We start from the raw sequence: 72,089 nt of genomic DNA on the forward strand, positions 1-72,089 counted from the left end.
ACCGACGGTGACTGGTGGTGTTGATCGATCTTTTGTTACTCGGATTAAGGTTCCCTAACCCACAACCGGCGGTGAGGAATGCAGTGATAATGGTAGAGGTACGGTTTGCAGGCGGGACTGGTGGTTGACGGTCAACGGAAGGTGGTAAAAATGGTGGAGGTGCGGTGGGGATGGTGGTGGTGCAATGGTGGTGCGGTGGTGTTAATGGTGGTGGTAGGGGTAGAGAGAAAGAAAGGAGGTATGCGCAAGTGTGTGAAATGTTTGTGTACAGATGTGTATAACAATATAGCAATTACCAAGTATATGAAGATGAGTATGTGAATCGTAATAAATTAAGTACTGATGCGGTTAATGATCTTAGAAGCATCGTAGTGAGGATGAACTCATCTGGATTTATGAAGATGAAATCAGAACACGAGACGTAAGACGCATCATTCCCATTCTTACCCCTCAATCTGAGTTAGTCACATAACTAATTTGATTCTGGTTATCCCCAATTCCCCAAATGGGTATGGTGGTGATGGTTGGGATTATAGAGAAAGAGAGAAAGATAGAGTTTAGATTTTTTTTTCAGTTTTGTAGATTTAGTCCTTCAATATTAAGTGTTTACAAAATAACCCCTAGAAAGGTGAAATGACAAGTATGCCCTCATGTGCAAGGCACATGACCATACTTAACCAAAAAGTCTGACAGAGTTAGGCTCAAAGGACAAATCATGCAAGATTTTGAAACATAAAATACAAAACTCGTCAACTTTTTGCGCTAAAGGACAACGCCTGCAATTTGGTGTAAACATAAAGGACAAAACTTGTAATTTACTCTTTTTAAAATTATATTTTCTTCTTAATTTGATGAATGATAGTCTTTTTGTAGAAAATGTGTAGCAACTGCTGTGAATTTGCTACAAATTTCCAACAAATTTATTAGTTTATTTTTTAACATTATCTATTTTTCTAAAATTGATAAATAACAAATAACATAACTTTTTTTTGCAGGAAATATGTAGCAACTGGTGTCAATTTGCTACAAATTTCCGACAAATCTAATATTTTATTTTTTAAAATTATGTTTTCTTTTTGATTTGTTGAATAATAGCCTTTTTTGTAGGAAATTTGTAGCAACTGCTGTCAATTTGCTACAAATTTCCCACAAACTTATCATTTTATTTTTTTAAATTATCTATTTTTCTAAAATTGATAAATAACAAATAATATAACTTTTTTTTGTAGGAAATATGTAATTTATTTTATATATAATATTAAAATATTTATGCATTAAAGACTTGTTCCTTATACTCTTGTGCATATAAGACTTGTACTTTGTGTGTAAATGACCAAATTACCCTTGTAGTTAGCAAACCCATAAAACACAGTGACTTAAAAAGTAATTTACCCTATAAAATTAAAAAAAAAACTATTTTTTCCTACTATATTGATAATAAAATTAATTATATACACACATACATAATATGCACACACGCATATACATTCATACACTAACACATACACATACAAAAGTACACACATATCATACCATTACATTTACATAAACGCATACGTACGAAATCGTCCGTAACGTGTGAAAAATAAAGTGTTAATATTCTAGAATCGTCTAATATAACTAGCGGGATTTTCTCGTGCTTTGCAGCGAGAAATCGTCCGTATCGGTTCGATTCGTTACGCAAGGGATTCGGGGTGGTAACGTTCGGAATCGTTATAGGACCTGCACTCGGTTTAAAATCATGATATGTTTGTACGCCTTTTAGATTAAAAGTGAATACCGGTAGTTCATCATGGTATCGTATCGTACAATATAGTATATTATAGTATAGTATATTACAATATAGTACAATATAGTATAGTATAGTGTAGCATAGTATATGAGTGTAGTATTGTATAGTATATGATAGCATCGTACAGTATAGTATAGTACAATATAGTATAGTATAGTGTAGCATAGTATATGAGTGTAGTGTAGTGTAGTGTAGTGTAGTGTAGTGTAGTGTAGTGTAGGACCGTATCGTATCACACAATGTAATATAGTATACTATACTATATCGTATAGTATAGTGTCGTGTCATGTTGCATCGCGTCGTGTCTTGTAGTGCCGTGTCGTGTAGTGTAGTGCAGGATTGTATCGTATGGTACTGTATAAGATTGTATCGTATGGTACAACATAGTATAGTATCGTATAATATATGGTATAATATGGTATGAGTTTCGTAATTATCTTAAAAGTCAACGCCAAGTCAACCTCATCTCTAAACCCTAATTCTCACACCAATTTGACCACAATGATGGACAATTCTTCTAGCAATTACCAAGTATATGAAGATGAGTATGTGAATCGTAATAAATTAAGTACTGATGCGGTTAATGATCTTAGAAGCATCGTAGTGAGGATGAACTCATCTGGATTTATGAAGATGAAATCAGAACACGAGACGTAAGACGCATCATTCCCATTCTTACCCCTCAATCTGAGTTAGTCACATAACTAATTTGATTCTGGTTATCCCCAATTCCCCAAATGGGTATGGTGGTGATGGTTGGGATTATAGAGAAAGAGAGAAAGATAGAGTTTAGATTTTTTTTTTCAGTTTTGTAGATTTAGTCCTTCAATAATAAGTGTTTACAAAATAACCCCTAGAAAGGTGAAATGACAAGTATGCCCTCATGTGCAAGGCACATGACCATACTTAACCAAAAAGTCTGACAGAGTTAGGCTCAAAGGACAAATCGTGCAAGATTTTGAAACATAAAATACAAAACTCGTCAACTTTTTGCGCTAAAGGACAACGCCTGCAATTTGGTGTAAACATAAAGGACAAAACTTGTAATTTACTCTTTTTAAAATTATATTTTCTTCTTAATTTGATGAATGATAGTCTTTTTGTAGAAAATGTGTAGCAACTGCTGTGAATTTGCTACAAATTTCCAACAAATTTATTAGTTTATTTTTTAACATTATCTATTTTTCTAAAATTGATAAATAACAAATAACATAACTTTTTTTTGCAGGAAATATGTAGCAACTGGTGTCAATTTGCTACAAATTTCCGACAAATCTAATATTTTATTTTTTAAAATTATGTTTTCTTTTTGATTTGTTGAATAATAGCCTTTTTGTAGGAAATTTGTAGCAACTGCTGTCAATTTGCTACAAATTTCCCACAAACTTATCATTTTATTTTTTTAAATTATCTATTTTTCTAAAATTGATAAATAACAAATAATATAACTTTTTTTTGTAGGAAATATGTAGCAACTGGTGTCAATTTGCTACAAATTTCCGACAAATCTAATATTTTATTTTTTAAAATTATGTTTTCTTTTTAATTTGTTGAATAATAGCCTTTTTTGTAGGAAATTTGAAGCAATTGTTGTCAATTTGCTACAAATTTCTGACAAACTTATCATTTTATTTTTTAAAATTATCTATTTTTCTAAATTGATAAATAACACATAACATAACTTTTTTTTTTTGTAGGAAATTTGTAGCAACTGGTGTAAATTTGCTACAAATTTCCTACAAATTTAATATTTTATTTTTTTTAAATTATGTTTTGTTTTTCATTTGTTGAATAATAGCCTTTTTGTAGGAAATTTGTAGCAACTGCTGTCAATTTGCTACAAATTTCCGACAAACTTATCATTTTATTTTTTGAAAATATCTATTTTTCTAAAATTGATAAATAACAAATAACATAACTTTTTTTTTTGTAGGATATTTGTAGCAACTGGTGTCAATTTGCTACAAATTTCCTACAAATTTAATATTTTAGTTTTTAAAATTATGTTTTCTTTTTAATTTATTGAATAATAGCCTTTTTTGTAGGAAATTTGTAGCAACTGCTGTCAATTTGCTACAAATTTCCGACAAACTTATCATTTTATTTTTTTAAATTATCTATTTTTCTAAAATTGATAAATAACAAATAACATAACCTTTTTTTTGTAGGAAATTTGTAGCAACTGGTGTCAATTTGCTACAAATTTCCTACAAATTTAATTTTTTATTTTTAAAAATTATGTTTTCTTTTTAATTTGTTGAATAATAGCGTTTTTTGTAGGAAATTTGTAGCAACTGCTGTCAATTTGCTACAAATTTCCGACAAATTTATCATTTTATTTTTTAAAATTATCTATTTTTCTAAAATTGATAAATAACAAATAAAATAACTTTTTTTGTAGGAAATTTGAAGCAACTGGTGTAAATTTGCTACAAATTTCCTACAAATTTAATATTTTATACTTTTTAATTTATTTATTTTGTTGTACTTATAAATAATATAGAATTTTATAATTTTTGTCGGAATTTTGTCGAAAAGGTTATAAATTTTGTGACGAAATTGCTAAAAATGCTTATTGTGTGGCAATTTTGTAGGAAATTTGTGGAAAAGTTTTAGGTCTTTTTTTGTTTTTCTTTTTTGTCAAAAAATTGTAGGAAAATTGTAAAAAAGTTTGAGTTGTGGGAAATTTGTAGGAAACTTTTGTAGGAAAAAATGTAGTTTTCTAGTAGTGAGTATACCCTCGGCTATTGGGTATACCCATTAGTTTGTTAAAAGATATACATTGGGATTGAAATACATTTTTTTTTACTATTGTAATTATTATATTATTTTATTTATACAACAGCTATTATTAATTAAAAATGTATATTAAATACCTATAAATTTTATTATAAATTAATAATAACTTTATAATACTTATACACTTACATGTATATACTTCACAACATACAAAAGCAAAAAGTATAACGACCTGAGTCCCCATAAACATTTTCTTACATATACTAAAAGAAGATTTATTTTTTCACATTATGAACATACTAAAATAAAGGGTAAATTACTTTTTGAGTCCATGTGTTTTATGGGTTTTAACCACTTGAGTACAAAAGCAAAAACTTTAATGACCTGAGTCCCATAAGCATTTTCTTTAACCATTTGAGTCCAAATTTCTAACACTGTTATAATTTTGGTTAAGTATTGTTAAATGACCCAAATACCCTTATAATTAAAAAATAAAAAAAATTCTCTGTCTCTCTTATATCCTCCTTATCTCTTTCTCTCTCTAAATTTTCACCTTCATCTCTCCCTCTCATTTTTCTTTCTCTCTCTAGACCACCATGAACACCACCACCACCACCATCACCACCACAGCCACAACCACCTCCGTCTCCAGCAATTGACAGGCTCCTGTGGTGGGTGTTATCCCAGGCATTGAACAGGGGAGTAGCAGGAGACCTTTCAACTTCCAGATAATCATCTGCCCCCTGAACCGAGATATCACCCCTGTTCTCCCCATTATCGATAACCATACCCACACCAGCAGACGGATTGCCTTCGATATTACCATCTACCATGTCAAAATCAAGGACCCTAACAGGGGTCAGAACACTAACCGAAGCAGAATTAAGTAAGCACGAGGACTTAGACGGTGTAACCATACCTTGGGCAGTCGGAGTTGACTGATTGAGCGCCATGACAGCAACATCAAAGGACTAAGCTGAACATGAGCCTTTGTCGGAGCTGCCAGTTGTCTGTTCCACTTCCATATCACAGCCCTCAGCTCGAGTGTGGGATTTTATCAGCGAAGGGTTTTGACCAGTATGATCCATTTCGCTGACCGGCGCCGCATCTTGATAAGGGACTTGGCCATTCAGATTGGTGAGGGGAGAGTGATAATTATCAGACATACACTGTGGCCACCGGAGCTCCGAACCGGGCTGAAGCAGTAGCGACTGGCATCCCTTTGGCGGTGGTGGAGGTATGATGCAGTGTGGTGGTGGAGGTGGTGGAGTGCGGTGGTAGTGGTGATTATGGAGGTGAGTGTTGATGGAGAGCGAGGGATAAGAGAGAGAGAGAGTTGAAGGAAAAATTGCAGATTCATTTGGTGTATAAATACATATAAATATAAAAAGATGAAATAATATCTTGTACATAATGTTGGCGGTAATTCCCGACTCATCACAAGTCGGTAATGTGAAAAGGGTGACAAAAGGAGTTCAAGTCACAAGTCGGTGAACTTGAGGGATCAATGTTGACAAGTTGGTCATAATTGGTTAAGTTTCCTAATTATATTATAATTATATTTGGTAATGTCTTGGTCACCAAGTTAGGGTTATATGGTAATGTCTTGGTCACCAAGTTAGGGGTAGCCTATATAAACCAAGGTAGGTTAGACATTATTAAGAGTCAAGAGAAGATAAGAGGCAAGACTAGAGAGAAACCGAGATATGGTTTAAGAGTCTGTAATCAGTTTTGAGTTATTTTCTGATTAATAAGATTGAGAGTTATTCGATCTAAATTCTCTTCTTCATCTTTTCTATTCGGTTTGATTGTCGATTGGGACTTGAATTGGTATCAGAGCCAAGTTCAATCTTCAATATCAAACGGGTAATCGGGCTCTTCATCGCGGCCAAGGAGTCTAACGGGTTGACGATCAAGAAAGTCTAGGCCGGTGGTACTGGTTCGTCGGAGCAGCGGCGTGGTACTGTTACGGTAGCCGACAACGAGTAGGTTGGTCGTACGGCGACAATTGAAAAGTGGAACCAAGTGGGTTCTGATTGGATCGAGATTGCACAAAGGTTTCCGGTTGTTACTAGCTTTCAAGTTGGAAATCTGTTGAAACCCATGACTTGGCCGAAGTAATCCAGAAGGAGATGGAGTATTAATTTCAGTTATTGAAAAACTTGAATTAATAGTGGCGGCGAGGAATTTAAAGCTTACAAAACTCCAAGTTGAATTGCTTTTGCCCTGGTTGGTGACGAGGAAGGAATTCAAAAGAAAAAAGAGAAACACAAAAAGTGAAACCTTTTATGTTCTACTATTAAAATAGAAAAGGGAAAAAAAAATTGCTAAATGTTTGTTTTCTTTTATTGGTTTAAACTAAGTTTGGGTTTAAACATTAAACGCTGTTTGAGTTGGACAAGTGGTTCAATTCGAGGTTTAATTGTTATTCGGTTTTCGAGAGGTATTCGTGACCGGGTTTTTGCAAGCAAGCGGGTTCCGTTTTGAAAAGTTGTTCGAGACTCAACGGATTGCATTTGTTTTAAATCGACAAGAAGGTTTTACAAGTTTTGGTTGACTGAGGATTAAACAAAGGTTTGAGTTGGCAAGGAAGAACCGACCGGGAGGATCAAGACCAACATGAGGATTGGTAAGAAGATCAAAGGACCGATCGAGTTTCTTTAAGAAGTCGCTACCCATGTTTTAGTCGAGAGGTTTGAATCAAGATGAGCCTAAATTCTAAGGGAACGCATTATGATCCAAGAAAGCGGGTGTTTGCTCAAGATCGCAACCGAGTCAATGGTGGTGCGAGTTCTTATGACCAAAAGACGAGTCGTGTTCAAAGGACTAGTCAAGTACAAGGTCGCAAGAATGTTCGAGCTAGGAAAGAGCCGAAAAACACAGCTAGAGATCAAGATGTGTTCTATGAGAATCAAGACAAAGAAGACATATTGGAGCCTACTTATTTCGAGTCGGAAATTAAGGGGGTGATTGTTGGCGGTAATTCCCGACTCATCACAATTCGGTGATGTGAAAAGGGTGATAAAAGGAGTTCAAGTCACAAGTCGGTGAACTTGAGGGATCAATGTTGACAAGTTGGTCATAATTGATTAAGTTTCCTAATTATATTTGGTAATGTCTTGGTCACCAAGTTAGGGTTATATGGTAATGTCATGGTCACCAAGTTAGGGGTAGCCTATATAAACCAAGGTAGGTTAGACATTATTAAGAGTCAAGAGAAGATAAGAGGCAAGACTAGAGAGAAACCGAGATATGGTTTAAGAGTCTGTAATCAGTTTTGAGTTATTTTCTGATTAATAAGATTGAGAGTTATTCGATCTAAATTCTCTTCTTCATCTTTTCTATTCGGTTTGATTGTCAATTGGGACTTGACATAAAGAGTTGTACTCTATGTGTAATTGACTAAAATGCCCTCGTAGTTAACAGACTTGGTGGATGGTGTTAGAAATTTGGACTCAAATGGTAAAGAAAATGCTTATAGGGACTCAGGTCGTTAAACTTTTTGCTTTTGGACTCAAGTGGTTAAAGCCTATAAAGCACAGGGACTCAAAAAGTAATTTACCCGAAAATAAATCACTAATAGACAAGGTTTAATGGAAAATAAAAATATAACTTAAAAAAATCGGGTATATAGTTTGGGTAAAACGGGTATGTAGTTTAGGTAATCGGGTCGGGTATCACCTAATCCCATACCCGACCGATACTCGCGAAATTTTTTAAAATTAATCTCATACCCGGCCCAATACCCGTCGGGTATCGGGTATACCCGTCCCACTTGTGTCGGCTTTCGGGTATACCCGTCGGGCTCGAGTATTTTTGCCATCCCTATGTATATGTAGTAAGAGCAAGTGTGAATTGTAGTTCCTTTAGTTTCTCTTGAAAAATAACATTTTTAAAACGGGTAAAACGGGTATGTGGTTTCGGTAATCGGGTCGGGTATCACCTAATCCCATACCCGACCCATACTCGCGAATTTTTTAAAAATTAATCTCATACCCGGCCCAATACCCGTCGGGTATCGGGTATACCCGTCCCACTTGTATCGGGTTTACCCGTCAAGCTCGAGTATTTTTGCCATCCCTATGTATATGTAGTAAGAGCAAGTGTGAATTGTAGTTCCTTTAGTTTCTCTTGAAAAATAACATTTTTAAAACTTTTAAGGTTGATAAAGTAGCAGCGGGTTGAACGCACCTATGTGACCTACCGCGTCCTTTACTGCATCAGGATGATAACCCGGACTCCTTTTAAGACTGGAGGGTAAGGGGGTCGGCCTTGGCCCGGCGAGGCCCGGCGCCGCACCCCCACACCGCTCCCCTCATGTCCGTCCCGTCTTCACCGTCGTCCAGAAGACGAAGTCACCGGCCCTCCTTTCTTCTCTCTCTTGCATCTTTCTCTCTGCTCTCTCATTCTCTCTCTAAAATCAAATTCATTTAATATTTTTTAATTGTTTTTATAAATTGAGTGGGCCCCATCCTCCACCCCTTGGTCCATCCCCTTTAGACCTATCTTCACTACCGGTGACGTGGCGTCCTACGTGGCGGCCCATCCCCTTGGGGATGACCCTCACCATACCCACTAGTCTAATTAGCCAAAATTGTATGGCCAGGGCACACCCCGAACCATTGACACTATGACCTTGAGTTAATTTTTTTATTGATTACTAGGCTATAACCCCCTCGTATTACACGAGTTGAATAAATAAATTTTATATACCAAATAATAAAACAATATATCTTTAAAAACCTCATTTATTGCACGGGTTAAATAAATATATATTAAATAATAAAAAGTTATATGTATAATAACCATATTGTACGGGTTGTATAAATGTAATTTTATACACCAAATAAAAAAGTTACATCTTTAAAACCACGTGTATTACATGGGTTGAATAAATGTAATATTTTTTACTAAATAATAAAATAATACATCTTTAAAAAAACCCCATTTATTACACGGGTTGAATAAATGTGATTTTATAGGCCAAATAATAAAAAAAAAGTTTACATCTTTAAAAATATGCGTATTACACGGTTTGAATAAATGTAATTTTCTGTACTAAATAATAAAAAAATATATATCCTTAAAAAACCCCGTGTATTGTACGAATTGAATAAATCTAATTTTATATATCAAATAATAAAAAGTTATATCTTAAAAAACTTCATGTACTACATGGGTCGAGTAAATGTAATTTTGTATAGTGAAAATAAAAATATTTAATATATTAATACAGAGTTTGGTTTTCGTGATAAAAATAGTTACGAAAGTGAAACCATAGGGACTGAAATCACAATTTTTAAACTAATTGACTGAAATAGTGATTTTTGACAAACCCAGGGACGAAAACAGTAATTAACTCAATTAATTCAAATAAATAATATTATAAATGAGAAGGAGATTAAACTAAATAATAATTAGAGTTAATTGCCAAAATCGTCCTTGAGGTTTTGGCACATTTGCCATTTTCGTCCAAAATGACACTTTTGTACCATTTTGCCCCCCACGTTTGTAACTTTTTGCCATTTTCATCCAAACCACTAACTTGGTTTATTTTTTCTGTTAAGTTGAATGATATTTGGATGAAACTGGCAAATATAAACCATAGGGACGATTTTGGCAATTTACTCAAACTCTTTTTAATTTCTTTTATTTAATTAATTTTATCACATATATAATAAAAAGAATATACATGCAAAAATTTATATGAAAAAAATAATAGTTTTGTCACATATTTTTTATAAATTTTCATCTAACCACTAACTAAGTTAATTTATTTTTATTAAGGCGAAGGATGTTTTAAATTTTATAAATTAATATAGAAATTAATTTCCAATTTGTTTATATAAATTAGTTTTATTAAGAGAAAAAACTGGTATATGCTTTTCAATATTTTCGCTCTTAAACTTTTAATAAATATATGTAGATTGAAATATAAAAAGAAAAATAAATCATACATTTTCTATTAGTTTTTTTTAGTTCTTATCCGAAGAAAAAGAAATCATACCTTTTTAGTTAGTTTTTTTTTAGTTCTTATCTATTTTTAGTTTTTAGTTTATTTTTTATGTCAATGTATTATTTTGCTTGTAACATATTCTATTAATGGGTGACCACACTATTTTAGTATTTTGGTCAAGGAAATGTAATAAATCGTCACGCTAGCTGGTTTTTCTTTGTAGTGAGCTTTATGTTATAACTCAAGCATTATGTGACTAAAAGTTGTGGGATGATACAATCAAACTTTGTGAATTTAGTTCAAACGTCTAATATTGTCATTAGGAAAAAAACAAATTGGGTAATTTTAACAAACATTTTCATAATTCAGGTAAAAAAACAAAAGAATTTGTAACAGGCATATAAAACTTAAAGTTAGTTTATTATAATTGAAGAACTAAAAAACTAAAAAAAATATATATAAGAACTAAAAAAGTGTAAAAACTTTTTTTGCTTAAATTTCGAATTATATAATTATATACTTTTCAATATTTTCGCTCTTAAACTTTTAATAAATATATGCAGTTTGAAATATAATAAGAAAAATAAATCATACATTTTCATAGTTCTTAAATTTAAGCAAAATATTTAGGAGCGAAAATAAATATTTATTAAAAGTTTAAGAGCGAAAATATTGAAAAGTATATACCAGTTTTTTGCGAAAATATTGAAAAGTATATACCAGTTTTTTCTCTTAATAAAACTGATTTATATAAAGAATTTGGAAATTAATTATTTAATTTATGTATTGATTTATAAAATTTAAAACATCCTTCGCCTTAATAGAAAAAAATTAACTTAGTTTGTGGTTGGATGAAAATTTATAAAAAATATGTGACAAAACTATTATTTTATTTATATAAAAATTGCGTGTATATTCTTTTTTATTATATATGTGACAAAATAAATTAAATAAAAGAAATTAAAATGAGTTTGAGTAAATTGTCAAAATCGTCCCTGTGGTTTATATTTAACAGTTTCATCCAAATATCATTCAAATTAACAGAAAAAATAAACCAAGTTAATGGTTTGGATGAAAATGGCAAAAAGTTACAAACGTGGGGGACAAAATGGTACAAAAGTGTCATTTTGGACGAAAATGGCAAATGTGCCCAAACCTCAGGGACAATTTTGGCAACTAACTCTAATAATTATTCATAAGTTATTAAACTAAATAATATTTAATAGGAGGTTTATCTATAAGAGATGGCTTAATATGATGACAAGTGTCCCAAAAGTGGTTTATTTTATTATATAGTATAGATTACTTGCACGCCAACCTGAGATCACCATTAACCGCCACTACACTTGAACGCAGGGTCAACTTAAGGGGTAGTAAAATAAAGAAAGGGCTTTGGGTCCGCTAGCTAGGGCCCTAAATTTAAAATAATAAATATTTTAATTAACTGAGTTTGACTTTAAGATTGATAACATTGAGGTCTATAATCTATATTATGCATACACAAGGATGATATATGAATGATGGTAGGTTTTTTTTTTTTTTTTTTTTTTTTTTTTTTTTTTTTTTTTTTTTTTTTTTACGAAAGTGACCCCAATTTTATTATCCGCGTTGGGCCAAAAAGATTTGAGCCGGCACTACTTGAACACAACACACCCAATCATGAATCATCCTTAAAACCCCACCAAATAATTGACCATCTTCTCTCTCCTATGATATGTAGGTGAAGGATATACCACTTACATTTGAGTCTGAGGAACACTATGTTGGTTCTTTTGTTTCTCCTTTGCTAGAGGAAACACGTGCTGAATTGGCTTCTTCTATGGAGATCATGTATAGAGCTCCGTATGCTGAAATCTGTTCTATAATTGATACAAAAGATGATGGAAATATGATGTATGATATTACTGTTGGTAATTGGAGAAACATACATGGTGAACGTGGTAAAGAGCCGTACCGGACATTGCCTGGTGATCTGCTTATTTTAGCAGATGGAAAACCCGAATCTGTTTCTGATTTGCAGCGTGTGGGAAGAAAATGGGCTTTTTCATTGGTTGACAACATCAGTGAAGAATATAAAGAAGATGGTATTGACAGTACACCAGTATTTTTCAAAGTTAAAGCATCACAACGAATAGAATTCCAAGATGGGATGTCTGTTGTCTTCTTGATGAATATTACAACCCATAAAAGAATCTGGAATTCATTGTACATGCGTCAAAATAAGAATATTATCAAAGAGATTCTTTACTCTGATTCTATGGTAAGATTAATTGGTTAAATAATATTATTTTCAGCTGGTAATATCATTGTTAACTGTGAAGATGCTTGTTACAGGCTAGGGAATGCTGCAATATCTGCTCTTTTGATAGTCATTTTTCTCAAAAACTTGATCCACGTCTTTTGGATCAGCTGAATGAATCCCAGGCAGGTGCAATTATGGCAGCTCTTTGTAAAACGGAATGTAGCCATGATTCTTATGTGGAACAGATATGGGGACCACCTGGAACAGGGAAAACAAAAACTGTAAGTGTGTTGTTGTTTATTCTTTTGCAAATGAACCGTAGGACGCTTACATGTGCTCCAACGAACGTTGCAATAGTACAAGTAGCTTCACGTGTGCTAAATCTGGTCAAGGAATCATACAATACTACAACTGCTAGTGGTGATTTATTTTATTGTGTTGGAGAAGTACTTTTGTTTGGCAACAAGGAAAGGTTGAAAGTTGGTACAGAAATTGAAGAAATTTATCTGGAGAATCGGATTAAGATGCTTAGAGAGTGCCTTGGGCCTTTGACCGGTTGGAAGGTTTGCATGAGATCCATGGTTAATTTACTTGAAAATTGTGTTTCTAAATATCATGATTTTGTGGAAAATGAATTGTTCAAAGAGGAACAACTAGCAGCTGAAAATAAAAATGAGACTAGAGCTACTAAGTTGGAAGTAAAATCATTCATTGAGTTTGTGCGTGATCAGTTTAGTTCATGTATATCGCCACTAAGGAGATGCATCTTAACATTCTTAACTCATGTTCCAAAACGTTTCATGAAGGAACACAATTTCCAGAAGATGCTCTCTCTTTTGGATGATTTAAGATCTTTTGAATCACTGTTGTTTAAAGAGGATTTGGTTTCTGAAGAGCTTGAGCAGCTTTTAACTTCAAAACCTATTGATAAGTTGAGGGATATGTCGTCAATCAATTTTGCTGGAGCCAAGTCTCTATCTGTTCTAAAAATTCTGCAAACATCTCTTGAAGGACTTGGTCTTCCAAGTGTATTGAAAAGATTTGCGATAAAGAACTTCTGTTTTCAAAATGCTTCCCTTATATTTTGTACAAGTTCGACTTCCTACAAGTTGCATACTGTTGAAATCAAACCTTTGGAGATCTTGGTTATAGATGAAGCTGCCCAGTTAAAAGAAGCTGAATCTATCATTCCCCTTCAGCTTCCTGGGATAAAAAGTGCTATCCTCATTGGAGATGAGTGCCAGTTGCCAGCAATGGTTTCCAGCAAAGTAAGTCTGTACTTATTTTTGCTGTTTTATGTTTACTCTTAATCTTATTTATATAGTATCATTGTTTGTCGACAGGTATGTATTGAATCTGGCTTTGGAAGAAGCCTATTTGGGAGACTAAGTTCTTTGGGGCATTCTAAGCATTTACTTGCTGTGCAGTATAGGATGCATCCATCCATTAGTTTTTTCCCAAATTGGAAATTTTATGAAAATCAGATTCGGGATGCCGAAAATGTGACAAATGAAAGTTATAGAAAGCAATATCTTTCAGGACCAATGTTTGGTCCGTATTCATTTATAAATGTTGTTGGTGGAATAGAAGAAAAAGATGTTGATAATCGAAGCCGAAGAAATATGGTTGAGGTAGCTATCGTGATTAAGATTGTACGAAATCTCTACAAAGGTATGTTATGTATATTGGTTATATGTTATTACTTACACCTACTTGTTGTCTTGTTGGTTAGTTAGATTTCTCAGCAATATTCCTACATATTTTTTCTACTATTTGTCTCAAAAGAAAGAAGCATAATGGTGTAACACTTGAAACGCTAACATGTATATTTGTGCCGTGAATGCTGAAGTTTAACCTCTAATGTAGGATGGCAAAACTCGAGGAAGAAGCTTACTATAGGGGTTGTATCTCCATATGTTGCCCAAGTTGTTTCCATTCAAGAAAAACTTTCTCGCAAATATGAGAAACTTGATGGCTTTTCGGTAACAGTAAAATCCGTTGATGGGTTTCAAGGTGGAGAAGAAGATATCATTATCTTATCAACAGTAAGATCTAATAGCCATGGGTCTGTTGGCTTCTTGTCTAGTCCTCAAAGGACTAATGTAGCCTTGACCAGAGCACGGTATGATTTCATGTCACTTTCTTAACTTGTTTTTACATATACTTTCTTTTGTGGAAGTGTCTAACTTTGACCAATTTACTTATATATGGGTTGATTTGGGAGGTGTCAATTTAAAAGTTTTGCTAAAATGGAAACATAGGATGATTATGTAATTATTGTGTGACAAATGTTTATTTCTAGAATAGTATCCTTAGGCAAGTTAGGTTAAGTTGGTTAATGTTGGTTATAGGAAGTTAACTAACCATCATAAGTTAGTGTAGGTCCCTTGTCGGAGGATGACGAACCTAAACCTTGTTATACTAACCCACTAGCGAGTGCGGAATCCAAGCTAGCAAGCAAACCGGGATGAGACAAGTATAAACACAAACACACAAAGATTCACCGATTAACACCACTTGTATTAATGCGAATGAAAGGTTTCGGTTACAAGCTCAATGTTCACAAATCTGTTTTGCAAACTCTCTAGTGTGTGTGTGTGTCTGGACAGAATGCTCTCAAACTCTCTCGAAAGTGTCTGTGTGAATCTATCTAACACAACACACTGCATGGGTATATATATACCCATACACAGCAGGTCTGACCGAAGGATCCGATAGATGGTCCGAAGGATCATCTTTCGAATACAATGCTTTCGAAGGATCAGCAAGGACCTCGAAGGATGATCCTTCGAGGTCTATCAATCGAAGCATATCTTTCGAGTTGATCGAAGGATCTACATTATCCTTCGATCACTCATCCTTCGAGTCAGACAACTTACATCAAATTTACTAACTGTTGACTGAGTCAAACCAGGAGGACGGTTGACTTGGTCAACTTACAAGACTGACAAGGACATCGTTTACATCGTGACCGAATACAGACAAAGTACAGACACAAGTGCACCAACAAACTCCCCCTTGGCTGTAGCTTTGTCTCTATCTTCTATAGTTGTAGACTCGTCTCGAACTTCGATGGTCTTTGGTCTTCGAGTTCTCAAAACTCTGATGTCCTTTCAAGTCTTCAATGTCGGAGGATCTTCAAAGTCTTCACGTCTTGAAAGCAGAGAGTGTATCAACAAACTACCCGTATCATGTAGGAAGTGTGTTGACAAACTCCCCCTTGGCATAAGCTCCCCCTTGAGTTATGCTCGTGAATAACTTGATCTTTATGAAGTGAGATCCTTGTGGTGTTGATGATGGTCAGCGGCAACTCGATTATCTTCATCTTTTGAGCGCCTTCTCGTCGTGTCTTCATTCCAAAGCTTGTCATCGACCATGTTCTCCTAGCCTTTAGAATCTGCACATGCAAGAAATCTAAACGCGTAATGAGAACAACTGCTTGGAATAGTTAGTATAACCAAGTGACACACAAATGACCATGTCATAATCAAACACCGTCCGACAGTTTGAAAGTTTAATAAATTTGTCAATTTTAGTCTTTAACTTTCAAAACATGCAAATTTCGACCGTTTATGAAGATTTAGTCAATTCGGTTTTCGTTCAGGTTTCAGGTAACGAAGACTCGAGCTCCAACATCGTACGATCGAAAATAAAGTAGAAATAAAATCTTTTTGGCTTTTATAAGGTTTATATTAAAACAGATTTTAGGTGTGTTTTAATATTACGAAAGACAACAATTTTAATATCCTTTGAGTGTTATCAAACGACATCACCGCTAATGTCGTGCTGATATGCACCAAACGACGAAACTGTTTAAAAGAAAAACAATAAAAGTTAAGCAGTAAATAAATATATACAGACATTCTTTTTGCGAGTTTCGAGGGTAAGAGAATCATATCAGTGTACGGTCATGCCAAAACACTCTTGTTGTTCAGTTAGTTAACATTAAGATAAGCATCCTATAACAATTATCGGTATTGTTGTCCACTTAAGCTCAACTTATCAGATGTAATCATGGCGAGGGGATACGTTAAGGTATGATTTATACTTACCGACCGGTGTTCATCCACATCACGACACATTCCCGTATCAAGGTATGCACGAGAGTTCATCTTACCGGTGAGTATACCGATTATCATCTGTTTGACCGTATATGATGTGAGATTCTCACTTATTTTGATTTGAAAACAAGCCCTATGTGATATAATCACTTATTGATGAGGAACTTGATTTTCATATGCATGAGGGCACAGGTGCAAGTCCGTGAACAGGTCAGTACTTCCGTACAGCAGAGAGACGAACTTGACACCCGGATAAATGTGATATTTTATCACTTATTTGTTTATGGACATGTGATTGTTTATCACTTATTGAGGTCGAATGCAGTATGCAATATGTACACGTATGTATAGTATCATGGAAGATCTAGACTTGCGTCCCCGTTATTTTTCGGTAAAAGATACAACCATGATACCCAGATGATAAGCAGCATAAAGACCGAATATCTCAGAACCTCGGCAATCTATCAAACGAAATTTCGGTACTAAGACCATATGCCAATGAATGGTTCCCACCTGATCTTCAGTCGATTTAAGATTTATATCACCCTGCACACTTTAAAATGATTGTGAGCCTACCGATACATCTTATATAGAGCTGCTTATCGTTTTTCATTTAAGGTTTAAAGAGGTTTGGATAGACCACTGATGTACTATCATTTTCTCTTTTGCTCGCCAGGAAACTCATTTTTGATTTTCTATTGTTTTTGTGTTTTTGAAATTTTTCGATGTTTTTGGATTTTCAGATTTTTGGATTTACTCCCCCTAAAATCAATAAACTAAGAGAAATTTAAAACACAAAGATATTTACAAAAATGATTTTCCGATGTTGGTTTTACTCTTGCTTGACCTTAATGCCGTTTACCAATAATAAAAAGTCAAATCTTGATTTGTCAAATGCTTTGGTAAATAGGTCGGCACGTTGGTCATCGGTGTGGACCTTAACAACATCGATTAGCCTTTTCTCAAAGCAATCACGTATGAAGTGATATTTGATTTCGATGTGTTTGGTCTTTGAGTGCTGCACAGGATTTCTAGTGATATCTAAAGCAGCAGAATTATCAACGTAAATAGGAGTAGTTAGGAATTCAAAACCGTAGTCCCGCATTTGTTGTTGGATCCAAAGAACTTGGGAGCAACAACTTGAGGCAGCAATGTATTCAGCTTCGCATGTTGATGTAGCGACGCATGTCTGCTTCTTGCACTGCCAGGTGACTAGGCGATTTCCTAAAAACTGACATCCAGCCGTTGTGGATTTGCCGTCGATTTTGCATCCGCCAAAATCAGAATCACTGAAAGCTACTAACTCAAAGTTATTATCCCTAGGGTACCACAGACCGGTGCCAGGGTACGCCTTCAAATAACGAAAAATCCTTTTTACAGCTGCAAGATGTGAGGCCTTCGGGTTAACTTGATATCTGGCAAGTAGGCACGTTGGGTACATTATGTCTGGCCTTGATGCTGTGAGGTACATAAGAGATCCGATCATTGCGCGATAGTTTGAGGGGCTAACAGCTTCTCCCTTCAAGTCAGGAGTAATTCCGTGATTAGTTGGCAATGGGGTACCAATGGGCGTTGCATCAGACATCTGGAACCGGCTCAAGATGTCACCAACATATTTAGTCTGATGGATGAATATCCCAGACTCTGTTTGTTGTACTTGTAGGCCCAAGAAGAAGGTCATTTCCCCCATAGCACTCATCTCGAATTTATCCTGCATTATGCGCTCGAAATTCCTACACAAGACATCATTAGTAGAACCAAAAATAATATCATCAACGTATACCTGTACCAGAAGAAGATCTCCATCTTGTTCTTTGATGAAAAGAGTACAGTCGATAAGACCTCTACGAAACCCGTTCTCCAGCAGATAGTGTGATAAGGTTGCATACCAAGCTCGCGGTGCTTGATGAAGACCATATAGAGCTTTGTTGAGCAACCAAACCCGATCGGGATGGATAGGATCTTCAAAACCTGGAGGCTGTTCGACGTATACCTCTTCTTCAACCACACCATGTAAAAATGCACTTTTCACGTCCATCTGATAAACCTTGAATCCTTTGAAGGACGCATAGGCTAGAAAGATTCGAATTGCTTCGAGACGTGCCACTGGTGCATACACTTCGTTGTAGTCGATCCCTTCAATCTGACGAAAACCTTGAACGACTAAACGTGCTTTGTTTCGGATAACAACTCCGCGGTCATCCTTTTTGCATTTGAAAACCCAACGGGTACCAATCTTCTTGTATCCAGCAGGTTTCTCTACTAGTTTCCAGACACCCAGCTTCTGGAATTGTTGCAGTTCTTCCTGCATTGCTTCAACCCAAGCATTATCTTTCAAGGCTTCTTTCCACGTTCTTAGTTCTTCCTGTGAGACATAACACGCGAAGGACCAATCGTTTTGTTGCCCGGATTCTCGAATAGCTGCATACAAGCCTGCATTGTTGTTGTTTCGCAACATGTTTCTTGTTTGAACGCCACTTTGCACATTTCCAATGATGTTTTGTTGAGGATGGGTATTATGAATCCTTGTTTCTGGATTATCTGGAACTGGAATATTTATACCCAGGTTGTTGTTGAGATTAAGATCAACAACCAAATCAAGGCCCGGAATTGACGAAGAGGATGATGCAGTAGCCTCAGCTGTTCTATGGGCATCCACTGGAGGAGTACCCTCTGAAGTACCATGAACTGCTGTTGTTGGGACTTCTTGATCTGCATCTAGAAATTCATCATCCTCTGAAGATTCGTTCAATTCGTTTGCATCATGAAAATCCTCATTGTTGAGAGTATTATTGTTCACCGAAGAAGATGGTTCTTGATTAACAAGAATTGGACGAACCACCGGTGAAACTGTTGCATTGTCACTCTCGAAAAACATCCTAGCCGCAACATTTTCTTCAACGGCTTCAACATTGATTGAATTGAAGAAGTCATCGTACTCAAACATCCAAGGTTGACCCGGATTTTTGACTGGCAAGGTGTGCCTTTGTACTCTGACCTCAGACCATTCCTCGACCCTTTTAGTCTCTAGATTCCAGACTCGTAAGTTAGGGGTGGCATACCCAAGAAAGTATCCATCAATTGCTTTTGCCCCAAACTTTCCATTAGGATCGATGATTGTGCATGGAGCTCCAAACGGTTCTAGATAAGACAAATCTGGTTTCCGTTTTTGAAGAAGCTCAAAGCAGGTCTTGTTGTGCCTTTTGACTGTAAGGACTCTGTTCAATGTATAACATGCAGAGGCCACAGCTTCAGTCCAGAATGGAATGGGTAGCTGTGACTCTACCAACATTGTCCTAGCAGTCTCGATCAATGTGCGGTTCTTACGTTCAGCGACACCATTCTGTTGAGGAGTATAAACTGCACTAAACTCATGAAGAATACCCTTTGAAGTGCAGAACTCCGCCATGGAATGATTTTTAAATTCAGTACCATTGTCGCTACGTATCCGCCTAACCTTCAACTTATACAAATTCTCAATCTGAATGATCAAGTTTTTGATAATACCAAAGGTTTCACTCTTGTGTGCCATGAACGCTACCCAAGAAAATCTTGAATAATCATCAGTTATCACGAGACAGTATTGATCACCCCGAATACTCTTGTGCTTGACAGGACCGAACAAATCCATGTGCAAACGTTCAAGAGGAACTGCCACCGTGTTGATCTTCTTTGTAGGGTGCTTCTTCTTTGTTTGCTTTCCTTTCTGGCACGAAACACAGACGTCTTGAAGATGGAAATTTTTGAGGGGAACACCATTCACCAATTCATTTGAAACCAAATGATTCATTTTGCGTAAGTGAATGTGACCCATTCGTCTGTGCCAAGAGATAGTGTCTTTTTCTGTGGCTTTGGAAACGAAACAAGTTGCTTGTGCAGACGTAGTAATAGCTTGGCTCATATCAAGGACGTACAAATCATTTATCCTTGGAGCCGACAAGAGAATCCATTCTTTTGGAATTTTGAAGCCGGGTTTCAGCACATAACATCCATTAGCATCAAAGTGTACTGAAAATTGCTTGTCACAAATTTGAGAAACACTAAGAAGATTGTGATAAAGTTGTTGCACAAAGTTGATCTTGTCAAAGCTGACAATCCCGTTGGATATCATTCCTTCACCCGTTATATATCCACCTTTATCTCCAGCAAAAGCAACATAACCTCCTCTAATAGATTTGACGTCGTAGAGGAGCTTCATGTCGCCTGTCATGTGCCTGGATGCCCCACTATCAACAATCCAATGACTACTGACAGTTCCTCCTGGAACACCCTGCACATGAACTCAAATGAATTAGTTGGAGATGGGGACCCAAGCCATTGTGGTCTTGGGTCTTCCATTTTCATCAATGACAATAACTTCTTGTCTTTGATGGTTGGTGAATTGTGATGGTCCCCCTGATTCAGTAACCGATTTTGGTTTCCAGGTCTGTTTTGTTTTACCAGTGTCTTTCTTTAAAACTTTAACTTCTTGATTGTTTGAAGTTTTAGAATTGTCTGGTTTTACAGCAACAGATTGTTTTTGAACCACATCGGTTTTAATTTCTTTTTCAATCTTCTTGACCTGCTGGTGTTTCTGTTTCTTTTCCCTTTCTTTTGCAAGGCGGGGGTCTTGTTTTACAGAAACAGATCGCTTACGGTCATTGTGGTCACGGGGAACATCAACCTTTTCTTTTTGCTTATGAAGATATGGAAAATTTCGAATAATATGTCCAATTGTTCCACATTCAAAACATGATCTTCGTTCTACAAACCCCGAAGTATCATGTGATCGCTTAGCCGATGATGTTGAACTTTGTGAACCCGAGGTACTAGGCTGTGAACTGTTTTGTTCATTTCTTTTCAAAACAGTAGCTTTCTTGACAAAATCTAAGTTAGATTTATTTTCAAACGTTTCAATTTTGTCCGTTCCCGTTGATTTCACAAAGTTAACGTTTTTCTTCTTCTTTTGATTCGGCTTCTTTTGGACTTGAGTCGGTGATTTTCCTTTGGGCTTGGTGTGATTTTGCTGTTTTGGCACTGTTGGTAATTTCTTGTTGCCAAATTGTTTTCGAATTTCAGCCTTTGGAATAGAAGGACACTGTGTAACTGTAACACGTGGTCCTGTCTTTCCCAAAAACTTACTTGTTGAATTTTCAAAGACTTTACAGATTAAGGATTGATTAACATTCTTAATAGGAAAATCTTTGTCTGAGTAAATTTTATCATCACCAACTAGAGTGTACAGCAAATTCACACTCTCCGGCTCTTCTGCAGATGAGGACTCAGTTGCAACAGTCTTAGCGGGTTTTACCGGGGGATCACATAGAATGTGATTCTCGAGAGGTATGTCCTCATTTTTGGCTACCGCATCAGACTTTGCTGGAACAGTATCATCAGATTCATCATCAGAAGAATCAGCATCCTCAATCACAACTGGAGGATCTTGATTCTGTTCAGCACTTACAAATGTATCTGCTGACACATCTGAATCTGAGGATACTTCCTTTTGGTATCCGAGTCCTGCAGCAAACTCTTTCACATCTAGAGGCACAGATGGTTCAAAGAACACCCTGTCCTCTTCATCAGGCATGGCATCATAATTGTGTCTAACTGGTGGTGGACATTTCTTGTAGCCAATGCATGTGACATCCCTCTTTTCCTTCTGAACATCAATGATGTGATCCAACACATAGCTAGAGCTCAAATAACTGTCTAGCTTAAGCTGGATCGCATCGCTTTCTGTTTTCACACAAGCCATCTCTTTTTGCATAATCTCCAGGCGAGATATATACAAATTAATATCAGTTTGTTTTCTTGAAACCATTTTTGTCAGTTCAGTTTTATCTTTCTTTAAGGTCTCAATTACTGACTTAAATTCTTTTTCATGGTTTTCATAAAACATGTTGGCTTCTGTGCATTTTGAGAGATCCACAGTCAACTTCTGATTGTGGATGAATGTCACATCATATTTCTCTTGCAAAGCCTCATGCTTGCTTTGCAAGTCACACCACTCAGCACTCAAGGAACTATGTTTGTCTTGCAAGTCAAACAAACTAGCTTGTAAAGCATCATGTTTGGCTTGCAACTCAGACATGTTTCCTTCTAAGTCAGCACACCTAGCATGCAATCTATCACATTCATCACAGTTAATAGCAGTGGGTTCATCGACACATACCTGACTTGATGAACCGTCGACATTAGCCATAAAGGCTGAATGGAGAGAAGACGAAGTATAAGCAGCTTGATCCACCAAAATAGATCTTCTTTGAGTTTCTGCTGCAGCTTCCTCCAAAAGCTCATCAAAGTCAGCATCATCCGAAACATTAGATGTCTCACCCACATGATCATCACCAGAATTGGATGATTCTTCATCAACACTTCTGCTGTACCCAGAAGAGTCTTCATCTTCAGACGATTCACCACCACTGGCAGAAGATTCTCCACCACTGGTGTGAACTAGCTTCTTCACAACTTGAGCAAAACATGCTGTTCCATCGGGAGCATCACCACCCAACTGGATTGACCAGTCACAACCTTCATCCACCTGAACCGCAAGTGCCCGGTTGGTTTGGTTGTTGACGGGTACCATTGTACGATCATTGTTTCTGTTATGCTGGTTGCCTTGGTTTCTGAAGGGGTTTTGATTCCCGTGTTGTGCTGGCTTTGTACATTCCCGTTTAAAGTGACCCCGTTCACCACAGTTAAAGCACTTTACAGCCTGTTTATCGAACCCATACTTGGTGTCTCGCTTACTTTCTAAGTTGTTTCTGCCGGTACTTTCCATCCAATCCTTTGCTCTTCTCACAGCACTCGCAAAGGCCCACTTGATATCCATCAAGTCCATCTCTTCTTTATCAATCTGCCGGTAGTCTTCTTGTGTCAGATTAATATTGCCAATCTGACCTTCTATCAACCCACAGTACGCGCTCACTACAGTGTTAAGCAGTTCCATGTGTTCCTTAGCTACTTCTACACTAACTTTGGAGAAGCTTGAAGTGTCGAGCTGTACTGTACTTGGCTTTGATTGTTGACCAGCAGATGATGTTCCTCCATAACATGCACGTTGTTGTTGAGCAGGAGGTGGAGGAGGAGGTGGTTGTATTGGATTTCCGTACATATCTGTGGTGGGAGGTGGCTTAACAGGAACTTGCACAGGGTTGCCATACATATCCGTGCTAGTAACAAACGCCGTTTGAAGTGGAGCATGTGGACCAGTTCTTGCAGACGAAGAATTGGAAGTTCCACAATACATCTCTGGATTTTGAGCCACTGGAACTCTTTTTGCCTTTAATGTTTCCTCCTGATCCTTGTTTTCCAAAAGCTGCACGAAGTCGTTGATATTAGTGGTTCTCAACACTCCGTTGTACTTCAGGATTTCCAAGAAACTACTCCATTGAGGAGGCAAAGCATCAGCAAACTTCTTCACCACTTCAGCTTGAGTTGTCGTTACACCATAATTGTCCAATTCCGTAAGCAAATGATAAAACCGGCTTGTCATATCTCCCAATGACTCCTTATCCATACAAGTGAAACCATCAAATTCTTTCTTGAGAAGATCATGACGCATTTGACGTGTTGCTGCATTTCCTACTCCTCTGGTTTTCAATCCGTCCCACAACTTCTTTGTTGTCTTGAAGCTGACAAACTGGTGGTAGATATCCCTGCTTAACGCCTGGGTGAGAATGGCGTATGCCTTCTTTTCCAGATCATAGGTTTTCTTTTTATCTTCTGGAAGATCGGCAAACGTAGCAGTATCTGAAGCAGCAACCTCTATGGCTTGATCGAAATCTGTAGTGAAACGTATCCACAATTCGGTATTTTGACCAAGAACATATGTTTTAAATCTCTCAACCCATCCTGAATATTCATTCAAATGCATCAACTTTGGAGGTCGATTCAAACTTCCTGTTTCGCTTTCGCTTAATAAGATACTTTGAATGCTCGGAGTTTGATTCGATACCAATGCCCATTGATTTCCCTGAGAAGATGTCGATACCGGAGACTCGGCCCATGAAGGAGATGACCTTGTATTCGTGTATTTTCCATCGTCTGGAGCCGGTGTACCCCACCATGAGGGAGTGACACCTGAACTTGTATATTTACCACTATCTGGTGCCGGATTCCACCAATTCGGATTCATGATTGATAAGCAAAATAAATGCTAAGTGAATATTCCGAAAGATCACACAGCCGAAGGATCCTGTTCGAAAGATCTAAAATCACAGAAACTTGTTAACAACAAACAGACCACAATCGAAAGATCAAATCTTGTTCGAAGGATCAACAGTGCTCGAAAGATCACTGTTGTATCTCGAACAATGATTTCGAAAGATTCACAAGCTCGAAGGATTCACTATTTGAAAGATCCTTATCTTTCGAGTATATATCCTTATCTTTCGATGAACTGTCTTTCGAATAGATTCCCTGGTCGAAAGATATGTTTCGGACTCCGAAGGATGGGTCGAAAGATGATGATCTGTCGATCCTTCCTTGATCGAAAGATGGTCTTTCGATGTCGAAAGATATCTTTCGAGCGACTCTGACACACTGACACTGATGTGAAAGGTTGGTGAAAAGGTGATGTGATAGGTAAGGTCAACTTTCGGCAAAAGGGTATGGCAGACTGTACTTTCTTACCAACCCAAGATTTTCAAACAAAACTTACCCAAAATGGACAACAACCAGTCACCGGAATAATGACCGGAAATTGGCCGGAAAACACCAAATCACTTAAAAACAAGTTTTAAGTTACCCAACCCGCCTTTGAACACTCCCGGTTAGTTTAGAACACGTTTTTCAGTTTAAAAATCCAGTAAAACCAGCAAAAACGGGTGCTAAACCAAGTGTCCAAACACACCAAGAACTTGAACAAAACCCGGTTTTAAACAAGGTAAAGAGCCTTAGCTCTGATACCACTTGTAGGTCCCTTGTCGGAGGATGACGAACCTAAACCTTGTTATACTAACCCACTAGCGAGTGCGGAATCCAAGCTAGCAAGCAAACCGGGATGAGACAAGTATAAACACAAACACACAAAGATTCACCGATTAACACCACTTGTATTAATGCGAATGAAAGGTTTCGGTTACAAGCTCAATGTTCACAAATCTGTTTTGCAAACTCTCTAGTGTGTGTGTGTGTCTGGACAGAATGCTCTCAAACTCTCTCGAAAGTGTCTGTGTGAATCTATCTAACACAACACACTGCATGGGTATATATATACCCATACACAGCAGGTCTGACCGAAGGATCCGATAGATGGTCCGAAGGATCATCTTTCGAATACAATGCTTTCGAAGGATCAGCAAGGACCTCGAAGGATGATCCTTCGAGGTCTATCAATCGAAGCATATCTTTCGAGTTGATCGAAGGATCTACATTATCCTTCGATCACTCATCCTTCGAGTCAGACAACTTACATCAAATTTACTAACTGTTGACTGAGTCAAACCAGGAGGACGGTTGACTTGGTCAACTTACAAGACTGACAAGGACATCGTTTACATCGTGACCGAATACAGACAAAGTACAGACACAAGTGCACCAACAGTTAGTTATAAGTTAGTTATGATGGTTGGTTAACGTTTTAATTATGATGGTTGATGACTGTCGTTAGGGTCAATAAAAAACCTAAATAAACTATGTAGATAGCGTAAGTAGAGTATCCTATCCACGAGGAACTTGTAGTCAGTGTAGAGACTTTAACTAAAAACTAAAATTATCTAATTCGGGGGTTTGATTAGTTGATTTCAAAAACAAGAAAAGTGATTAAGAAAGTTGTGATCAATATGACAAAAAGCAACCCCACCCGAAATCATGATTGCCCGTTTTAACACAAAAACCCGTTTACAGATTCATAACACCACATACACATGGCCTAGGGATTAATGAATTTGATTAATTATTTGAGATAGTTTTTAAGATTCACCAAACAATCTAATAACCCATTTGATTATATCAATTACCCACCAATTTACCAACTCGCTAGCAATACAAGGAAATTGCCAATACGTTGGATAAACGACAAACAACTCAAATATAATAAACGTTGCACCAATTAAACACAAATAGTCAAGATTTACCGGTTAAAAAGAATCCAAAAAACAAAGTTTCAATGTAAACTGAAACAATCATTCACCCGAGTGGAAGTTACAAGCGTTTAGCTCCGCATGAAAGTCATCACAACTTCAATAGTCATTAAGAATCGATTGGACATGAAAGAGCGGCTTGAAAGATGGAAGAATACTGAAGAAATCGCCTAAAATTGCCATGTTCATCCGGAACGGAACGACTGGGAATAAAATTATTAACCAAAAACACGAATTAGGTTAATTTATAAGCTTTCCCGTAATTGGTTTCTCACGCACGTCGCGGGAGAGTCATGTGTCCTTGCCGCGTGTCGCCTGGGATACCCATGTGAGCTTTTTCCGCTACAGCTCCCGTATTGACCCGTCAAGCCCGTTTTTCAGATCGGTTTCTCTTTTTCGCCCTTTTAAGCACCTATTAAGCCAAAAACACCAACACACGATAAGTATATAAACACATATGAATAAACGTATTAACGCACTCATAATTAACGCAAACTACTACAAAATGCTTCGTGTTTTGACCCAACATCACATCCCCACACTTACCTTTTTTCGTCGTGAAAAAAAATTCTTTCCAATGGAATCACAATAAGAAACATTGGCATTAAATATATTCAATTAATTTATTAACAAGTTAAACCACACGTTAACCAAGATTGCGAGTATAAAATCCTCCTAAACCCAACAGCCAGCTTCCGAGCCCTCATTCACGATTCATTAAGTTCAAGTGATTATAGTCATCTATGGATCCCACACTTAAAAGACCACAACTCCACCTAATCCCGCTTCAAGCTTACGAGATTACTGTCTTATATAAAAGAACTCTTATATATTTCCGATTAAATTTGTGATGGATAATGGATGATGGTTTTGAGCTTTGATATGCGTTTACTTATGATCAACTTAGCGGACATACCCCACCCGAGTCATCATCCTAGTGGTTAATGACATAAGCTTCACATATTTATCATATTTTTTCTAACTCCACCTAGAGGATATGTACCACCCGAGTCACCATCCCAATGGCAATACCATAGGCTTCATCAATACACAGCTAGCTCAATTAAATGGATGATGGAATATATTTTTTCGGGCGCCACCTTGTTTCAGATTTTTTCTCATAAAAAGAAACAGATGTGCCATTTAACCGGCATACTTATAAGTTTTTAACTTATAATAGTACCGCTTATACTCTCAACAGTTTCGGTTTTGGCATAGCTTCTAAGATGAGAACACACAAGACACCTAATTTTAAAGTATATTATATCAATCCTAAGGAACTCATCAACTGGTTGGGCCTACCCACATATCCTAAATTAGACGTGTGATCGACTGTTCATTATCTCATATATATATATACACATATATATATAGAGTAATCGAAAGTCAACGATCTGATTATACCTATCATTTTCCATTTTATTGCAAACACTTTATCAAAACATTTTCTAACTTTTACAATTGTTTTTAGATTTTTTAATATATTTTTTTAACGACACAACTAAGACACAACTAGACGCTAGTTTCCTCTCCCCACACTTAATTCCTTCATTGTCCTCAATGGAGAGCAAAACTCACGACTCAACTACAAACATAAATCGAAACACAAAGATAAATGGAACAGTCTCCCCTAATTTTATACAGCTGAAATCCTATAAGCGTTGTTCCGCAGCAACCGTATAGCATTTCTTTCACGGCTGCATTTAACATGGGATGCTCTTCTTCATATAGTTCAAATCCCTTTCTCCCAAATGGAGATTGAATATGGACAAAGTGATCGAAACTTGCAAAATACAACTCACAAGCTCCCAAACAGATTAAAATGACTCAATAGACGACAAGAGAAACGAGAGAAAGAAGGTTTGGGTGAAAAGGAAGATCTGATTGCGTTTAAAAATTAATTCCGCTGGGGGATACGTCGCACGTCACGACAGTTCAATAGGAGTCCCCCCGCGTGTCGTGAGGGTATTCAATATTGACCTTCTTTTACTAGTGTCCCAGGCGCGTCATGGCAATGGCTGAGGGATACCCCGCGTGTCGCCCGGTAACCAATTTTCTAGCACTTTTATCAAATTTTTCAGTTCCATGCCTTAGAAAATTTTATCATTTTATCATGTTTTCATCTCCCAACCCCCTTGAACGAATGTGCATTGCCCTCAGCTGCACCAGAGCTTATCCAAACCTCCTCGAACTTCCCCACACTTGAAAATTTTCTCGATTTGATACAAAACTCACACAAAACACAGTAAACTAACATGAAAAACAAAAACAAAACTAACAAACCTTAGGCTGCCTCCTAAGAGCGCTAAGTTTTAGATCTTCAGCGAGATCATACCTGCAATCTTCAAGGCGGTTCAAACACCTGCTTACCTCCAGACTTCTCTAGATCAATTTGCTTCCAATAGTCCGGAAACTTTTCAGCTCCATACCAGTTATGCTCAATCTTGGCCTCATCTTCCCAAGCGTTTCCACCATCCGGTGGCTTGCCTGCTTTTCCTCTTTTCCGTTCATTCACCTTTTCACCAGCTCTCTCTTAGTTTCAGCTGCATACCTACAACACTCAAGGTTTAAAAAAATGGAAACGAGTTTCGAGGCGTTTTCCCTTCGCCTCACGAGGCGTAAAGCCTTGAGGCTAAACGAGGCGTAAGGCCGAGGCGGTAATAATAAATAAATATAAAAATTATATATTATAAAAATAATAATTCTAACTAATTTCATCATCAGATTCATCAAAATCATCAAAAACACACTTAAAAAAGACATGAAATGCTTGAAATTGACACAAAAAGTCAAAAAATCAAAAACAACTATCAAAATATCCTTAGGCGCACCTGAGGCGCAGCTTTCTTAGCGCCTCAGCCCTTCCTCTAAGGCGCATATACATTAAAAACACCATGAGCCGCGCCTCAGACTCGTTTTTTGTCCATTTCGCCTCGAGGCGCGCCTTGAGGCGCACGCCTCAAACGTTTTTTAAAACCATGACAACACTTAACACCTTTCTCATCTAATGTGTCCTCACACACGCATGACGTGTATGGCGTAACAACTGTTTCACATAAATTATCAAGAACTTCGTAACTAATAGATTTTGAAAAGACATTAAAAACTAACTTATGATTTTTGAACTCATTGTGATTAATCCATCTCTGCAGTTGATTTGGGCATTAGCAGTATGCAAGAAAGGACGACCTAGAATTACCTTTTGTTGCTCGTTTATCGTCGTAGGTGCATAATCTAACACCAAAAAGTCTACCGAGTAATAGAACTCACCCAACTGGATCATCACATCTTTAACAACCCCACGAGGTTGTCGCCAAGTATTATCCGCCAAAATTACCTTCCTGTGAGTATCATGCAGCGGTCCAAACTCGTACTGGTCATACAAACTACCAGGCAGAATATTTATGCTTGCTCCATAATCCAATAGAGCTCTATGGATTTTCAACTTTCCAACTCTAATTGAAATGAATGGTGCCCCTGGCTCACTCCCCTCACCTCCATCAATCTCCTCGCTTATACCTACAACTACTTGAGACGAAGATATAAAACCTGTATTAACAATCTCAGATTTAGGAAGGGTACTTACCGAGTTAACTCTTGCGTTGTGTTGAGGATTCCTCGTAGTATCACTCGGTAGTTTCCCTGGATCTCTTCTTCCTTGAGCTACCTTAGCCGCCAACTGTGCAACTTGTTTTTGTGAAGCTTGATAAGCCTTGGCTTGCACCTCTTGATCCCTTTTTATTTACTTTAGAATTTCCATCATCTCATTATTCGACCTTTCATTCTGACTGCTTGCTCTGCCTTGATCTGGGTTCTGCTGATAACTTCTTTGACTGCCCTGGTTGTAACCACCTTGGTTGTAATTCTGGTTATTGTACCCAGATTGTCGGTTCTGGTACTGATGACCTCCTTGATTTGGTACCTGAAAACTTGGATTCAACTGATTAGTAGTAATTTTAGTGTACCGAAAATTAGGATGATTACGCAAACCTGGGTGATATGTATTTGAATTCATATCATAATTCTTTTGCTCTCCATACAACATGTTCACGTCCTCCTCAGCCGCGAAAAAATTGACCGGGCATGCATCCAAAGTATGACCCAACTCACCACATGAATCACAAACCAGAAAACCTTGCGCTGCATGCAATTCATCCCGTCCACCAATGCCTTTAAACTTTGCTAATTGTCGCTCCAATGCTTCCTTTTCGCGTTCCAACTGACCAACTCTAGCGTTGGTAGCACCTGTAATAGTTGGTGCCACAACCGGGTATTTCTTGTTCCTATCTAGTTGTGCCTGCCTCTTTGAATCTGCAACAATAATTTCCAAATAATCCCGGTCAACATCAACATGATTTCGTAAAAAAGTACCTCCCGTCACAGCCTTTATATCTCTCCTATCTTCATTGGAGATCCCATCATGAAATGTCGTGATCAATTCCCATCTTTGAATATCGTGGTGAGGACAGTTTTGGATCAATTGATTAAACCTCTTCCACGCTTCATATAATAGCTCTCCCGGCATTTGTTGAAATTACCTAAGATCTACTGTACCTGATTTTGTTCTTTCAGGAGTGTAGTATTCCTCAAAAAACTGTTGTTGCAAATCATGCCAAGTATGGATACTAGCATAGGGAAATGTTGTGAACCAGTCTCTCGCAGCATCCTTTAACGAGAACTGAGATAGAACCAACTTCACATGATCCGGTGTAAACCCATGTCCACCGATCATACTACATACCGCCTCGAAATCCGTAATATGTGCATATGGCTCCTCAATACCCTTCCCATGAAAGGTAGGTAGCATGTTCAAAATGTGGTGTTTCACTTCAAAAGAACGGTCCCCATTCCCCTGTGCGACTCGCATCACTATCAATGATGCATGTTCGGTTATATGCGGTCCAAAATGACTCTCGACCCCCTAACATTAGGATCTGGAAATCCCGGATCTCTTTACCTTGGGCGAGGTATAAAAGGTGCTCTTTGAACCTGTGGTGGGGTTTGGTAACAATCTCCCCCACGCGGCTGTCTAGGTTGATATGCTGGTTGGTTACGGTTAAATGCCCAATTTTGGGGACCACCTCGATAATCCATGTAACCCCAATCTCCCTCTTCTCCATACCCATCATCCTACTCATTGCCCCTAGCCTGGTTTTCCTCTTGATCAAACATAACACCCGATCGGTTCGGTTGTGGTACTTGAGCCTGTCGATTTACAGCCCACAACGGATTAGGATGTGGTGGTAGTCTGCTTTCTAATGAGTAAAACGGGGTCCACCGATCGAACGAAACTCTCCATTAGAGCATGTATTGGTTGGGTGGATGTTTTTGGTTGTGGTGCTATGGGTGGAGTTTGTTTAGTTTGAGTTTGAGTTTGATTTTGTGGCTCGGTTGTAAATGGGGGTGACGGCATTGGTGGCATCTCAGGTAGTGATTCTTGTTGTGACGGTTGCTGATTCGGATTTTGTTAATTTTCTGATGGATTCATTATGGAAACTGGTGCTTTTCCTCTCACAGCTAAACGAAGCAGTAAGTTCTGTCTAGCGGTCTTTTCGATTTCAGGGTCGAAAAGAAGTGGTGATGACTTTGCTGAAAACCTTTTATGCATGCAATTAGAGATCACCTGTACACAAGTAGACAAGAAAGAGCGCGTAATACCGAACGAAACAAAAATAAATAAAAAGAAATATGTTTGGGTTTTTTAGATTTTTTTAAAGGCAAAAAAAAAAAAAAAACCAACTAATTAAACTAACACTAAGCGTACGAATTCCCCAGCAACGGTCCCATTTTGATAACTGTGGTTAGGGTCAATCAAAAACGTAAATAAACTATGTTGATAACGTAAGTAGGGTATCGTATCCACGGATAGAGACTTTAACTAAAAACTAAAATTATCTAATTCGGGGGTTTGATTAATTGATTTCAAAAACAAGAAAAGTGATTAAGAAAGTTGTGATCAATATGAGAAAAAGCAATCCCCATCGGAAATCATGATTGCCCGTTTTAACACAAGAACCCGTTTACAGATTCATAACACCACACAGACATGGCCTTAGGATTAATGAATTTGATTACTTATTAGAGATAATTTTTAAGATTCACCATACAATCTAATAACCCGTTTGATTATATCAATTACCCATCAATTTACCAACCCGCTAGCAATGCAAGGAAATTGCAAATACGCTATAAATGTCAAACAATTCAAATATAATATACATTGCACAAATTCAACACAAATAGTCAAGATTTACCGGTTAAAAGAATCCAAAAACAAATTTTCAATGTAAACTGAAACAATCATTCATCCGAGTGGAAGTTACAAGCGTTTAGCCCCGCATGGATGTCATCATAGCTTCATAGTCATTAAGAATCTATCGAAGATGAAAGAGCGGCTTGAAAGATGGAAGAATACTGAAGAAATCGCCTAAAATCGCCCTGTTGTTCGTCTGGAACGGCTGAGAATAGAATTATTAACCAAAAACCCGAATTAGGTTAGTTTATAAGCTTTCCCATAATTGATCTCTCCAGCGCATCGTGGGAGAGTCATGTGTCCTTGCCGCGTGTCGCCTGGGATACCTAGGTGGGGTTTTTCTGCTACAGATCCCGTATTGACCCATCAAGCCCGTTTTTTCAGCTCGATTTCTCTTTTTCGCGCTTTTTAGCACCTATTAAGCCAAAAACACCAACACATGATAAGTATATAAACACATATGAATAAACGTATTAACGCACTCATAATTAACGCAAACTACTACAAAATGCTTCGTGTTTTGACCCAACATCAACAGTTTGTAAAGTGTTGGTTAATTAGTAACATATAAATAGGCATATGCAGACGAAAAGAATGTACAAGTGTGTAATATATGCAGTGTTTTGTGTTACTGCATTTGTCTGTTTAAGCCTGTGTTTTGTTGAATTGTCCCTCTTCCAACAATTGGTATCAGAGAGGGTTACTCTCATGAAAACAATGCATTCAAACACAACACAAGAATCAAAGATGGAGAAGGTTTTCGTGACTGATTTTAGCAACTGAAATGAGGATTATCCATACTGTAGTTCCAATTGCGGTAGATTTTGAAGGAACAATTGGCCTCAATGAAATTAGATACTTATCAAGTGAAACAAGTTAGAAGAATCCATGAGGTTACTCAAAGATTGTGATGTGAGATCACAAAACAGCGAGTACGCGGTAAGAGATGAAATTTGGTATGTAAGCCTTTCTATATGAAGAATATTGTGTGTGGAAATAGTGAACGATGGAAGTTTCACCCATTATGAAATCGAGAGGAGTCGATTTAATGGAGTTGAAAGGCACGAAGAAATCACAAAAAAAAGGTTTCATAATTGAATCACGAAATTGTCGACAAAACCCAGGATGGGAGATCATGGGTTAATCAAAATACGAAGGAGAGATAAATTTAAAATCAGAAATGGTAGGAGGCCACAATCGAGAAATTTATTGTGTGATGCTATCAAAGTGAAGAAAAGAGGACGTGTGAAGCGATCGGTGTGGAAAAATTTGTTGCGTAAGGCAACCACGAAGAGAAGATTTAATCGTGTGAGACGATCTAGGATCAATAATAGACATAATAAAACCTAAGTGATTCCGAATATGCAATTAAATAATGTGAGATGATCACGATCAAGATTAAGGATCTGTGTGAAACAGACCCATGTAAAAGAAGAAAACCCATTGACTTGTGAGAAGAAATCAAAGGAAGATCTAAGAGATTTAGGTTGGGTGATTAGGGCCATGTCATACGATCCGGTAAAAGGATTCTGTGAGAGATCAAAAGGAAGAACCGTTGAAACAAAAGTTTTGTGTGATAACTAAACTTCGTGCGATATGAATTTGAGAAAAAAATTGACAAGTGGAGATTGCTTATAATGTATGCATGAAATTAGGGAAGTTAGCTTAAGTTAGTTAATGTCGGTTATAGGAAGATAATTAATCAAACGAAAACAATGTATGAGTAGACAACTTTTTGCTCGCAGACTGACAATCGAACAACTTGGTCTACTAGGCAAGGTATGGTAGTTGTTCGAAATAAGGTCAGGTTGAGGTTGATCTTGTAGGACCGTGTTTCGTGACCAAAACCGTGATTAGTGTGAGATTAGTTCAAGACGGGAGAGATTATAGAGATAAACAGACACTTCTTTGTATTAATCAGTAGGAAAACAATACAAATCGGCCCGATTACTAACTAACTGAACTAATACCAAAGGAGTATACATCCGGGGAGAGACCAAGTGGTGATCTCTCCCCCAGACAATAAAGCTCACTGTGAACTCTCAAAATGAGCTCACCACACTCTGATTCTCTCTAGTTTGCAAGTGAACAAGTGGTTGGTATTTATACCCACACCCACTTGTCTAGCAAACACACATGGTCAAACACATAACCCTCTCGTTTGACCACTTCAAACGAGCGGGTCAATACACATTCGTTTGACCGTTCACTAAATATTACATATTCAACATAAAATAAATCTAATCTATTCGACAAGCATCGGACACAAAATCTGCATCAACAAATTCCCCCTTGTCCGTTGCTGTCGAATGCTGAAAATGCAACTGCAATCGATCTTCAGTCAAGTATTTATCTTCTCTATGTTAACAAATTCCCCCTTGACCGATGATCCAGGTAAGTAGTATCTTGACGGTCCTTGTATAATAGTTCCCCCTCAAAGTACGCGTATCCGTGTTGGGTGTTGTGCAATTTCCTCACAAGGCTCAATTGACCGATCTTCCGCTGATCTTCCAATACTCCAACCGGCATTTGATAAGGATTCTAATCTTTAAAAACTGCATCAAGTCTTGATCTGTCATAAGACAAACTCTACCACCTGTGATTGCGTTTAGAAATTTACCGAAGAAATTCAACATTTGAAAATTTTTTATCCCCCCACTTCTTTGGTAAGATCTCTAAACCTTAACAGATTCTCTCCACTTCAAGGAAACTGTCGTCAATTTCACAAAACAAATTCTCTCCGCTGAGTAGAATTTATCTTCAAATGTTCACCAATTCCCTCCACTGAGCGGAACTGTCGTCAATCTTCATTGAATATTCTCGGTTATACGAAAAATCACGAAAACGACTTTCTTCTTTGCATATTCTAGTTGAATAAGAACATCCCCTAGTACCCCGTAGGATTCGACTTGTATCCCTCCAAAGACTTTGTGAACTCGTTAGGACCGGTATTGACATTCTAGGTTCATTCATTCGTTACCAAATGCGAGAATATGACAATAAACAAAAAGATTTCTTCGTTGCATATTCTAGTTGATAAAGAAATTTCGCCTAGTACCCCGTAGGATCCGACTTGTATCCCTCCAAAGACTTTGTGAACTCGTTAGGACCGGTATTGACATTCCAGGTTCATACGTTCGTTTTCAAATGCGAGAATATGACAATAAACAAAATGCTCTCGAACATTTACGAATAACCGATAACAATCATAAATATTGACGTGCGGAAGTGAACATACCGTTTTTGTTTTTGGCCCATAGTAGTCAAGTCACTAAAATTTGACGTTTGCATCGGTAACCGTGACTACCCCACATTTTTTAAAATCAATTGTTTTCATCAAGCTTCATCATCCTGCGCGCTCCCGAACCCGTACAAATTTGATGTTGACATTTAGAAGCGCGGTTCAACTAAACGTCACGAACACCCGTCCCCACTTTGCAACTCACGAAAAGAAACGAGCCCATGACTCCATGTCTCATCTAACCATTTGGTCCAATAGAGCCCATCTTTAATCATTTGCCCATAATTAATTGGCCAATCAAATAGGTCCAACATTACTGAGCCAAACATGTGCCCACTGAACCAAATAATAAACATGACCTCCTCGTTGTGTGGCAATAAGTAGTAGGTGCGCCAAAAAAAAATATTCCACACTTGATGCTCATGACATGGCTCAAGTCCATCTTAGTTGTATTTGTATTCATTGGTGGGGCCCATAGAATTCTCCTATTCAACATGCACCACTGTTAATTTGTGGAGATCCATTAGAAATGAAAAAAAAAAAACCACAAAGATTGACTTTTGGCTGCAATCATATTCCACAATAAGTCATGTGGGCCCAAAGAAGAAAAACGTGACTTCAAGAAGTTTATGAACATCATGTGAGCCCATAATGTGGTAATGGTTGCTAGTGGGCTCCAAATAAAAATCCAATGCCCATGACCAAACCCTTTTCAAGGAAACCCTAGAATATTTTGTTTCACCAGCCGCTAACATCACCAGCCAAACTCTCTTGTCGACTCCCACCTTTTTCAGCTAGACATCCAAAACCCCAACTGCCACTAAGACCTTCCTATCCCTCTCTGCGATAACACTTTCAAACCCCAAAAAAAAAAAATATCTGAGCTGCTGTTACCAATTACTCCACCAAATCAACCGCAGGTTGAACCTCACCACCGGAATCAATGGTGAAATCGCATCTTCGGTACGAATCAGCGGCGGCGTTCGGAGTAATCGCATCGATAGAATCCAACATCACATACGACACCACCGGTAAACACCTACTCGCTCCGGCGCTCCAGAATATCGGCGTTTGGCAACTTCGTCAAGGAATCTGCTCCAAAACTCTTACTCCGTCTATCGCCGTTACTTTAATTGCAGCTGTGCCTTCTCCATTACCGACATCCATTCACATCAAATAACTCTAATCCGAAGCCAGACTGTTATCAGCAAACAACCTTGAGCCGACGATGGATATGCAGCCGACGAAAGAACTCCGATAAAAGATCAGAGACGACGAAACATGAAGCCGACGAAACTCATTGGGGGACGAAACGACTTGACAGAGGGTTTCGCCGAAGGGTTTCGTTTCTTCATGGGAAGTGGGGTTTCGTCGGAAACCCTAAAATTTCTTTACAGCCGCCACCACTTCTTCAAGAACACAGTGTACTGTTCTTTTGCAGATTTGTATAAAAACATTGTATATATGATATTTGATGATGAGAACTTGATTTTCTGGTGTGAAATACAAAACCCAAACCTTTTGTACAGTCCGTTCCATCACAGATCTGCATATGCGGGTTCAAATCTGGGTTTTTCTTATTTCACCATTTTTTACATCTTGAACAAAAATCACAGATCTAGAGCACATGTGACTTAGCAAATTGTTAGATTTACTAAATCAGGCACCATGGCTCTGATACCAATTGTAGAACCGTGTTTCGTGACCGAAACCGTGATTAGTGTGAGATTAGTTCAAGACGGGAGAGATTATAGAGATAAACAGACACTTCTTTGTATTAATCAGTAGGAAAACAATACAAATCGGCCCGATTACTAACTAACCGAACTAATACCAAAGGAGTATACATCCGGGGAGAGACCAAGTGGTGATCTCTCCCCCACACAATAAAGCTCACTGTGAACTCTCAAAATGAGCTCACCACACTCTGATTCTCTCTAGTTTGCAAGTGAACAAGTGGTTGGTATTTATACCCACACCCACTTGTCTAGCAAACACACACGGTCAAACACATAACCCTCTCGTTTGACCACTTCAAACGAGCGGGTCAATACACATTCGTTTGACCGTTCACTAACTATTACATATTCAGCATAAAATAAATCTAATCTATTCGACAAGCATCGGACACAAAAAAATATGCATCAACAGATCTGCACACATTTATTGTTATTATTTATATATAAGGATTTAAGACATATGATTCCATTTAGAGGCTACCTTTGAATCAGTCATTATTAAGTTTACGTTTTGATTCCATTAAGTTTCAAATTGAAGCTGAACTAAAATTTACCCTTTATCCCTTTACATGTGTTCATAAGCCTCACCCGGCCACTCACACATCACCTCCTCGACCCACCACCACTTCTCACACCCACCAACCACCACATTGACGTACTCTGACTAAGCACTTACTACTGGTTCAAAATGAACTAGTTAGGCCTCTTACTGGCTCAACACTTATCGGCACAGAGGTTGTCAAACAACCCCTAATATAATATAGCGAGTAGATGTGTAATATGGTGTTGTATATAAACATCTCTTGTGTAACCCTGATGCATGGTATCATCACAATCTAATACAATTACCAAGTTTAATTTGGTACCAGAGCTAGTGCTCACAACCCACCGATAAACATTACTGGCGGGGCGGCTTGCCGCCATCACTGCCTTACCCACAACCTTCTTCTCTAGAAGCTTTCTTTAATGCTTTCAACAATCTGAACTAGATCCACAACCCCTTTCTCCTAGATTTTCACAACAACAACCAACAACTAACACCCACAACCACCTCTGCGGTCGCCGCCACCACAAACCCTAGCCGCCATTGTTCCTCACCACATAACACAACCACTTCATATCGATTATTGTTTCCACCCTAAAACCCTAGACGTTATCACTGACGTCATACAACGGCGGCTCCGCTAAACAACAATGGTTCTTTCTTTTCCGACAAAGGATTGACGGTCCGCATCATTACAAGTCCCCGAAGGAAACTGGGGAGAACTGTGGAAGCACATAATGATGACAAGGGCGTACCCCCCAGCCGTGGGTGGGCGGACGCACCACTTGAAAAAATATTTTTTAGTGTTATTTTTCGTCGGAAATTTCGACCGCACCCCTTGGAAAATTTTCACCCGCACCCCTTTAAAAATTTCAACCTCCCCCCTTAGAAAAAAAATTTATGAATTTATAAAAAAAACACTGATTATTGTCTAATATATAAGTATATAAAAATTTATATAATTATTCTTTAACCTCTTATTCACTTAATTACTTAACCCAATCAGAACCCAATCTACAATCTATTTTTATTGACTAAGCCCAAACCCAAACCAAAGAAATTTGAAATAAACAAAATTAAAATGCAAGAAATTAAAATTTTATGGTTAAAAGTGAAAAAATGCAAAAGTTTTTTGAAAAACTCCCAAGGCCTATATTACAACAACATATAGCACAAATTTGTTGGAAATTTATAGTTTGGAAATAACCAAACCCATCCACCCATTCCAATTCCAAATCCCACCCAAAAAAAAAAAAATAAAAAACTTCCAGCGACTTTACGCCACTGCTCACGACGGGATGACTTTTTTTGCTTGAAAAACCAAAATTTCGGCAAGACCGACCCGTATTATACCAGAATTCCGATATAGAACTAGGATGGTTTCTTTATTGTTTTTTTTTGTTTTATGTGATGATTAGGAGAAAATATAGACGTAGAAAGGTGTAATCTTTTTATATTTTTTGATTTTTTTTGGTTGTTCTAAACTTGTAGTTAAATGATTTTGTTGTTTTATTTATAATTTTGTTTGTTTAAATGATTAGTTACAAGTAATCAACATTTAATACTACACTTGAATGTTTGAAAATAAAATTGAAAATTATGGACTATGGTTGAACATGATTGTTTATTCTGTTTAAGTGTCTAGTGTTGCTTTATGAACTTATGGAGCGATTTATATGTGATATGAACCATAAGTAAGAATGTAATGAACTTATGGAGTGTTTACTATCTCTAGATAATGTTTTGGATAGATTTCAAAAAATGAAAACCTGTAGGGCACAATTTTAAATACGTTTCTAATGACGTTTGACGTGTTTTTGATGATTATATAAATTTTAGTTTGATATTCTTGTGTCTTATATGACTTGACCCGATCCGATCCGCTATGAACCGATTTTTTATATATTTAGGGCCCTAAAATCTAAAAAATATTCCGAACCCCAACAAACAATTATTGGGTCCGCCACTGCACGATGAGGGGAAGACACCACATATTAAATGCACACCATATATTTGGGTTGGATTTGGTTAGTATAGTTTATTTTTTATTATTGTTAATATTTTCAAGCTAGAGTCACTCCTGCGCTTACCTTGCGGGTACATATTATAGTAAGTGATATAGTATAAGGACTAGATGTGTAATTTGGTGTTCTATATATAACCTCTTAGACTATGGGGTATGGGGCGGGGGGGGGGGGGGGCGTGGGTTGGAGAGAAACGCCCAAGTCACCACCCCGGGTGGGCTTGGGTTTGGGCGTGGCCCCTTGGGCGGGAGTTTAAGGCCGGGCGTGGGGCATGCTAGCGATCCTATGTGGCCGGCTCTTATTGGCTTGTTGGCTAGGGCATAGGGGCCATTTTTAATTTTAGATTTTTTTTTTATTTTAATACACCTAGCCAAGCCACGCCGGGTTAGCCATGCCCCGCCTTACCCCACGGACACGTCACTCACCAGCGGGGGGCTCGAACTCCACGTGTCAAACCCATGCCCCAAACCCCCGCCCCACCATACCCCATGGTTTTATGTAACCCTAATGGTATCATCAGAATCTAATACAATTACCAAGTTTCTGTCTTTCCAACCTGTATTGACACCTATGGCCTTTTGTTTTATAAAGTATAACTATTTCTGTTTATGTAATATTTTCCATTTTTTTTTCTAGTCATTGTCTCTGGATATTGGGAAATGAAAGAACCCTCAATAATAGTGAATGTGTATGGAAAGACTTGGTCTGTGATGCAAGGAATCCCCGTTGTTTGTTTGATGCTGATGTTGATGAATGCTTGAAGATGACAATTATAGCTGCAAAGAAAGAGCTAGACCAACTTGATGATCTTGTTAATGGAAATCGTGTTCTTTTTAAAAATGAAAAATGGAAGGTATTGTACCAAAATGCTTGGTTTTATGCGAGGTTATCTCATTATGTGATATTGTTCCTTATCCATCTTGTTGTTGCACTTTTATGCCATTAGGTTCTCTTCAGTGATGATTTCAGAAGATCATTTGGAAAACTGACATCTCCTCGCTTGAAGAAGGTGGTTTTAAATCTTTTACTGAAACTTTCTGGTGGTTGGCGCCCCAAGAATAGAAGTGTAGACGTGTGTTGCGAAAAATCTTCTCAACTTTTAAGCAAATTTAAGGCTGAAGGTGTGTATATTATTTGCTCAGTTGACATCATTAAGGAAGTCAGATACATACAAGTTTTAAAAGTTTGGGATGTATTACACTTGGAGGAGATTCCCAAACTCACAAAACGACTTGAGAGCATATTTTCTGCCTACACAGATGATTATATTAGTCTTTGCTCATCAAAATGTTTGGAAGAGTATGTTCTTACTCTGTCTACTGAATCTTAATTCTTAAACAATTGATAATACATGCTTATTTTCATTTTCTTTTCAACTGTTCAGGAATCTTGAAGTTCCTAGGAGTTGGCCAGCATCGAAGGAAATTACCAGATTTAGTTATTTAAGCAACTGTGAAGATGACAGTGAGGCGATTGTGAATCCTGGCGATGGTAGAAATTATGTTGAAAACTCAAAAGTGAGTGAAAGCTTATTACTCATGAAGTTCTACTCGTTGTCACGTTGGGTGGTGAGTCATTTGCTTTCTGGTAAAGCATTTGACCTACCAATGCAAGTCACTGATGAACAAATGGATATAGTTCTATTTTGCAAAAGTTCCTTCATAATTGGGCGCTCGGGAACCGGGAAAACTACAATTTTGACAATGAAACTGTTCCAGAATGAACAAGATTTTCGTGTTGCTACTGAAGGGATTACTGAAGCAGAAAGCAACCACATCGGGGATGCTGAAGTTGTTGATAATTCTGAAAGTAGCAAACCAAGTGTTCTCCATCAGCTTTTTGTGACAGTCAGCTCGAAATTGTGTTATGCTGTGAAGCAACATGTTTCCCAACTTACAAGGTGCACATATGCCTATATATTTTTTCTCTCTCATTTTATTTGCATTAAAAATATTTCCAGAACTCAACAATTGGTGTATTTTACAGTACTTCATGTCCTGGGAATTTGTCAGTGGAGATCAGTCTTGAGGATGTAGATTTTACGTCTGAATTCAATGATATCCCAAACACATTTGTTGAAATCTCTGTGAAAAATTATCCTCTTGTTATAACTTTCCAAAAGTTCCTAATAATGTTGGATGGCACATTAGGGAGTTCTTATTTTGAAAGGTTTCTTGAGGCAAGAGAGGGTTCTCAATGTAACCATATAAGTACAACATCTGTTGCATTGCAAACTTTCATAAGATTAAAGGAGGTAACATATGATAGGTTTTGTTCACTTTACTGGCCTCACTTCAATTCAATTCACAAAAAGAAACTTGACCCCTCTCGAGTATTCACCGAAATAATTTCTCACATAAAAGGGGGCTTGCAAGCAGGGGAAGGCAGTGATGGTAAGCTTAGCTTTGAGGGCTACTCTTCATTAGCTGAAAGTCGTGTTTCCACTTTAACCAAACAGAAAAGAGAGAATGTTTACTCCCTCTTTCAAGCCTATGAAAATATGAAAACTGAACGTGGGGAATTCGATCTGGGTGATCTAGTAATTGACCTTCATCGCCGGCTTAAAACTATCGGGTACAAAGGTGACCAAATGGACTTCATTTACATTGATGAAGTTCAAGATCTTAGCATGAGGCAAATTTCTCTCTTTAAATATATTTGCCAAAATGTTGATGAAGGTTTTATTTTTGCTGGTGATACTGCACAAACAATTGCAAGAGGCATTGATTTTAGGTTTCAAGATATTCGTTCTTTGTTCTATAAGGAGTTTTTAACCTCCCAGACTTCTGGACAACAAGAGAAAGGTCTTGTATCAGAGATTTTCCAATTAAAACAGAATTTCCGAACTCATGCGGGTGTTCTTGATTTAGCTCAAAGTGTCATTGAAATTCTGTATCGTTACTTTTCTCACTCAATTGATATTTTAGAGCCAGAGACTAGTCTTATTTCCGGTGAAGCTCCCGTCTTGCTAGAGTCTGGTAATGATGAGAATGCAATTGTGACAATCTTTGGTGGCAGTGGAAGTGGCTCAGAAATTGTTGGTTTTGGTGCTGAACAAGTGATTCTGGTACGTGATGATATTGCAAAAAATGAGATTTGCGAATATATCGGAAGACAGGCTCTTGTTCTCACTATAGTGGAGTGTAAAGGTCTGGAGTTTCAGGTCAGGCTCCTTCTCTCCCTGCCATGAGAAGATCATTTTTTGTGATCTTAGTTTTCTTATGTTTCTTGATGTTTCACTTCCTTCAATATAGGATGTGCTGCTCTATAACTTTTTTGGGACATCCCCTTTGAAAGACCAATGGAGAGTTTTATATGAATACATGAAGGAACGTGATTGGCTCGATGAGAAACTTCCTCAGTCATTCCCTAACTTCAGTGAGTCCAAACACAGTGTCTTGTGTTCTGAATTGAAACAATTGTATGTGGCTATCACCCGTACAAGACAAAGGCTATGGGTATGTGAAAATAAAGAGGAACTTTCTAAGCCAATGTTCGATTACTGGAAAAGAAGGGGACTCGTTCAGATAAGAAAGTTGGATGATTCGGTGGCACATGCAATGCGTGTTGCAAGCAACCCTCAAGAATGGAGGGAGCGTGGAAAGAAGGTTATTGTTAATCTATTACTATAGCAGTCTTATGACTTTTGATTTTGTTTACCTTATTTGACTTGTTCTTATCATCACTGTTTGATTTTCAGCTTTTTTATGAGAGTAATTTTGTGATGGCAACATTGTGTTTTGAAAGAGCTGGGGACACAATGTGGGAGACTTTAGCCAAAGCTTCGGGTCTTAGAGCATCTGGTGACCAAATGCGGGGAACAAATCCTGAAGCGTTTTCAGGTTATGTTAGAGAAGCAGCCGGAATGTTCGAATCTATTGGGAAACTTGAGTCTGCTGCATCTTGTTATTGTGATTTAGGGGAGTATGAAAGAGCCGGTAACATCCTTTTTTTTAAATTAATTTTCTGTTTAAACATTAAGTGAATTGCAATAGTTTTATCAACAACCAGAAGACTAGAGCTCGTATTTTCAACCCAATTACTTATGAGTGTTTTATTTTCCTGGTTGATTTTGTTCAGGAAAAAAAATAATTGGGTCAAACGCCATACCAACTTGTCACCTCTAATTTGATCTTGTGTTTGTTCAGGAAAAATATATTTATATAAGTGTGGAAAGATGGATGCAGCAGCAGAATGTTTCACTCTAGCGGGTTGCTATATTGATGCAGCAGAAGCTTATGCAAAAGGAGATAAGCTTTCCAACTGTTTGTCGGTTTGCAAGAAAGGTAAACTATTTGATAAAGGGTTGCAGTATATAGAACAATGGAAAGAGCATGTTAATGTTCAAAATAAAGAAATGGAACACATTGAACAAGAATTCTTACAAAGTTGTGCCCTCGATTACCATGAGCATAAAGATACTACTTCCATGATGAAATTTGTTCGGGCCTTCTCTTCTATGGAATCCAAACGTGTATTCTTGAGGTCATTAGGATGCCTTGATCACCTTTTGTTGTTGGAAGAAGAATCAGGTCATTTTCTTGATGCTGCTGAGTTGGCGAGGTCATGGGGTGATGTTCTAAAAGAGGCTGATCTTTTGGAAAAGGCAGGACATTTTAAGGATGCAGCGGTTCTCTTACTTTGGTATGTTGTTTTTAGCTTGTTATGGGGAAATGAAAATAAAGGTTGGCCATTGAAGCAGTTTGCTCAGTATGAAGAACTTTGTGAAAGAGCAAAAACTTTTGCAAAAATGAATTCAGACATTTTCTTTGATTTTGTCTGTAGTGAATTAAAAGTAGTCTCTAAACAGCATAGTAGCTTGGCTGAGTTGAAAAAAGATTTGCAAGTTTCCCAGAGAAACAAGAGTTTGAGGGGAGAAATTTTTTTGATAAGAAAAATCTTGGATTCTCATATTCAGTTGAATTCCTCAAAGTATGATTGGGAGGATGAACTACCAACTGATATGCATAAGCATTGTGAGGACAAGATTTTTCGAAATCAAGTTTCTACCAGAACTCTAGTTTTTTACTGGAATGCATGGAAAGGAAATGTCCTGGATATTTTTGAGTGTCTTGAAAGCTTCCACAAAGAACCAAATGAACACGAGGGTCGTGTTGAATTTATATTAAATTATTTCGGGGTGAGGAAGCAACGTGTTAAAGGAAATGTCATTTACATATTGGTCAATGAGCATGCTGATTGGATAAGAAATGCTGGTCAAAAGGGTCTTCAAAGGGACGGGAAGCTTCTAACTATGAATAGCAGGGATTTGGTGTTTTCTATGAGGTCTTATTGGCAGGTTGAGCTAGTTTATGTTGGTATAAAGGTGCTTGAAACTCTTGAAGGTCTGCATAAGTCAAACTCAAATGGTTCTGCATTTCATCAAAGCACATATCTCCTACATATTTTTGAGGTTTCCAAGTTCCTTTTAGACTGCCAGTACGTTAACCCCAAAGATAAGAGGAAGCTGGAAAGATTTCTAGGCATTTCTTCCAGTTATTTTGATCTTGTGTTTCCATTAGACTGGCGAAGATCAGTCTCTAGTGATTTGATTTCTTTAAGAAAGACAGATTTATCTCTGAGCTTGCTTGAGGAGATTATTAATCAAAATCTCAACATCAAGGGTGACACCACCTATTGGATAATTGGGAGGGTGATGATGATATGTCTTGGTTCTAGAAAACCCGTAGCACTTTACGAGCATATTCTTACACGGATTCAATGGAATCCTGCATGGAAGTCCTTTTTTGACTTATTTATGAAGCTTAGCTTTAATGAATCTTATGTTGCTCAAGGATTGCATAATGCTTTGGAAGACACTTTTAGAGCCAATTGGAGACGTGCTGGCTACATTTCACCTCACAGTTTTGTGTATCTCTTGGAAAGTCTTCTTTTCATGGCATCTTTCTCTTCAAGGAACTTTTTCACTACAAAGTCTTCGTTTATTGGATGGCTTACAAATATTCACTCTACTTCAATTATTCGGCAGTCAAACAGACAAAATGCAATACACTTTATTCTTGGAGTGATTCAAAAAATTCTCTACGATAAAACTGATACTATATCATGGATTAAAAGTTCGAATATTAAGTTGTCTGATTACCATCCACTGTTATCATTGAAGCTAGTTATGATACTGTGTTTGATTTGTCTTCAACTATCAGATTGTTCTCAATTATTACTTGATTTGTTGTCGGGAAGAGATAATATTGCTTATTTGCTTCCAAAGAAGTTTGTCTATGATCTTCTAAGGAGAAGAAAGGGCCGTTATTTGAACTTGAATCCAGAAGTGGTTGCAGAAGCTTTTATGAGCATAGATGATTCTCTCCTGATTGTGTGTTCGGGGAATGCGAGTCCACGAATCCATGCTCCTTGTGCTATATTTGTGGACCCTGCAGGGAAATCTAAAGAGGAGATATTGAGTGTGCTCTTCCCAAGGAAAACTACACTTAATGTTCAAAAACCTCCAAAAAATGATGATATTGGGACGATTCTTGAGACACCATCTTCAAACACATTACAGGATGAAATTCTGAATGTGAATCCTGTGGAACTGCAAATGAACTGGGAAGTTCTTGAAGATATATCTGAAGCTATAAATGGGACAAAGGGATTAGTAGTGGACACCAGTATGATAAAGGTAATACATATTATTGTGGTTATATAATGTATATTTTTGTTTGTTTTATCTTCATTGGTGTAAGTTTAATTCTTCAAAATTCAATGTGTTGTTTCAGAATGAATTGGATAAAAATATAGGCACATTAACCATGGCGCTAGCCGATAAAATTTCATGTGCGGGAAAAGATGCAACAGTTGTACATGAAGCGAATCTTGCAAAGGAAGATCTGAAGCTGCTATCTTCTTCTGTGGCATATTTCAGTCAGCAAATTAGGGAGCACTCACTTGTCATGATGACTGTGCAAGGGGTTGTGGAAAGGCTGCAAAGTAAAAGGCCAAAGATAGATGAGTTCTTAAACCAATCTGCCATTAGTCAGGAATCGAATACTGGACACATGGCAGTGTTGGAGAGCAGCAGCGCATCTGAGGTTGGACAAACAAGTGGGGAGAAGAATCATGTTAAAGGAACATGTGATGATTCACCGGTGGTAGAAAATCAAAGCGGTGGAGTTAACACTCAGGATGCAAGAAACAAGAAAGGGAAGGGTAAGAAGAATAGAAAGAACAAAGGTAAAAAGAAATGATGTGATAAATCATATTGATCCACCATCCCCTATTCTCGTTTGCTTCAGAATATTTGTTTCCTTTTAGCTAGGAATTTCAAGTTTCCTGTGAAATCATGCGTGTCTATATGGTGGAAACATATTAAAGTCTTAACCGATCTTTTTCTTTGGGCTACGCAGTCCGGTCTCAAGTTTTTGGCCTTTTTATACATCTTTATACATGATTGATTTCTTTCCTCGAAACCTTTACATTTGAGAAGTATATGATCGAACTATGTTTGTAGAGACTAACTGGAAAAGAACTTTCTATCACTAAAGCTTTTCACAAATGAATAGTCCGTATAACTTCAATGCAATGTCTTCATGGCTCATTATCGTCTTAATCAAAGGATTATCTAAATAGTCTTAGGTGTAGAAAATCAACCTCAATACTTTGTGAGGTGATTGAGATTAGTATTTATATTCAAAACATACAGAAATCTCTCCTATGATTATGGAGAGTCAATAACTGATTTATAAGGAAATAGATCAATTAAATAAATACAAATATCTACAAATCATTTCCTCTAATACCCCCTTCAATCGAAATGGTGGCGGACCAAGACGAAGCATGTCACGAAAAACATCAAATTGAGCGCGCGGAAGACTCTTGGTAAAAATATCAGCCACCTGAAGATTGGTTGGAACAAACTTGGTATAAAGTTTACCTGAATTAACCAGCTCACGAATGAAATGATAATCCAAGTCAATGTGTTTGGCACATTTGTGAGAAACCGGGTTCTGAGTAATGAACAAGGCACTCTTATTGTCACAAAGTAACGTTGGACGATCAGGTGGAAGAGCATGCAATTCTCGTAAAAGATGAGTAATCCAAACAAGTTCAGCAGCCGTGTTAGCCATAGTGCGGTATTCAGACTCACAGCTGGATCTGGAGACTGTAGGCTGCTTCTTTGCACTCCAAGAGACCAAATTGCCACCAAGAAAAATCGAATAACCATACGTGGATCGTCGCGTATCAAGACATCGTGCCCAATCGGCATCAGAGTAACCAATGATATCAGGCGGGTGTGAACTGCTATAGGAAAGACCAAAGGAAAGGGTACCTTTGACATACCTTTAAAAGACGTTTTACCGCTCGAAAATGATCAACTGTCGGGCTATGAAGAAACTGAGACAGTTGATTGACGGCATACGAAAGGTCGGGCCTTGTGATAGTTAAATACTGCAACGCCCCAACCAGCGAGCGATACAATGTAGGATCGGAATGAGGCACAACCGAAGCCGAAAAAGATTCATGCGGAGCAAGAGGAGTATGAACCGGTTTAGAGTCATATAATTTTGCTCGAAGAAGTATGTCTTTGGCATACTTAGCTTGTGTGAGAAACAAGCCCGTGTCCGTATGAACAACTTCTAAACCAAGAAAGTAATTTAGACGGCCAAGATCCTTGATTGCAAATTCACGATGAAGATGAGAAATGAAAGACCGAAGAATTACGTCATCATTGCCAGTAAGAATGAGATCATCAACGTAAACAAGAAGATACATAATGTGAGCATCTTTGCGAAGAATAAACAGAGATGTGTCGGCACGACTGCAAGTAAACCCGTAGGATAGGAGAAATGTGCTTAAGCGATGAAACCAAGCACGAGGGGCTTGTTTGAGACCGTAGAGAGCCTTTGACAATTTGCAAACATAATCAGGATGACTAGAGTTGACAAACCATTGCTGCTATCCATTTGGGGTCTTTGGCGGCTGACTTGAATCCGCGTGGCTCGGTAACGGTGGACAAAGCCACATGTAAAGCATAGGAGTGTAGAGCAGCTAGGTCCGCTTGATGCTTCGGTTTAAAAATTCCCGCTTTTGCTCGAGTCGTCATAGGATGGGAATTGGATATTGTGGATGTGGGAGTGGTGTGAGTAGAGGTGTCGGGTACGGGTTCAGGAATACTGGTGTTGGCGGGTTGGGTGGAGGAGCTGGATAACTCGACTGCATCAGCAGTGGTTTGTGTATTGGGGTTGGCAGTGTGTTGATCAGTGGGCTCGGCAGTGGGATGGTTATGAGGTGGGTCAGCGGTTTGGACATTGAGCTCAGCAGCGGTTTGGACATTCGGCTCAGTAGTGGTTTGGACATTTGAATCAGCAGCGGATTGGGCCACAGGAGGAACAGTGGTTTGGGCATTGGTGCGAACAGTGGGTCCGGCAGTGGTTGCAGCAGTGGATTGGGCTGCAGGTTGGGCAGTGGTTTGGGCTAGAGAGTGATGAAGTGATGTAGTGCAAACTGGGCAAAGGTTGTCTGGGCTTACGGATGATGCTGGGTCAGAAGATGATGGGCTTGGATTATGAGGAGCAGTGGGTGTATCTTCATAGAAAGTTGTTAGAAGAAAGTTATGTAACTCCTTAGAATCATTTGTATCTTGAAATGGGAATGACGACTCATTGAAGCGAGCATGACGGGATTCAAAAACCCGATTTGTAGAAGGATCCAAACAGCGAAACTCTTGTAAGAAGTACTGTAGCCAAGAAAAATGCACGGAAGACTTCGTGGCTCGAGCTTATGTTTAGCATAGTCACGGAGGTAAGGAAAAACCCGACACCCATAAACTCGAAAATTGGAGTAATTTGGAACCTGATCGAAGAGAATCTGAAATGGTGACTTGTTCTCTAGAAGAGGTGTTAGCACACGGTTGATAACATAAGTGGCCGAAGTGAAAGCATCAACCCAGAAAGAAGCAGGCACGTGAGCATTAAACAACATAGCGAGACCTGTTTTGTTGATGCACTTGTGTCTGTACTTTGTCTGTATTCGGTCTATATATAAACGATGTCTTTGGTAGTCTGTAAGTTGACCAAGTCAACTATCCTCCTAGTTTGACTTGGCCAACAGTTAACATATGTTTGATATGTTAGTCTGTCTCGAAGGATAGCCTCGAAGGGTAGACTCGAAGGATACTATTGATCCTTCGAGATGGTCGATAGATATGGTTCGACTGTTAGACCTCGAAGGATCATCCTTCGAGGTCCCTGCTCATCCTTCGAAAGGCTTGTCCTAGATAGATGATCCTTCGGACCATCTATCGGATCCTTCGGGATAGACAACCTGTGCTGGGTATATATATACCCATGCAGTGTAGTGTGAAAGATAGATGCACACAGACAGAAAGTTAGAGAGTTGAGAGCATTCTGTCCGAAACACACACACCCACACTTTGAGAGTTTGCAAACTGATTGTAAACATTGTGCTTGCAACCGGAACCTTCATACGTATTAATACAGTGGTGTTAATCGGTGAAATCTTGTGTGTTTGTTTCTCTACTTGCTTCATCTCGGTTTGCCTACTAGCTTGGATTCCGCACTTGCTAGTGGGTTAGTATAACAAGGTTTAGGTTTGTTCTCGATCCTCCGAGAAAAGGGACCTACAAGTGGTATCAGAGCTTGGCTCTTTACCTTGTTTAAAACCGGGTTGTTCGAGTTCTTGGTGTGTTTGGACACTAGGTTTAGCACCCGTTTTGGTGGTTTTTCTTGCTTGTTTAAACTGAAAAACGGCTTCTAAACCTTCGGGAGTGTTCAAGGTTGGGTTGGGTAACTTGAAAACTTGTTTTTAAGTGACTTTGATTTTTCCGGCCATATCTCCGGTGTGTTTCCGGTGACCAGATCTTGTTGATAAGGTTGCCATTTTGGGTAAACTTTTTGAAAGTCAAATAGTTGGTGGAAAAGTTGGTGGCAGAACATCCTTTCTGCCGAAAGTTGGTACACCAACCTGTCACTTTTCTCACCAACCCATCAGTACTTTCGTCAGTGTGTCAGACCATCGAAAGATAACTTTCGAGCTCGAAGGATCATCCTTCGATCAAGGAGATTCGAAAGATAACCATCCTTCGAACATCTTTCGAAGTCAGTGTGTTATCCTTCGAGTCAAGGAATCTTTTCGATAGATACATCCTTCGAGTTACTGTTCATTACGAAAGATAAGGATCCTTCGTGTTGGGTGAATCTTTCAAGGTTATCTTTCGAGGTTATTGTTCGAGCCATCAACAGTGATCCTTCGAACACTGTTGATTCTTCGAACAAGTATCATCTTTCGAGACCTGTGTTCGAAACATAAGGAGAATCTTTCGAAATCATCTTTCGAAAGATAAGGATCCTTCGTATAGACAATCTTTCGAAGTCAATCCTTCGAAGTCTTTGTTCGAAACTCAACAAGGATCTTTCGAACCCTGTTGATCATTCGAACAAGTATTGTTCTTTCGAACAGGTTGTATCTTTCGATTCATATCTGTTTTTGCACTTAACAGTTTGTGGTGTGTAGGTTTGGTATTTATATTTGATCAAAATGAGTTGTACTAGCCCTTGGGATTGGAGTACGGATCCACAACCAGATCTGAAACAGATGTCGATGGCTGAATATATGACGAGTGCCATACCTAAACAACAACAGTCAATAAGTTCATGTCAATGGGCTTTGGTATCCAATCAAAGTCAAAGTCTTCAGAATCTTCTGATTAGTGAGAGTGAAACAGGCAGTAACAATCGTCCACCAAAGCTGAACCACATGAACGACTTTCCGTCTTGGAAAAACCGCTTTCACACATATGTTCAAGGACAAAGCACCGACCTTTGGATGTGTTTTGTCAATGCATTCAATGAAAGTCTTGAAAGTAGAGCATCCACTTCAGAAGGTTACGCCAACATGCTTGAAAATGACAAGAAGGCTTATGAATTGGAGAAAAAGGCCTTTGCCACACTTACTCAAGCACTCAACAAAGACATCTACCATCAGTTTTCATATTGCAAGACCACGAAAGCATTGTGGGATGCCTTAGTTGCTAGAGGAGAAGGCAATGCAGCTGCTCGAAAATCTCGGCATGATTTGTTGAAGAAAGAGTTTGAATCCTTTCAGTTTTTGGAAAACGAGACTCTGAATGATATGACCACACGTTTCTATCATTTGATTAGTGAGATGTGTGCTTATGGAGTTGTCGCTACTCAACAAGACATGGTGAATAGGTTTGCTGACGCCCTACCCCCAAAATGGAGTTCGTTTATTGAGCTGTTGAAGCATACTAAAGCTCTAGAAACGATTAACATCTATGAGTTTATTCAGAAGCTGGAACATAAAAATGATGAAGAAATTAGGAAAGCAAGGCGTGCTCCAGCTCCTCAGAATACAGAAATGTATCTTCCAGGATTCGATGCTTTGGCAAGATCCGCTGCAGCTCAGCAACAGCAACCTAAGCTGCAGACTGCATTTGTGTCCAATACAAGTTCAAGTTCCTTTCCGTTTCCTCAGTCAACAGCTGCTCCACCACAACCTCAATTCGATCCGAGGTCTTACATTCCTGTTCCAACACAGCCACAACCACAACCTCAACAACAACAACAGCAAGCTCACTATACAAGCAATCCTCAACCTCAACCCCAAAATCATCACACGATCCGAGTCGACAACTCAAATCTTTCACACCTTAGCATTGAAGTTGCTAAGGAACATATGGAAATTATCAACACCATGGTCAGTGCTTACTGTGGTTTGGTAGCAGGTCAGCTTGGAAACATCAACATGACCAATGAAGATTATGATCAGATCGACAAGGAAGAAATGGAGTTGATGGATATTAAATGGGCTTTTGCTAGTGCGGTCAGAAGGGCAAAAGATTTCATGGCACGAACTGGAAGAACTTCGTTGGAAGGAAAGAAAAACACGAAGTATGGGTTTGATATTAATGCCGTCACGTGCTTTAACTGTGGCGAGAAAGGGCACTTTAAACGTGAGTGCACTCGACCAACAAAACACGGCAATCACAACCCTTTTAGAAACCAGACGAATGTGAATGCCCAACAAGAAAACCGTGAACGGAGGATGGTGGCAGTGAATAACAATCAGGGACAGCCTGGAACTACCAATCACAATCGGGCTTTGGCTGTTCAAGCTGATGAAGGATGTGACTGGTCAGTGCAGTTTGGTGAAGGTGATCAGGGAAGCGGAACTGCTTTGTATGCTAAAGTCATCGAGCAGGTTCATAAAGAAGAATCTTCTGGGAGTGATGACAGTTCTGGTTATTCTGGAAGTTCAGATGAAGAAGGCTCTGTTTCTGGGGATAATCACTCAGAGCCTGATGAGGAAGAAGGTGAAGATATTCAGGATCTTCTGAATGAAGCTGATGAGCTTAAATGTCAGAAATCAATTCTGATTAGGAAGGCTGCTGCTACATCAACGGAAATGGAAAAGCTATTTTCTGAAGATGGAGCTTTTTCTTTTCAAACTGCCTTTATGGCAAATGGTTCAGCCTCTACTAGTAAGGTAAATTCTGAACCTCCTGCCCCTAGTATTTGTAGCTCATGTGCAGAGATGAAGCTTGAATCAGAAAAGCTTCATAGTCATAACCAGAATTTGGTTATTGAACTATCGAAATGCAAAGAGGCAAACATGGCTTTAACCCGGAATGAAAAAGAATTTAAATCTGTAATAGAAACTTTAAAGAAAAATGTATCCGAGGTTAACAAAGTAGTTTACCACAAGCAAGTGAGTATAAATGAATATATTAACATTGTGGAAGAAACTAAAAAGCAATTAGCCATTGCCCAATGCGAACATGATGCGATCAAACAGAAATTGGACAGTTATTCTAACTCCAAATTTGTGCTTGATCACATCATCGATGTTCAACAACTAAAAGGAAATCAGAAAGGCATAGGGTATAACAAATGTCCGCCCCCTTTGATGAACAACTATACCAAGATGCCTGATGAGGAAGAAATGCCTCGGTATGAACCCAGTGTGCCTCTTGATGTTGAGGAGTTCACTACTGGCCTTGGGTTCAAACCGGACAATTCTTCAAACACAGCCTCTAAGGAACAAGAAACTTCACCATCCATGAAGCAAAGTCCTCCAATTATCGAGGACTATGAAACATCGGATGATGAATCAGAAGTGGATGTGAGTGAACAGGATAACTCACTTAACAAGATGAAAGGAGTTGTCATTCCCATTGAGAATCTCATCCTGTGTGATCCTGACACTCCTGCCGTTTCATCAGTCGAGAAACAAGTGATAGATCCTGTCAAGGTTGAAAAGAAGGCGGTGTCTACTGTTAAAAGCAGTAATGTGTTGTATACCTTGGTTGGAGATAGTAAAATCTATTCAGATCACGTTTTTCCAATTAAAAATGTAAATAAATCTTTGATTGATAAAGTCTTTGAAGACAATACAAACAAATTTTTGGGAAAAACTCTACCAGGAATTGTGGTAACACAATGTGATCCAATTCCTAAATCTGAAATTAGAAAACAGTTTAGGAATCAGAAATCTCCAACCACTCTACAACCTAGTGCTTCTAAAGGTAAACAACCAATCAATCGAGCTCAAAAGCCTGAAACAACAAGAGCTCGAGTTCAAAAGAAAGAAAAGGATGTCAAGTTTGTGTCATCCAAGGGTACTGATAAGATTGAAACTTTTGAAAACAAATCTAATACAGATTTTGTAAAACAAGTCACAATCTTAAAACGAAACAGTGATAACAATTACACTCAACACACAAACGGGTGTGATGAAAAGGCTAGTACCTCTGGGTCCACGACCTCGACATCTTGTGGTCAGTCAAGATCTCCTAAGCTTGTTGAAAGGAGAAAATGTTTTAAGTGTGGAACAATTGGGCACATCATCAGAAATTGCCCAAGTATTCCAAAGCAGAAATTTGTTGAGAAAGTTCCACCTGAAACAACTCACCCCAACGTCGTTCGGTTTCACCTAAAAATGATAAACGAACCGTAAAAGAACAAGAAACCAAACAACGACGTAAAAACATGAAAACTGTTGAAAAAGTCTTAAAAACTGAAGTTAAAACAGTTCAAAAGGAACCAAGTATGTCACAACCTGCAAAACCAGAATCTTCAAAATCTGGTAGGCAAAAACAACCTTGGTTACCTAAAAAGGGTGACAATTCAGGGGGAGCAGTTGTTTTGAAAAACCATCAAGAGATTGATATCACGTTTCGTGATGCTCAGGGACGACCCAAGACCACTAAGGCTTGGGTCCCCATTCTCAACTGATGTTTTACTTGACATGTGCATGATGTTCTAGGAGGAACTATTAATAGTCATTGGATTGTTGATAGTGGGGCATCCAGGCACATGACTGGCGACTTACGGCTCCTATACGACGTGAGAAATATTAGAGGAGGGTATGTTGCTTTTGCAGGTGATAAAGGTGGGTACATCACTGGAGAAGGAAGTATCTCCAATGGTATCGTGTGCTTTGATAAGATCAATTATGTGAAGCAAATTGATCACAATCTTCTGAGTGTGTCGCAAATCTGCGATAAAAAGTTCTCAGTAATTTTTGATGACGCTGGCTGCTATGTGCTGAAACCTGGATTCAAAATTCCACAAGAATGGATTCTCTTATCGGCTCCGAGAATTAATGATCTTTATATTCTCGACATGAGCCAAGCGATTACTACATCTGCACAAGTCACTTGCTTTGTCTCAAAAGCCACAGAAAAGGAGTCTATATCTTGGCACAGAAGAATGGGACACATTCACTTGAGAAAGATGAACCATTTGGTGAAAAATAATCTTGTGAATGGTGTGCCTGTGAGAAGTTTTCATCTACAAGATATCTGTGTCTCGTGCCAAAAGGGGAAGCAAACAAAGAAGTCTCACCCTTTGAAGAAAATCAACACTGTCAGCATGCCTCTCGAGCGTCTTCATATGGACCTTTTTGGACCTATGAAGCACAAGACAACGTTTGGTGATGCCTATTGTTTAGTAGTTACTGATGACTACTCTAGATTTTCTTGGGTATCTTTTATGGCACACAAGAGTGAAACTCCTGGCATCCTCAAGGATCTTCTTACAATGTTGGAGAATCTCTATACGTTGAAAGTAAAAAGGATCCGAAGCGACAATGGAACCGCATTCAAGAATCAAGTTATGGATGAGTTTTGTACTTCTAAAGGCATTCTTCATGAGTACAGTTCTCGTTATACTCCACAACAAAATGGTGTCGCTGAGAGGAAGAATCGAACGATTATAGAAACTGCAAGAACAATGTTAGTAGAGTCGGAACTCCCTATTCAATTCTGGGGAGAGGCTGTATCGGCTGCATGCTACACGTTGAACAGAGTTCTTACAGTAAAGAGACATGGCAAGACTTGTTTCGAACTCCTTCAGAGAAGGAAACCGGATCTTTCTTACCTTGAACCATTTGGGGCTCCTTGTACTATGATTGAGCCGGATGGAAAGTTTGGTGCAAGAGCTATCGAGGGTTTCTTCCTTGGATACGCTACTCCGAATTTTCGTGTTTGGAATCTAGCTACCAAAAAGATTGAGCTATGGAGCGAAGTTAGGGTTCAAAGGTACACGAGTCCTGTTAGGGCTCCGGGTGATCCGTGGATGTTCGATTATGATGGGCTATTTGACTCCTTCAATCTGCCAACCTTTGACGAAGAATCAGCAGCGGCTCGAATGTTGTTGGAAAGTGACAACGCTGCTGTCTTGCCATTGGTTAGACCTATTGTTGTTGACCCTCAAGCTTCTTCGTCAGTCAACAATATGGTTCAAAATGAGGTTTATGAAGATGCTGCTGATTATAATGACTCTTCTGAAGATGATGAATATCATGATGCAGCTGAAGGATCTTCAGCTCCAGCTGCTCCTGTTCAAGGTGCTTCTGTAGATACACCTCATACGCAGAATGTAGACACTGCTGAAGGGAATGCATCCACCTCTACCCACATTCCAGGTGTGGAGCTGGTTGTTGATCTTAATCTGAATAACTTGGGTATCAATGCTCGTGTGCCAGATAATCCTGAAATGAGGATTCACGATACCCATCCCCAGCAGAACATAATAGGAGATGTCCATCGCGGTGTGCAGACGCGTAATCAGCTGAGAAACAACCGAAATGCTGGTTTGTATTCAGCTATAAGAGAATCTGGTCAACAAAATGACTGGTCCTTCGCGTGTTACGTGTCACAAGAAGAACCAAAGTCGTGGAAAGAAGCATTGAAAGACAGTGCTTGGGTTGAAGCCATGCAGGAAGAATTACAGCAATTTCACAAGCTTGGTGTTTGGAAGCTTGTTGAAAAGCCTGAGAACTACAAGAAGATTGGCACTCGATGGGTCTTCAAATGCAAGAAAGACGACCGTGGAGTGGTTATTCGAAACAAAGCTCGTTTAGTCGTTCAAGGTTTTCGTCAGATAGAGGGGATCGACTACAACGAAGTCTATGCACCAGTTGCACGTCTGGAAGCTATTCGGATCTTTCTGGCTTACGCCTCATTCAAAGGATTCAAGGTTTACCAGATGGACGTCAAAAGTGCATTTTTACATGGTGTGGTTGAAGAAGAGGTATATGTCGAACAGCCTCCAGGTTTTGAAGATCCTGTCCATCCCGATCGGGTTTGGTTGCTCAACAAAGCTCTCTATGGTCTTCATCAAGCTCCACGAGCTTGGTATGCAACCTTATCTACATATCTGCTGGAGAACGGTTTTCGAAGAGGTCTTATCGATTGTACTCTCTTCATCAAAGAACAAGATGGAGATCTTCTTCTGGTACAGGTATATGTTGATGATATTATTTTTGGTTCTACTAATGATGTTTTGTGTAGGAATTTCGAGCGCATCATGCAGGATAAGTTCGAGATGAGTGCTATGGGGGAAATGAATTTCTTCTTGGGCCTACAAGTGCAACAAACGGAGTCTGGGATATTCATCCATCAGACTAAATATGTTGGAGACATCTTGAGCCGGTTCCAGATGTCCGATGCAACGCCCATTGGTACCCCACTGCCAACTAATCACGGAATAACTCCTGACTTGAAGGGTGAACCTGTTAGCCCTTCATACTATCGCGCGATGATCGGATCCCTTATGTACCTCACAGCATCAAGGCCAGATATAATGTACCCAACATGCCTACTTGCCAGATATCAAGTTAACCCGAAGGCCTCACATCTTGCAGCTGTCAAAAGGATTTTTCGTTATTTGAAGGCTTACCCCGACACCGGTCTGTGGTATCCTAGGGATAATAACTTTGACTTGGTCGCATTCAGTGATTCTGATTTTGGCGGATGTAAAATCGACGGCAAATCCACAACGGCTGGATGTCAGTTTTTAGGAAATCGCCTAGTCACCTGGCAGTGCAAGAAGCAGACGTGTGTCGCTACATCAACATGCGAAGCTGAATACATTGCTGCCTCAAGTTGTTGCTCACAAGTTCTTTGGATCCAACAACAATTGCGGGACTACGGTTTTGAATTCCTAACTACTCCTATTTACGTTGATAATTCTGCTGCTTTAGATATCACTAAAAATCCTGTGCAGCATTCAAAGACCAAACACATCGAAATCAAATATCACTTCATACGTGATTGCTTTGAGAAAAGGCTAATCGATGTTGTTAAGGTCCACACCGATGACCAACGTGCCGACCTATTTACCAAAGCTTTTGACAAATCTAGATTTGACTTTTTATTATTGGTAAACGGCATTAAGGTCAAGCAAGAGTAAACCAACATCGGAAAATCATTTTTGTAAATATCTTTGTGTGTTTTTAAATTTATCTTAGTTTATTGATTTTAGGGGGAGTAAATCCAAAAATCTGAAAATCCAAAAACATCGAAAAATTTCAAAAACACAAAAACAATAGAAAAACAAAAATGAGTTTCCTGGAGAGCAAAAGAGAAAATGATAGTACATCAGTGGTCTATCCAAACCTCTTTAAACCTTAAATGAAAAACGATAAGCAGCTCTATATAAGATGTATCGGTAGGCTCACAATCATTTTAAAGTGTGCAGGGTGATATAAATCTTAATCGACTGAAGACCAGGTGGGAACCATTCATTGGCATATGGTCTTAGTACCGAAATTTCGTTTGATAGATTGCCGAGGTTCTGAGATATTCGGTCTTTATGCTGCTTATCATCTGGGTATCATGGTTGTATCTTTTACCGAAAAATAACGGGGACGCAAGTCTAGATCTTCCATGATACTATACATACGTGTACATATTACATACTGCATTCGACCTCAATAAGTGATAAACAATCACATGTCCAAATCAAATAAGTGATAAAATATCACAGTTATCCGGGTGTCAAGTTCGTCTCTCTGCTGTACGGAAGTACTGACCTGTTCACGGACTTGCACCTGTGCCCTCATGCATACGAAAATCAAGTTCCTCATCAATAAGTGATTATATCACATAGGACTTGTTTTCAAATCAAAATAAGTGAGTATCTCACAATTTATACGGTCAAACAGATGATAATCGGTATACTCACCGGTAAGATGAACTCTCGTGCATACCTTGATACGGGAATGTGTCGTGATGTGGATGAACACCGGTCGGTAAGTATAAATCATACCTTAATGTATCCCCTCGCCATGATTACATCTGATAAGTTGAGCTCAAGTGGACAACAATACCGATAATTGTTATAGGATGCTTATCTTAATGTTAACTAACTGAACAACAAGAGTGTTTTGGCATGACCGTACACTGATATGATTCTCTTACCCTCGAAACTCGCAAAAAGAATGTCTGTATATATTTATTTACTGCTTAACTTTTATTGTCTTTCTTTTAAACAGTTTCGTCGTTTGGTGCATATCAGCACGACATTAGCGGTGATGTCGTTTGATAACACTCAAAGGATTTTGAATTGTTGTCTTTCTTAATATTAAAACACACCTAAAATCTGTTTTAATATAAACTTTATAAAAGCCAAAAAGATTTTCTTTCTACTTTATTTTCGATCGTACGATGTTGGAGCTCGAGTCTTCGTTACCTGAAACCTGAACGAAAACCGAATTGACTAAATCTTCATAAACGGTCGAAATTTGCAAGTTTTGAAAGTTAAAGACTAAAATTGACAAATTTATTAAACTTTCAAACTGTCGGACAGTGTTTGATTATGACATGGTCATTCGTGTGTCATTTGTTTATACTATATTCCAAGCAGTTGTTCTCATTACGCGTTTAGATTTCTTGCATGTGCAGATTCTAAAGGCTAGGAGAACATGGTCGATGACAAGCTTTGGAATGAAGACACGACGAGAAGGCGCTCAAAAGATGAATATGATCGAGTTGCCGCTGGCCATCATCAACACCACAAGGATCTCACTTCATAAAGTTAAAGTATTTCACGAGCATAACTCAAGGGGGAGCTTATGTTAAGGGGGAGTTTGTTAACACACTGCCTACATGATACGGGTAGTTTGTTGATACACTCTCTGCTTTCAAGACGTGAAGACTTTGAAGATCCTCCGACATTGAAGACTTGAAAGGACATCAGAGTTTTGGTAACTCGAAGACCAAAGACCGTCGAAGTTCGAGACGAGTCTACAACTATAGAAGATAAAGACAAAGCTACAGCCAAGGGGGAGTTTGTTGATGCACTTGTGTCTGTACTTTGTCTGTATTCGGTCTATATATAAACGATGTCTTTGGTAGTCTGTAAGTTGACCAAGTCAACTATCCTCCTAGTTTGACTTGGCCAACAGTTAACATATGTTTGATATGTTAGTCTGTCTCGAAGGATAGCCTCGAAGGGTAGACTCGAAGGATACTATTGATCCTTCGAGATGGTCGATAGATATGGTTCGACTGTTAGACCTCGAAGGATCATCCTTCGAGGTCCCTGCTCATCCTTCGAAAGGCTTGTCCTAGATAGATGATCCTTCGGACCATCTATCGGATCCTTCGGGATAGACAACCTGTGCTGGGTATATATATACCCATGCAGTGTAGTGTGAAAGATAGATGCACACAGACAGAAAGTTAGAGAGTTGAGAGCATTCTGTCCGAAACACACACACCCACACTTTGAGAGTTTGCAAACTGATTGTAAACATTGTGCTTGTAACCGGAACCTTCATACGTATTAATACAGTGGTGTTAATCGGTGAAATCTTGTGTGTTTGTTTCTCTACTTGCTTCATCTCGGTTTGCCTACTAGCTTGGATTCCGCACTTGCTAGTGGGTTAGTATAACAAGGTTTAGGTTTGTTCTCGATCCTCCGAGAAAAGGGACCTACATTTCAACTATATGACGATGTTTTCTTTCGGCCCGTCCGTTTTGTTGAGGCGTGTGCGGACAAGAAAATCTGTGAAACGTTCCATTTTCTTCAAAGATTTTACGAACGGTATGGTTCATGAACTCACTGCCACCGTCACTTTGAAATGTTTTGATTTTTCGTGAACATTAAGTTTGCACAAGTTTAATGAAAGCCGATAAAACCGCATAAAAGCCTGTTTTTGTTTTGAGTGGATAAAACCATGTGAACCTTGAATAATCATCAATAAAGACTACATAATATCTATAACCATCCGTAGAAGTAACGGGTGCAGGACCCCATAAATCACAATGAACCAAGTCTAACGGAAAAGAAGCTCATTTGTCATTATTAATAAATGGTAACCGTTGTCCTTTTGCAAGTTGACAGGAAGAACAAAGATCAGGTTTAGGTAACAAAAATGTAAGCGACAAACCAGTTTTATTCAAAATAGAAATAACATCAAACGACACGTGACCCAAACGAGCATGCCATAATTCATAAGAGGCTTTATTTGATACACTAGCAACAAGAGCTTGTGGTTCATTCCGAAGCACATAGAGTCCGTCAACGCATGTTCCCCGAGCAAGAACCTGCTTTGTTGTCCGATCCTGAATATGAAATTTTTTTTGAGAAAACAATACATCAACCGGAAGATCAGCAGTAAGCTTACTTATTGATAATAAGTTTTTGGTGAGATTCGGGACAACAAGCACATTGCGGAGGTTAATGTTATCACCAAGTTTAGAGGAACCAATGTGTGTTATAGGAAGTCGCTTACCATTCCGGAAAACAACCTGATGTTTACCTTTGTAAGGGGTGGAATGATGGAGACACTCTTGATTAGGTGTCATGTGATCAGTGGCTCCCGTGTCACCAGTCCAATCGGGGGTATCATGTGTAACATGACACTGAGCATGAAATGCCTTGGCCAAGGCATCATCCGAGGCTGGTGACTGAGCAGCAAACGCGCGAAGATCCGGACAGGCCGAAGCATAGTGGCCATTTGTACGGCACAACTGACAGTGAGGCGGACGACGATTGTTATTGCGGCCCTTGACATAGGGACCGCGAGAAGACGCACCACGATATGAGCCACGACCCCGACTTGGCGTTGAAGATTCACGTTTGGTTTGAACATGAAACGCAGCCGGAGGTGTGGTAGTACCATGAAGAGATTGAGAGAACAAATCATGACTTTCTGCTTGGGAAACCAAATCACGAAACAATGGTGCAAGTTTGACGGCACGAATGACAATGGAAAAACCTTCATAAGAGGGACCAAGGCCACGAAGAAACCAGTGTATCTTATCGGTTTCGGCAACCGGATGACCGATTGCAGCGAGCTGTTCAAAGAGAAGCTTAAACTTGCGTGAAAATTCCGTAACGGACGCCGTACCTTTGGTAAGTTGTTGAAGAGAGTCACGTAAGGACTGACCGCGTTCAATGGACGCATTACTATAGGTATTTTCTAGCGCAATCCAGATCTGTCGAGCACTAGTGATGCCCAGAACTTCAGTTGCGGCTTCCTCGGTGAGAGAAGAGAGAAGGAGAAGAGCAGCCTTCTGATCAGCAGCGGTCCAGGATGTGAATTTTGGGTTGGGCGAAGATTTACCATCAGTGGTGACAGTTTCAGCGGGTGAAGAAGAACCATCAATGTGGGCCGAAGCTTGTGGAGTCCTAGTAACAAGGTCATATGATTACGCCAGATAAGATAATTTGTGGAGGAGAGTTTGACAGGGGAGAGATAGGGAACAACAGGTTCGGCTGAGGAGGTAGCCATAAGAGGATCGAAGAAGAAGAAAAAATGAAGGGGAGGGGAAAATGAGATCGATTGAGGAGAGAAGTTAGGCTGATACCATGTAGAAAATCAACCTCAATACTTTGTGAGGTGATTGAGATTAGTATTTATATTCAAAACATACAGAAATCTCTCCTATGATTATGGAGAGTCAATAACTGATTTACAAGGAAATAGATCAATTAAATAAATACAAATATCTACAAATCATTTCCTCTAATATTAGGATGCAGCTTTTTTTTTTTTTTTTTTTTTTTTGGAAATGGAATTTGCGAAAGGAATTGGAATTTGAACATATTGGAGTTGAACATGAAATTTGTTAAAAAGATTTGGATATTAAAGGACTTCGAATCTATGTTTGAATGTAATGAACATTAGGTGACATAGCAATTACAAAGGAATTAGAACCTATCACCGTAGTGGCAGTTACCGCCGCCGACTTCCAATCCATGGCCTCGGTTGCCACCGTCATTATCTTCACTCTCACACCTACGTCACCACTGCCATTCTACCTCAGCCTATCGAGTGCCACCTTCACCACCACCCATCACCTCCATAGCGGGTGGCGGTGTGGGGTAGACGAAACCCTAGTTCTTGTTCATCACCACAAGATCCATCAAATTCAACCTAAAATTGAAGTGATTCTAATGCATGCATGATTTATTAGAGTCCACAATATCATCTCATCATAAGGTATGTTGAAAATTTAGTGTATGATGATGTAGTGATTTTGACGAGCCTCATGATGTACAATTGAAGTAGAAATTGTCGAAAATTTTGATAAGAGTTGTAGTGCCTACATGATTCTAGGCAAACCTTTAATGAATGAAGGTAGAACAAATACTACGATTCAGTATTAGGGTAATTTTCACTTGTACGTGTAAGTGGGTTTTGTCATATGATTGAATCCATGAAGTAGGAGGGTTAAATTGGGTATATGAACTTATAACAACCTGAAATTTTGATGTTAAAGCATTGGTAATAAATGTACATCCTTGTTAATAAGAATGTATGGTTAGAAAGATGTTTACTTGAATAAATAGAAGTATACATAGTATACAGAAATTGTATGAGAAAAATGTTGATGAGAAACACGTGAATTGATTCATTTGTAATATGATGGAAATGGTCATCATAATGATAATTTAATAAATAATCGGGTTGTTTACTATAGGCGACTCGAGGGATAAGCCGGGAGATCAATCCGGAAGTGATACTCGACTCAACGGAAAGCTTTAAGGTACGCGGCTAAATGCTTCGTTAATATTGTTATTTAAACTTTTGTTGTTGAGAATTGTTGTAATGTAGAAATTGGAAAATTTATATGATTGGTTTACTTGGAATGATGAATTTCATAAGAGCAAACCAAACGGGTCATTAAGGGTAGGTGCAAACAGGGTAACGGGAGCACTTATTCCATAAACGTTAAGCCCGGGTGACGGGTAGTGATTGGTTAAACACGCAAAACCGGTAATGGAAGCGTGAGCGTCATAAGTAATGAACCCGGTAATGGGTAGAAGGGACATGTGAAATGCCATGTCATAATTCTTATAGTAGTCTAAGTCTATATACTTAGATTACTAATGGGTAATTGCATTAGAAGCGCAAATCAGGAATGGGAGCACGAGATAAGCAAGATAAGAAACCCGGGAATGGGTAGTCATATTGTGAAATAAATCCCGTTCGTAAGGATATGGGTTAATTTGATTTAAGGGTAAATTGGTAAATATTTCAAATAAAAATATAAGCAAAAGTATGTTTCCAATATTGCATGATTGCTACAAATTTTGCTATGAAAGTGTTAATGTTGGTACACTTTATGTGGACGCGACTCGGTTCGGTTCGACTCGGTTAGGTTCGGCTCAAGCCCGATGTCACGACATTCCTCCGTCATGCGCCCCAGAGTTCGACACGCGAAGCACGAAGCGCCGCAAACTGTTTCCCGCCGACACATCACCATGACATCATGATGATGTCATGATGATGTAATGTGGTTTGACCAAATGCATGCATTTGTTGAAATGATTGAATATGCATACGTAGAATTAATACTTGTTAGGCCTGTATATTTGTTTGGGCTTCATTCCAACGAAGATTGAATGTTCGTCAGTTATATACATGACGAATACTTCACATGCAATGAAGACCTTGATGGCGAAGGTCCACGGTTCGTCGAAGATATACATGTGACGAAGGTTGAAGACTTCGTCACATCCAAGGTTCGTCACTAACCTTCATCGGCAGCAGAAGGTTCGTCATCTCTCAGCATATATAAGGCAGTCTTGAGACAGAAACAAGGACAGACGTCTGAATAGATTTCAGAGAGAACACAGTGAGACACGAGAGAACCAGAGAGAGTTTACAGAGTGTATTTGTAAACATTGTATTGTAACCGTTTCAACTATTAATACATTGTGTGTTAATCGTTGAGTCTCGTGTTTGTCGTTTACGTGTTCGAACTTGGTTTAACTTACCCGTTAGGATTCCGCACTCTCGGGTTCGTCGGAAAACAGGGAATAGAGGTTTAACTCGATCCTCCGGGTGGACCTACAATTGGTATCAGAGCATTGGCTCGATTCCTTGTTAAAACCAAGTTGTTTTCTTGTGATTTTAAGGATTTTTAAGAGTTTTTCATGTGTTTTGAGTGTAAGGATCATACTTTTTCTGGAAAAACTGTTGTTAAAATCTTGAAAATCTCTTTGTTTTGCTATTAGTTTTTACAAAACCTTGTTATATTTCATGTATCCATGCTAAAATTTGGTTTTGAGTAAACTTTTGTGTAAAAATTGTTGTTCGGAAACTTCCCGTCACCGAAAAACTCATCAGTTTCATCAAGATATTCATCCAGTTCACAAGTGTTCTTCAAATATATATATGTTTGATCTTTGTTTGATGAAATATTGAGGTGTTATTATTATAAAAATATTGTTTGAAAATAGTGTACACAAATCATGATGGTTATTTGAAAAGTAGGTTCCTCGATAAGGTGTGGCTTAACTTATTTGGAAAAAGAAGTTTATGTGTCAGAAGATTAGGTTTCGAAAATATCTTTTCTGTCTGGTTACATTTGTCAACGAACTTGTCATTTACGAACTCATAAACTTCGTCAAGTGGAGTCCTCGACGAACTCATAAACTTCGTCAAGTGGAGTCTTCGACGAACTCCAAACTTCGTCAAAAAGTGTCCTGGACAAACTTCCATCCTTCGTCGACATTGGTCTTGGACGAACATCATATACTTCGTCACTTACACTTGTGATCTTTTTAACAGAAGACTTGAAAAATTATCTTAACTGTTTGATTTGAGTGTTTTGAGCAGGTATTCATTTTTACATATTTAAAATGAATCCAGACTGGTGGGGTAGTCCGTCAAATACAGAGAGCAAATATAGAAGCACGGGTTTATCGCCATCATGGGCCGAATCTCCCGCACCCGCATCTAATACGGAGAGCAAGTATAGAAGCATGGGTTTGTCGCCATCGTGGGCCAAATCTCCCGCACCCGCATCTTCGCAAGCGAATCCAATTTCGACAGGTCAATGGGCGTTTGTTTCAAATCAAACTCAAAGTATTCAAAGTATACTTCTAAGCGAAAGCGAGGCCGGAAGTCTAAATCGCCCACCGAAACTGATGCACATAAATGAATATCCTGGATGGGTAGATAGATTCCATACGTATGTCCTTGGGCAAAACACGGAATTGTGGTTATGTTTTACTACAGATTTCGATCAAGCTCTTGAGGTTGCCGCTTCAACTGTCGCGACATTTGCAGATCTTACGGAAGACGAGAAAAAGGCATATGATTTAGAAAAGAAAGCATATGCTATTCTGACTCAGGCGTTGAGCAAGGATATATATCATCAGTTTGTCAGCTTCAAGACGTCAAAGCGATTATGGGATGCATTGAAGACAAGAGGTCTAGGAAATGAAAAGTCACGCCAATTGCGACATGATTTACTCAAGAAGGAGTTTGATGGCTTCACATGTATGGAAAAAGAATCTTTGGGAGATATAACAAGTCGATTTTATTACTTGCTGACTGAATTGAGTAATTATGGGGTAGTAACAACTCCAGCAGTGGTTGTCACAAAGTTTGCCGATGCACTGCCACCTCAATGGAATGGTTTCTTGGAAATCCTGAAATACAATGGCACATTGGCTACGACAAACATCAATGACTTTGTTCAGCTCTTGGAGAACAAAGATCAGGAAGAAACCCTAAAGGCGAAAAGGGTTCTAGTGCAACAAAATCCTGTTATGTATTATGGAGCTCCTAGCACTTCTGCAAGACCTGCTCCACATGCTCCAATTCAAACGGCGTTTGTCACATGCACAGATTTGTATGGAAATCCGATACAAGTTCCCGTTAAGCCAGCTCCAACCACAGACTTGTATGGAAATCCACTACATCCAGTTCCCGAACAGCAAAGCTATCGGCCATCTACCGTAGCAACTGATTTGTATGGGAATCCACTTCCTGTTCAACAACAAGCTTGTTATGGAAGCACTTCATCTGCCGGTCAGCCATCTAATCCAAATACTGTTTGGCTCGACACTTCGAATTCCTCCAAAGTTAGCGTTGAAGTAGCTAAAGATCATATGGAGATACTAAACACATTGGTGAGCGCGTATTATGGGTTGATTGCAGGGCAGATTGGAAACATCAATCTAACTCAAGAAGATTATCAGCAGATCGATAAAGAAGTGATGGATATGATGGACATCAAATGGGCTTTCGCCAGTGTTGTAAGGCGAGCAAAAGACTTCATGGAACAGACTGGTCGAACCAGCTTGGAAGGCAAGAAAGATACCAAGTATGGGTTTGACAAGCCGTCTGTTAAGTGCTTTAACTATGGCGAACGGGGTCACTTCAAGAGGGAATGCACAAAGCCAGCACAGCATGGGAACCAAAACCCTTTCAGAGGTCAAGGCAACTAACAAAATCAGAATCAAACCAGGAATGACGATCGCACCTTGGTACCTGTAAACAATCAAGCAGGACCATCAAACAATCAAGCTCTTGTCGTGCAAGTGGATGAGGGTTGCGACTGGTCAATGCAATTAGGCATTGGTGGTCAGGGTTGATCAGCTTGTTTTGCTGAAGTGGTGAAGGATCTGAAACACACCAGTGGTGGAGAATCTTCCGCCAGTGGTGGTGAATCTTCTGAAGATGAAGACAGTTCTGGTTACAGTAGAAGCTCAGATGAAGAATCCTCAACTTCAGGCGATGATCATTTGGATGAAACGTCAAGTGTGTCAGTCGACGCAGATGTTGATTAATTGTTGGGAGAAGCTGCAGCAAGGAATGACAGAAGATCAATTCTGGTGGATAAAGCTGCTTATTCTTCTTCTTCTTCTATTCATTCAGCCTTTATGGCTAATGTCGGCAGTTCATCAAGTCAGGTATGTGTCGATAAACCAACTTCTGATAAATGTGCTAAATGTGTTAGTTTAGGTGATAAATTGTCGGACTTGCAAGGCAAATATGATGATTTGCAAAGCAAGTATGAAGTGACATGTATCCACAATCAAAAGTTGATAATGGATCTTTCGAAATGCAAAGAGGCTAACATGTTTTATGAAAACCATGAAAAGGAGTTTAAAACGGTGGTTGCAAATTTAAGAAAAGATAAAACCGAGCTGACAAAAATGGTTTCAAGAAAACAAACTGACATAAACTGTTATATCAATCATCTGGAAATCATGCAAAAAAGAGTTAGCCTGTGTTAAGTGTGAAAGTGAGGGGATCTAGCTTAAGCTAGATAGTTATTCAAACTCTAGGTATGTGCTGGATCACATCATTGACATACAAAAAGAGAAAAAGGATGTCACGTGCATTGGATACAAGAAATGTCCACCACCTGTTAGACAGAATTATGATGCAATGCCTGATGAGGAGAATAGAACTTATTATGAGGAATCTGTTCCTTTAGACATTGAGGAATTTGCAACTGGACTTGGATACAAAAATGAAGTATCTTCAGATTCGGATGTTTCAACAGTTTCAAGTGTGTCAACTGCTGAACAAAATCAGGATCCTCCAGTCATTGTTGAGGATGCTGATTCTTCAGATGATGAATCCGATGACACTGACTCAGCACAGTCTGATGCGGTAATCAAAGAAGAGGACATACCTCTTGAGAATCATATTCTATGTGATCCTCCCGCAAAACCTGCTAAGCCTGTTCTGGTCGAGTCCACGTCTGCAAAAGAGTCAGAGAGTGTGAATTTGCTGTACACTCTTGTTGGTGATGAAAAAATCTATTCTGACAAAGATTTTCCGATTAAGAATGTAAATCAATCTTTAATCAGTAAAGTTTTTGAAGATTCGACAAGTAGGTTTTTGGGAAAGTCGGGTTCACACGTTGTGGTAACATAGTGCCCTCCGATTCCAAAAGCTGAAGTTCGAAAACAATATGGAAATCAACGATTGCCAACAATGAAAAAGCAGCAAAATCATACCAAACCAAAAGGTAAATCAATGACCCAAGGTCGAAAGGAACCGAACCAAAAGAAGAACAAGAAAGTAAACTTTGTGAAATCAACGGGAACGGATAAACTTGAAACTTTTGCAAATAAATCTAACTTAGATCATGTCAATCAAGTTAAATCTTTGAAAAGAAATGAACCAACCAGTTCAAAACCAAGTACCTCGGGATCACAAAGTTCATCAACAAGAGAATCACATGTTACTACGGGGTTTGTAGAACGAAGATCATGTTTTGAATGTGGTGAAATTTGACATATCATTCGAAATTGTTCGTATCTTCATAAGTTAAAAGCCAAAGTTGATGATCCCCGTGAACAAAATTACCGAAAGCGACCTGTTTCTACAAAACAAGATCCCCGCCTTGTAAAAGAAAGGGAAAGAAACAAAGACGCCAACAAGTCAAGGTAATTGAAAAGGCAATTAAAACCAATGTGGTTCACAAACAACCTGTTTCAGTTAAACCAGAAATTTCTAAAACTTCTAATAATCATGAAGTTAAGATTTCGAAAATTCAAACTGGTAAAACACAACAGACTTGGAAACCAAAAACGGTTACTAATTCAGGGGGAGCATCACAATTTCCAAACCATTGAGAAATTGAAATAACTTTTGTCGATGAAAGCGGAAGACCCAAGACCACAAAGGCTTGGGTCTCCATCTCCAACTAATCATGTGAGTTCATGTGCAGGGTGTTCGAGGAGGAACTTTCAGCAGTCATTGGATTGTTGATAGTGGGGCATCCATGCACATGACAGGCGACATGAAGCTTCTCTACGACGTCAAATCTATTAGAGGAGGTTATGTTGCTTTTGGTGGAGATAAAGGCGGATATATTACTGGTGAAGGAATGGTATCCAACGGGGTTGTAAGCTTTGATGAGATCAACTTTGTGCAACAACTTGATCACAATCTTCTCAGCGTTTCACAAATCTGTGATAAGCAGTTTTCAGTACACTTTGATGCAAATGGATGTTATGTGCTGAAACCCGGCTTCAAGATCCCAAAAGAATGGATTCTCTTATCAGCTCCAAGGATAAACGATTTATATGTCCTTGATATGAGCCAAGCCATTACTACGTCTGCACAAGCAACTTGTTTCGTTTCCAAAGCCACAGAAAAAGACACAATCTCTTGGCATAGACGGATGGGTCACATTCACTTACGCAAAATGAATCATTTGGTGTCAAATGAATTAGTGAATGGTGTTCCTCTTAAAAACTTCCATCTTCAAGACATCTGTGTTTCATGCCAAAAAGGAAAGCAAAGCAAGAAGCGACACCCGAATAAGAAGATCAACACGGTGGCCGTTCCGGTTGAACGTTTGCACATGGATTTATTCGGTCCTGTCAAGCATAAAAGCATTCGGAATGATCAATACTTCCTCGTGATAACAGATGATTATTCAAGATTTTCTTGGGTGGCGTTCATGGCAAACAAGAGTGATACTTTCTGTATTATCAAAAACTTGATCATTCAGATTGAGAATTTGTATACTTTGAAGGTTACGCAGCGACAATGGAACAAAATTTAAAAATCACGCTATTACGGAGTTTTGCACTTCAAAAGGTATTCTTCACGAATTTAGTGCGGCTTATACTCCTTAACAGAATGGCGTCGCTGAACGTAAGAATCGTACATTGATCGAAAATGCTAGGATGATGTTGGTAGAGTCACAATTGCTGATTCTTTTCTGGACAGAAGCTGTGGCCTCTGCTTGTTATACGTTGAACCAAGTCCTTACAGTCAAAAGACACAACAAGACCTACTTCGAGCTTCTTCACAAACAGAAACCAGATTTGTCATATCTTGAACCGTTTGGAGCTCCTTGCACAATGATCGATCCTAATGGAAAGTTTGGGGCAAAAGCTATTGAAGGTTACTTTCTTGGTTATGCCACCCCGA

General features: G+C 38.6%; 1 protein-coding gene across 1 annotated transcript; it reads left to right on the forward strand.

Moving 5' to 3' along the window:
- The first annotated feature begins 12,004 nt into the window (after window positions 1–12,004).
- On the forward strand, window positions 12,005–47,863 carry LOC110870047. Its single transcript, XM_035976003.1, has 13 exons — window positions 12,005–12,010; window positions 12,208–12,747; window positions 12,822–13,997; window positions 14,073–14,400; window positions 14,596–14,851; window positions 41,295–41,511; window positions 41,605–41,957; window positions 42,043–42,558; window positions 42,645–43,821; window positions 43,913–44,266; window positions 44,359–44,596; window positions 44,807–47,298; window positions 47,396–47,863. Exons 1-13 carry the CDS (start codon window positions 12,005–12,007, stop codon window positions 47,861–47,863), a joined length of 8,121 nt encoding a protein of 2,706 aa, XP_035831896.1.
- Window positions 47,864–72,089: the final 24,226 nt, after the last annotated feature.

The sequence above is a fragment of the Helianthus annuus genome, chromosome 8 (assembly GCF_002127325.2).
Source record: "Helianthus annuus cultivar XRQ/B chromosome 8, HanXRQr2.0-SUNRISE, whole genome shotgun sequence".
Lineage (NCBI taxonomy): Eukaryota > Viridiplantae > Streptophyta > Magnoliopsida > Asterales > Asteraceae > Helianthus > Helianthus annuus.

Excerpts from the sequence above, each read along its gene's own strand:
- LOC110870047 (XM_035976003.1), top strand. Across the intron at positions 41,512-41,604 it reads TTAAAAATGAAAAATGGAAG|GTTCTCTTCAGTGATGATTT; the intron begins GTATTGTACCAA and ends TTATGCCATTAG. Across the intron at positions 42,559-42,644 it reads CATGTTTCCCAACTTACAAG|TACTTCATGTCCTGGGAATT; the intron begins GTGCACATATGC and ends TGTATTTTACAG.